We start from the raw sequence: 71,901 nt of genomic DNA, 5'->3' as shown, positions 1-71,901 counted from the left end.
TGTTCGGCTTTTGCGATGATCTTGTGGCCCTCCGCCGTGTGCACCAAGCGTTTAAGCTGAAGGCTGCGTGGCACTACGTTAATCTCCCGGCAGGTCTTCGTGAAGTCGAGATGAGTTTGGTAGGTCGTAATGCTTCTTGCTACGCTCACGTACCGCTTTGCGAGGAGTGCCGCTTCCTGACCGAAGTCAATGCGTAATGATTAAATGTAAACATTTCGACAGAAATCTGTCTGGCTGGGTGGAATATTTAGGAGGTTAATATGGCTTCAGCCAAGTTTAAGAGAGCCCGACGTTTCGGGACCGATTCGGACACAATTTTTTGCTGCATATCGCCAATGCGCCCCTCGTCTCTGAACACCTGCAAGATCCTGTTAACAATGGCATGCCTTATATCCAATGTTTCTGAAATGTGCCTCTGGATCGTCCCCTGCAGCGACATACGAGTCACTGCCTCTCTGATTTCTTCTGGTGCTCGAGGAAGCACGTCTAACATCTAGCGCAAAGGCCACTGCTGATTCGCGCGATAGAGGCATTATTTATAACCTGATGCGGCGATCACAACACCGCCTTAGAATTTCAGCTGGTGCAATGCAGTTAATATCTTATCTACTCAGAAACATTATCTAGCCCGAAAACGTATATGCCCAAAAAGAGCGTCATCAGTGGGCGTATCTCGGCCTCCTCGATGTTCGTGCTTTCCAGGTGGATTTAAGTGGCATTCATAAAAAAAAGAAAAACTTGGAGGACGCTTGAGCTTCGCCTTCAACAGTAGAACGCGATAGCGTAACCGGGCCCCGTGCGCATCGCCTTCTCGACTGCTAGCCCGGCTTGGGTTCTCGGTGCATGCCTCAACCGTGCCGCAAGGAAAAGAACGTCTGTGCGTGTAACATTGGCGTTTCAAACTATCCTAGAATGCCTACTGCAAGTACAGTTGCGCAGTGCCCACTACGCCATAATTATTCCTTTTGCGAATCAGTGAAGGGCCCACTATAGGCCTCGTGCGCTCAGTTGAGGGTGCCACCGCTCTCCGAGCGCGCAGCGCCAGTGCGACCACTTAGCGCATTTTGTCCCTGTTCCCTTCCCGGAGCGTAGCTCGAAGTTGTGTGCGGCGAACGTCGGTGCGTGAAAATCGCAACGCAAAACGAGCCCCGCTTGCTTTTTTGTGGCCACGGACGAATAGCAAACGTTCAGGAATACTTCAAACGAAGTAGTTCGCTTCGCCTTGGCGACTTGTACGTCGCTAATCACGTTTACTGCGTGAGATAAGAACTGCACAGTGCCGTCGGTCCGTCGGAAATATTCGGAAAATGTGTCGCACAAGTCAAGAGCGTGGAGTACGACGTGCGTTTAGAAGCGAGTAAACTTTTTCCTTGGCATACGATAGAACATACTTTTTATCGACAGAAAATACTTTTTATGGTTCGCCAAAGACAATTACAGCTCCAAAGATGCACTTTCCACACACGTCATCTCCATTTCCTATGCCCCAAGTCTGAGCCGACGTGCCGTCAGTTATAAACAATCCAATGTTGGCGAAGCTTTGAGGTGGGTGAGTGCCGATTTATGGCCTGTGCTCTCAGGGCGCCATTCGTCCTCTGACTTCACAGGCACGACAGCATTGTTCAAAAGGAATCGCCAGACGAGTAGTAGAAGGTCGCCGCCATATTGCAGACACTAGAATCCAGGAGTACTCTATTCTGGGTTCTGGGTATGATGGTTCGTAAAAGTAACTTAGGTCATTGCGCTGCATTGACTAGGGACAAGCAACACCAGAGAACGCTCGCTATCGGCTCATTTTATTTCAGAACGCATGACACCTATGTTGACAACACGAATACAACGCAAATAAAAAGTCACAGTTTCGCCGCAACGGCGTAGCAATGAATGCGACAGCAACAAATTAGAATGACCCACGAAGAACGGAAAGCAGCTCGATACTTGCAACGCGCCGCTCGACCGCAAAGGACTGACGAAAAGAACACACACAGGACGACCGCGTACTAACGACAGTCACAGCTCGACACTTGCAGTGCGCTGCTCAAACACAAGGTAGGACACTCGAAAAGAACGCACAAGTACACACAGCACGAGCGCGAACTAACAGCTGTTGTGGTTGTTAGTTCTTCGTGTTTGAGCAGCGCGCTATATTTCAACGCTCTTAGACTTCTTTTTCTTTAAAACTGCGGCGGGCGGCGCGTGGAGCGACCCCTCCGCGTCTCCTGCCGCGCGGTGCCATTCGATGCATTGTTTACTCGGCGTTCCACATCGTCAGTGGGCACAGAAATGGGCCACTTTTGTAGCGTTAGCTACACTTGCCTAGCCGGAGCTGATTTCACGTGGATCCTCATGAGCCGTGCTGCGCATGCGCGAGGATCAGTGATGCCACACAGCTGGGTCACCGGAGCTGGCATCTCACGCGCTCTCCGACACCGCCGCGCGCGGCTCGCCACTGCTTGTCTGCGGGTTCAGGAGGAGTGGCGTCGTAGCCGCGGCAGACAAACTGGCGCCGCTGGCGCCGGCGCGTGCAACTCGCCGCCACTGGTCTGCGCTTTCGAGAGGAGTGACGTCGTAGGCTTGGCAGACGTATTGGCGCCAGCGCGCGCGCAGCTATTCGCCTTCGCTGTACAGTCGCCGTCTGACACTGTGCTGGAGCCGCTTGATAGCGCCTCTGACTGGCGTTTGCAGGTGGGTAACGCCAAGGAGAAGGAGAGCGCAAATGCTGCTCAACGGCGCAGAAGAGCCGAGAAGCTTATCTCATCGGATCCCGAAGTAGTTGCCTGGCAATTAGCGGTTCAGCGTACGAAGAATGAACAGAAGAAGGCTGATAATCCTAGGCAATTGGGAAAGCTAAGAATAATCAGCTGAACCTTTGCTAACGCTACGTATATCCTGGCATAGCCGAGCTAAGCCACTGCAATTTTTTTAGTGCGCATCTCGAGCGCATTTCTTTAAAGGGGTGGTGCCACCAAATTTGTGGCTTGCGCGTTCTTTGCTGTAAGCGTTTCCTATAGCTCCAGGAAGCATGATGCACGCACCAAGATTCATGTATTCTCGCTAAATAATTTAATATCGCCTTTTGATGTGGACAACTTTCGGTTTCGGTTTCTGGGCGCCGAGGTTGGGCAGTGACGTAGAAGTGTAGGAGGCGTGGTCACGTGACCACACAAGGCTGTGACGCACTTAGCCAGGAAGCGATCGAAACTCGGCGAGTGATGTAGCAACCGATGCTTTGCCGGTACTATAGTGAACTAGAATATATTCTAGTTCACTAGAGCCTGTACGTACGTTGCGGAAGTGGCGGAGGTCCGGAGGTCACTCACGTTACTACAGCAGATTTGTTGTGACGTCACTACAACTTTCGTTGCCCATCCTACAGATCTACGTCAGTGTTGGCGCGCTAGCGATGGGTTTCGGTCGGGAGAATGGGCATTTAGGTACACTTTGGAAGTGAATTAAAATATATTCTAAACGTTTGTTGTGTCCGACCCTTCGTGTGGAATGTCCTTGCATACAGAGGAAACCCACAACAGGCTTCTTATAGCCTCAAAATTTGATGGCACCACCCCTTTAAAGCGCGCTTTTCGGGCAATCTCGCGGGTGATACTACTCGCACTGAAGCACCTCCGAGCTCTGCGTGCCGTTAGCGTTAAGTAGTATATATATATATATATATATATATATATATATATATATATATATATATATATATATATATATATATATATATATAGTCCGCTGTTGTTATGCAAAGCAGCCGGTGGCGCGTGGCCGAATTGTTTAAAGCAGCGCGCTGTAGAGCGAGGGTCGCAGGTTCGAATCCCATAGGCGCGCTTCGGAAATTTTCTTCTGATTTATTTTTCTTTGTGACTTTTATTAATATATACATACATATACATATCCGAGACATGACGGCGATGGCGACGGCAAAAACCAGCCGAGAGTGTCCATATAAGTGCTATCGCAATAAAAATTGTGCTACATGCAAACCAGCATGTTCCGGATAGGCAATTTCTCCTCCGCTCAGAATAATCGACGACAAGATGCGCAGTTCGCACGCTCTTTTACAATTACGCTTGCTTCAACAATTTCCCGTGTATTCTTATCATTGTTTCTATTGACGACGGCATATTCCTTAAACAGTTGTTTACACCCGTAATCGTCATAATGCACTGAAACATGCCCATCTCAATAACGAAATGGGCATGTCCATATATTATAAAATGTCACAGTTTCACCGCAAGGGCGAAGCAATGAATGCGATTGCAAGAAATTGAAATGTCACACGAATAACCAGAAGCAGCTCGATACTTGCAGCGCGCCGCCGAAGCACAAAGAAGGACGCCTGAAAAGAACGCACAGGCATGCACAGGGCAAGCGTGAACTAACAACTGTCGCAGTTATTACGTCTATGTGCTATAACAACTCGCTGCAAGTGTCGACAGTGGAGAATCAGACGCTCTTAGATATTTCTTCTTCTTTTAAACTGCGGCGCGTGGAGTGACCCCCTTCGTCTCCTGCCACACGGGGGCGTCTGATGGAAGGTGTGCCCGGTGTTCTTTGTTTTTTTTTTTCCTTCCACATCACGAGTGGGTAAAGAAAAAGGCCACTCTGTTGTGCGTGTATCAAGGGCAGTTTTCAAATTGAAAGAAAATTAGGAGCATTGCGTGATAGAGAACATGCTCACGCTCCTCCGAGATTTACTTACCACCATCGGCACATGGTGTTTATATAAAGTGCTCGCCTTTGTTTCGCCGGCGCATACATGGCGTGTGTTTGAGTTGTCTAACGCAGCGCGCTGGGGAGCGTGGGGTTGGTGGTTCGAATCCGCGGTCGGGTGCTTCAGTATATTTTTCTTCTGCTTTATTTTTCTTTGTGTCTTTTTTATATATATACATACATATCCGGGGCCTGACGGTGACGGCAAAAATCTAGCGAGAGTGTCCATATAATTGTTATCACAATAATAGATAATATAATAATAGAAAACAAAACGAGGAATATTACTAATCATGATGATCAGCGCAGTTTTATATACACTGAAAGAAACTGTCGTGTACTGTGGTCGGTTATATATTCCATATTTTGCTAGACAGCTTCACACTGCTCTAAAGCATAAAACTGGGCGCGTTGGTACGAATCCATAATACATTAGGAGCGTGAACTGTAGATGAAGACAAAGAGTAGAAGCTGGTGTTGTATTCTACTCTGTCTGTCTACAGTTCGCGCTCGTCATATATTATGCATTACACTACTCGTTGTTGTGGGCCCAAAAGAATCCATGGAGCGAAGCATTCCTTGCCCCAATCCTTCGCTTTGCAGGTAGACGCTTGTCTCGAGTGGGTTGCAAGTGCGTTGCTTCGGGAATTGGCCACTGTCATGTCATCATTCGCAGTTGCCAGGCCGCAGTCATCATACCATACCGTTGTCATTGTCGTCGTCATGACGTCATTGTCATTCAATTGTCGCATTGTTAATGACATCTTACAAACACCTGTTTTCTTTCACTTTCACTTTGCGACATCTGGTAGAACTTTGCGGAACACGAAACGAGACTAGATAGTCCGCTAGCTGCGAAATGTCTCGCGAAGCGACTTACACGGCGCGTAGATCTCCACAGCCTTGTCTTGCGCTCCTTGGAAGTATTTAACAGCTTCTTTTGCTATTACCATATTAGTAAATAAGGTTTAGCCCTTAATCAGGGTGTGTTAAATTGCGAATGTGCGCGTCATACATAATGTTGTACATGGTCATTAAGCCATCACACCTTACGTGCACGGTGCGCACCGCCTTTGGTGTTCATGCTAAGCGCACCAAAATGCTCGCGAAACTCTCAGTGGCACTGAGGTTTTTGCGTTTCGCAGCAACCATCTCCTGGTTAATTTTGGTCGCCACAGATCCCTGAAAGTACGCATAAATCTAAGTACATGAATGTTTTTGCACCCGCCACGGTGGCCTAGTGTTTATGGTGCTCGACTGCTGACCCGAAGGTCGCGGGATGGAATCCCTGCCGCGGCGGCCACACTTTCAATAGGGGCGAAAATGCTAGAGGCCCGTGTACTTAGTTTTATGTGCACGTTAATGAACCCCAGGTGGTCGAAATTTCCGGAGTTCTCCACTACAGCGTCCCTCATAATCATATCGTGGTTTTGGGCCGTTAAACCCCACAATTATTAGACAGTTATAATCTGGCGGGTTTAGCGGAACAGCCGGTTTAGCGGGATCGAAATGTGCATGCGCACTACGCTAAACGACCCGTATCGTTTACCGCACGCACACTATTTTTCAGATTTAGCATTACCGTGTTTGCGTGGTTAACGTACTGTAAGTAAAACATGGCGGCGGTTTTGGATGTCCGCTTCGCACTGAATACAGCGTTGATGTGGACGGATCCACTTCTTTCGTAGCAAACGACTGTGTAAAATGGCTTCGCTTGCTCTCATGTAGCTTCGACGACAGAGTGTTACGGATACCTTAGCGTAGTTTTTGAGATCGCTTCCCATTTCGAACGTCCCCGGGCCTAAATAAAAGGTTGGTTAAACAAATCTGCAACCTAAGAATTTCGCTTTTGGTGCGTGGTTCATATTTATTTACTTTTATTGTTACTAAAAAAGTAGTAATATTGCTGAATACGGGGTATAGAGGCGAGCATCTCAGTTTTTTTTCTTTTCACTTTTTTTGACGCATTCACCCTCCTCTAGGTGACGCCACCGTCACACCTTGGGCACGCAAATGCTATCCCGCTAAACTAAAACGCGCTGTCAGCAACGAACGTTTCCGGCACGATAACGCTATTCCCCTAGCCCCCTCTATGATGCTAACGCTCAATTATAACTGTGTGTTATAGGAATGTTTTCGCATTACACCGCCAGGAAAATATGCGACCAGCGCGGCTGATCTCGAGTCGGTGATCTCGAGACCATCAATGCAACGAGTCAGCCACTGAGCGAACGTGATAGCTCCAACGCTTTCTTTCTCGCTGGACATCGACCAAGACGCACAGCTAAACATCCAGTAATAATAAAAAAAAAGGATAGCCTATAGGATTTTATTCTAAAACCAATACAACATATTTAGGCACGTGTAGTCGTATTTAGCTTGTCTTGGCAGCCTCGCTAGCCTGGCGCTGCAGGTTGTCACGGCAGGTTAGGACAGCAGTGCGCATATCAGTCTTTTCGGCTTCCTGAATTTGGTAAAGAAGAAAAAAAAAGTGGGAGAAAGACCACCTATTAATATTAATATGCAAATTGTTACATTTCAAAAGCTGACATGTTTGTGTAGCTCCCTAGCAAAACATTGTGTCACAGTTTTCAGCATCTTAGGTTAATTAAGCACTTCTAAAAACTTGATATCTTTCTGAAAAAGAACCTTGGTTTGTCCTACCGTCTTCATAAGCTATCGAAGCTCTAACAGCGACAAGAAGCTATCACAGCTTGCGTGCACTAATTACAATGACGAAGTTTTGTTGACTGTTATTCAAGGCGCATTTTTTGTGCTTTTAGAATTAGGGAGAAGGTAAGAAAAAGAAACGCAGGAAAATTTACCTGTGGTCAAATTCAAAAACCACTCTTTCTTAAGTGCTCCATGTCATAGGCTGATAGACTATGATATGTCTAGCATTATGATTGGCTGAAATATTCTTTTAGCAACATTTTTTTACATATTTAACGCAAAACGTTTTTGGGAGCACGGAGACTGCTTCTTTGATTGTTCTGGCGCGCAGTAACTCCGAGTTAGGTGAAACACAGCATAGCATGAAATCGCACTAATTTATGTCGCGATAGAGCTCGCCTGTGTTACATACCCCACGGAGGGAACAATTTAAAAATAGCAAGAAAAAAAGCGCGAAATCGGCAGATCCCACGCGTTGAGGGAATCGGTTTCGTGCGAAGCAGTCAGCGAGTACTTCTATGCTGTCTTTTATGGCTTTGAGCCAAGCTTTATGAGGTGCATCGACGTGTTTTTGTAAGTGTAGTAGCTGTGTGCACATCGCGGGTTTACCAGGCACGTCGACAACACTGGCGTTTAAACGGTAACCTGTGGTGCGACGTAACGTCAGTCCTCACTTTAGAGTACATACATCAGTATTATCGAAACTAAGTGCACTTTACGGTGCAGTCATGTGAATATCATACGCAACTTTTGTTACTGTTTTCCTCCGGGGTCGAGCAATGCTTCAATACATCTTGTTGAGCCATAGGAAAACAATTGTAATATTTATTAGACTGCTATAAAAGCGGAGCCAACACTGGAACCAGTGACGTCAATCAAATATTACGCCTGTATGGTAGAGGTACATATGTCGTGTTTATTGCTTTCTTGTAAAATTAGATAGCCAGCACACAACTACAACTGACGTTGCACCGCCATTACACCTGCATAGGCTGTTTTTCCAAGCCCGTTTATAGACCTGGCGTGGCTCTGTCGTAGAATACCTGATTGCCACGCAGAATGCTTGGGTTCGATTCCTACTGGGATCCTAATTTTTACTCTGTCCATTCGTCGGGTCAACGCTGCCGATGTCGGTTTTTTTTAACGCTCTCGCATTTAAATTACCAATGTTTGTTCTCACCATTCCTGTGTCAATGACCTGTGGCGCATACCCGCACACCACGGCCCGTGGTAAACGGGTGTGTGCCACGCGTGTCTGAAGGAATTTATTCATGTCAGGACCCGACAGTCATATTCGTCAAATCCTTTTACCCTCCCATGCAATTTTGTTCTACGCCAAGTTAACGAGGCGATCATGAGAGCACCCAGATGTAGGCGGCTGGATAGATAGATAGATAGATAGATAGATAGATAGATAGATAGATAGATAGATAGATAGATAGATAGATAGATAGATAGATAGATAGATAGATAGATAGATAGATAGATAGATAGATAGATAGATAGATAGATAGATAGATAGATAGATAGATAGATAGATAGATAGATAGATAGATAGATAGATAGATAGATAGATAGATAGATAGATAGATAGATAGATAGATAGATAGATAGACACGCTCAAAGTGTGAAAGGTTCTCTAAGAAATGCTTCGCATTTAATAAACGTTCAATATTCGAATATGGAAGACCTTTGAAGCTGTTCTATCAATAAAAACCACGTAATATACACCACGGTTTCGCTGGCACTGTTGTGTCCAGATCTTGAATAGAGCACAGCAAGAATAGCATTTTGGGTCTAGGGCAATGAAACACGAGGACAAAAAGAAGACATGAGGACCCAGCGCTACTTGTTAGTAGCGATGTGTCCTCGTGTTTCTTTGCTCTAAACCTAAATCTATGCAGTGCCAATTAGCTCACCAGTCTTTTTTGTTAAGAATAGCACTGTTCATCTATTACTCAAGCGATGAAATCAATAACCACTAATGGCCTTCTGCAATTTCATGAATGATGTGAATTAAGGTAAATAAAAAATGCTTACCGAGAAGAACTCGTTGGAAGGGTGTTCCTACAGAAACGAAAAAAAAAAATATCGCAAATTTCAGAATGTTACGTTGACGCTTTAGAGGTGAAATTTGTCGCTTTGCTAAATCTTAAGTTTATGAATAAGAACCTGAATCCACACAACATTTCATGCACTGGAGTGGTTCCTAAGGACTGGTGTGGGTTATAATGAAATTTCCTTATAACAACGTTATTAAAGAATTTTTGGGCCTTTGCTAATGTCAGTTAGCTGTCCCAATTACCCGACGCCTTTTCTTGCGAATCGATCCTCTTTACGAGCCGTCACAACCGCTAAAGTATAAGCAAAGGCATGTTTCCATATTATCTATAAGCTATCATGTGTCACTGCACTCGAGACCACTCACCGATGTGTCTATGAAGAAGTCATGTGCTATTTAATGTATGCTAAATAGCGGATACCCGTCAACACGCGCACACACGTACGCGCGCACAAACGTGTGCAAAGCGCGGCACTCGCGGCCCTTCATTATTGCCGCGGAGCACTGATATCGTGTGCGCCCTCCCCCCAAACTTCACAACAGAACCAATCCTACTAATTATTTCTAGGATTTTACCCGCCAATACCACGATATGATTATCAGGCATGCCATAGTGGAACATTTCGAAAAAAAGTAACTCGACCTGCCATTTATGTTCGTCATACACTCATGTCCCACCATACCAATTTTGATACATATCATTTTAACGAAACGGCCGTGAGAGCACGAGGACTATGGCATCTAAATCATGCAGTTCAAGACATGCATGTTGCGATTTGCTTCTGTCATTTATGTTCGTCATAAAGTCATGTCACACCACACCAGTTATGGTGTATATTCAGGTAACGAAACGGCCACGAGAGCATAAGTCGTGGGCGGCTAGATAGATAGATACACTCAAAGTGGCAAAGGTTCGCTAAGAACTGCTTCATATTTCAAAAACAAATATAGTCAACCATTGCTAACGCATGAACAAAACACGATTTCGCCAGAAACCGAACGCGTCCCACCATAGCGAATCCAGGGGCGCCCTACATCTATTAAAACGGCTCTGAACATATTTACTGCAAAATACGCAGGTTCTGACAGTGGATATGGCCATCGTTCTAAAGAAGAACTTCGTGATGTTCTCAGCGTCGCCCTCGTCAGCCACACTAATACCGACTATAACTCCTAAATACATACATTGACTTGAGCATAATCTAAGTCGGCAAAACGCGAATAACTGCCCGCAGCTCACTACCGAGTTGAAACTCGGTAGTGAGCGGTGTAAATGGTGTAAACGCTCCCGGTGCTTAACTTCAAGTTGAACTCGGGGTACGAGTTGGATATCTTGTGGATCTGGCGCTTGATATTTCTTTTCTTCTGTTTTATTGCCTCTTTTTATGGTGAATTTAAAGAGAGCAAGATGCCTGATGGCGAGACGTCCGAACAGCGACAGCATAATGACGCTACAACGAGTGCAGCGTTATACAAAAAATGTGCCGACGGATAGGCGACGCTACAAAACCAGCTTTGAGAATTGATGTGTTATCGCAGTAGAGTATGACCTGGGGTGCAAGACAACCCTTTAAAGCCTTTCTTACCAATGTGCCATTGTTCCTATCGCAGATTCTGACGAAAACGCAGTGGACGTCTTCGCAGTGAAGCTGCTCCTTCACAGTGCTCAGCTTCTGGGTAGTCTGGAGAGAAAATGATACATTTCATTATACCTGAAGTCCCGACAGGAGGTGCAAATGACAAAAAGCTTTCGCACAAATCCAAACCAAAAAGGGTATTCGGTGAGCACTGCATTCCACAGCAGTAAACTACCCGAGAAATTGTAAAACTGTAATCCACAGCTCTAATATTAGAAATTATAATAGTCAGAAACAAAACGATAAATCTACTACGTGATTTCCAGCGTCATAAGTCTGCCTGTGTGCAGCGCAAAGCCGATAGCAGCTCGAGGAGCCATGACAGATGCGGCAAGAGAAACACAATAATAATAATAATAATAATAATAATAATAATAATAATAATAATAATAATAATAATAATAATAATATAATAATAATATTATTATTATTATTATTATTATTAACTGCTGCCATATACTTCAACATCCCCCCTCCTCCCTTCCGTTCTTGCCTGTGGAATTTTGCTGCCTCTGCACCGCATTACACAACTTTCAGGGCTTCGTATTACGTTTACGTGCATCATCAGAGGCCATATTTGGTGCGTACCGCGTATAGAGTTACTTCCTGTTACGTAGGCGGGCCTTTGGTTGTAATCGTTACACTGGCGTCGGCGATAATGGCAAAGGGAGCATGAATTAACGGTACAGTGCTATTGCTACAAGAAAAGCAATCAAACAAAGAGCTCGGCGTTATAGATTAGTTATTCAAGCTGTCTGGCTGCATCAGCGACAAGTGTAGGCAGGCGTCAGGTGCACTACGCAATCGTAACTTTTATAAGTGAGGTTTAGTGCTTTGTACGTTCCATCCGTAACGGAGTTGCGTATGTAATAACGCCACGTTTCCCATAGAGGCCGTGTTCAGAACCTTGGCTCATGTGCACTATGCGAAACATTGTGTTCTTGCATACGCGACGTGGTACACGGACGAAACATATACACAGTACTAAAGCTCGCTATAACTTATTTATAAATTCTGTAGTCACGTTCCTGGGGTTATAGCCGGTGTGTAAACACGTGGATTTAGGAAACAAACTTTAAATTTGCTTACGCAGGAAATCGACACGTAGTTGCAATGATATGAATATGAAGCACTTGAAAATGTGTGTTACTGCTGTATAAAACCAATAGAGAGAAGTAAGATACTCAGCCGCTTTTGAGACTTTCATCCGTACAGCAGCCAACTTACTTCTGCATTTAGATGAGTCTGGACACATGCAATAAGTGCGCGCTTGGTATTTTCTTCCAGTGCTGCAAAAAGTAAAAGAGAAGACATTGGTATCTATGAATCACCTAAAGTAACGGGCCTTAATTTTAGTACACTGGCCGATGCGCTGCGTTTTTTGTGAGAAATATTCTTTAATATTTTCGCAGAGACTCAGAGATACAAAAGGACGGTATGCCATTTACAATCAGAAAGGAAAATTTCTGGCAAGTGTGTTTCTGTGGAGAGATTTGTTCGGTGGGTGTAACAGCAATCACTGAAAATAACAATATTTCAGTGGAATGTTCAATCGATATATGGTCGCTAAATTAGTTCGTGAGGAATAAGATTCTAAAGTACGCGGTGAAGGCTCCCGTATGCGAGTAGCGAAAATGTGCATGTCTTTAGTCGCAACTTGTCAAGGTATATTATGTTATTACTTAGAATCATCGCCGACACTACATGTGATTAGATTTCTGTGTGAAGAACACTGAGTGTAAGATGCAGAACTTGAGTCCATTCCTTGACTATGCGTAATCGTCAATATCACTATTTTTTTTTCGGAAATGATGGTGTGAAGCATTGCCCAGCCATTTGTCAAAGTGATCAAGATTGTTTAACGTAAAGCAACCACTTTGCATAGGGTGATGTGAAGGGGAAATAGGAGTTCTTATTAACGTCCTATAAATTCACGGATATCAGTGTAAAAATGTATTGCGTTATATTTACTAGGTCTTACGTAGACCGCTAGATAATTTTGCTCTTTGTTCGCTACCACTGTAAATCCAGGTGAAGTAAAGAAAGAACATGCAAAGGTAGAGAAACTGATCACCGCAGACAGAGCCTGGTTGGCCTCCGTGGTGATCCGCGTAGGCAAGCCCCACCACACCGACGAGCACCAGGCCGAGCAGCATCCTCGAGTTCATTTTTCGTGCTGAAAACGACGAGGATTCAACAGTTACTGGCGATGGCCGTGACTCCTTAGCGCAGGCAACCACTCCTTATAAGCCGCCCTGGCACCCGTAATCTCGAAAAGGCCCACTCGTGGACCGAAGTCGTGAGATAAGCAAAAGAAGCAGTTCACAACATTTTCGCATCATCCGAGATTACTAGGGGAAAAAAAAGAAAAGAAACTTGAGTCTGCTCTCGAGCACTTGACCCGAGAAGGACTTTCTATATCCTGTTCATATGCGCATAAAGCTGGTCCAACTGCCTCCTACCTTTTACAAGAGTACTGTTTACGAGTACCGAAGTATGTGAAATCATAGCAGAAGATTTTTTTTTATTTTCTTTACTGATTACTCTTGTTCCAATCACATACGCTCAATTGTACTACCTTTAAGCGCTAATTGCTACGTTGAAGCTTGATGGGTCCATGAAAGGAAGAGATGACACACAGCATGTATAGAAGATGCACGTTATGTGAGCAATATTGGTGTGTGAATAAATTTGTGGGTATTCCATTTTTGTGACTTTAAGTTGTAGCTGTTATGTGAAGGACGACGGACCTCAGATTATTTAAGTATCGCAGGATGCCATGCGAACTATCAGCGCGTGGACGTTTTCTTCTTTATTAAAAAAGACACCCTCTTTCTGAAAACGGCCACCGAGACGCTTATTCAAAATAAAATCATAGTAATGAGCATCCCAATTCCATAGGCATGAAGCCGCAGCAGTCGGTATATCAGGCATTATAAAGCCGGTCAGCAGAGAACGTTAGAGGGGCGCGGGCATTCACAAAGGTGCTCAGCAATAGGCCTCCAATTTGAAAGTGTGCAAAACTCTGCCTACTTCAACCTTTAGTTCGTGTTTCTTTCCTAAGGAAGCAATGCAAGACTAGGATTGTTTCGGAGGATACGTATATTTGCTGAAGCGGAAATATCTAATAACAAATTCAGCAGATCCCACGCCTTGTCCGAATCGGTTTCATGCAGAGCTGTCAGAGAGTAGTTCTATGCTGCTTATTTTTGGCTTTGTGTCAAGCGTTACGAGGTAGATCGACGTGTTTTTGTAAATATAGTAGTTGTGTGCGCATTGTGGGCTTACCGGGAACGTCGACTGCACTGGCGTTTAAAGGGACACTAAAGAGCAAAACGATTTTTCTCATATTTGTAAAGTACCTTTTCACGATACGAAAAACACCACGCTTGCTGCGAGAAGACGCTTAGTAAGCGAGAAAACGCGCAAAAACGAAATGTGGACGGCGCCGCCACCTTGAAGTTTCCGCACCATTCGCCGTGACGTCACATGTTTTGACGGCGCCTACTAGGGACTACGTAGTTCCTAATCGGTAAAAATCAAGTACATTGTCCTCTGAGAGGGCCATAGACTTATTATACCAAGATTGGGGTAATTTTGTAGAGCCAATGGCACCAAAATACGATAAATACACTTTGAAATCCGTGACGTCACGCGGGGAGATTTAGGCGCGAAATTTATAAACTTTGAACTTGATTTTCTCCTCTATTAATAAACGTATGATTGCGAAATTGACGACATTATAGTTCTCAGAGCACAGTTTATCGATCTAAACCGATTCATTGTTTCTATTTAGTGTCCCTTTAAAGGGTAACTCATGGTCTTACGTAACGTCCGCACTCACGTTATGGCTCAGACGTCACTGTTATCAAAACGAAGAGCGCTTTACAGTGTGATGATGTAAATATCATACGTAACTTGTTTTAGCGCATTCCTCCGGGATCGAGCAACGCTTCAATATAGCTTGCTGAATCATGGGAATACAAATGTAATGTTTATTACACTGCTATAAAAGCGGAGCCAACACTGTAACCACAACAGACGTTAAACCGACATGTCGCCTGTATGATAAGACTACATATATATTGTTTATTACTTTGGGACAAAATTAGATAACCAGCACTACAACCACAACTGACGTTGCACCGACATTACGCCTGCATAGGGGCTTTTTCTAAAGCCGTTTATAGACCTGGCGTGGCTGTGTGGTAGAATGCCTGACTGCCATGCAGAGTAATTGGGTCCGATTCCTGCTGGGATCCTAATTTTTATTCTTTGCATACGTCGGGTCAACGCTGCCGATGTCGGTTTTTCTTGACGCTCTGTTCTCGCCGTTCCTCGGTAGATATTCACCTGTGGCGCATGCCCGTACCCATTCACCTGTGGCGCATACCCGTATATTACGGCCCGAGGTATATGGCTATGTGCCACACGTGTCGGGAGGAAAGGGTTTGACGACGATAGATAGATAGATAGATAGATAGATAGATAGATAGATAGATAGATAGATAGATAGATAGATAGATAGATAGATAGATAGATAGATAGATAGATAGATAGATAGATAGATAGATAGATAGATAGATAGATAGATAGATAGATAGATAGATAGATAGATAGATAGATAGATAGATAGATAGATAGATAGATAGATAGATAGATAGATAGATAGATAGATGAACAAGGAACTCTACGCCGGAGATGATACCCGTGTCCAGTTCAGGTGAAGCTGGCAAGTGCAATGCGTGAATCGGTTGAAAGCAAACGCTGCTTCTTTTATTATAATGAATTCGTGGGGCGATATAGAACTGCAGCAGTTTCTTCATATCTATCCACATAATTAGTCAAGAAGCGAGTAACATAAGGAAAAGAAATTAGCGTAAATTGCAGTGGAGGCGCAATGCTAATGCTGATGGGCACCTAGGTAGCCCTGGCCTTTGCTGTTTTGCTAAGTTTCGCCATTTTTTTCTTTCTTTCTTCCTATATGTCTTTCCTTTTCTCTCTTCTCTCTGTTTCTTGTGTAAGTCTTTTTTGTCTCTGCTTATTTCTGTATATTTCTATCTCTTAGGGTCATTCCACGCCAAACGTCCCAAACATTGCACTCGACCCTCTCAGATTGTATTGTAAAAATTTGTGGACGTTCATGTCAGTGCACTATTTGCCCTCGGAAAGTATTTCTTGGAAAAAAAATGTCTTGTCTGTTACAGTGATTTGAATTTTGCCGTAGTGGGTGAAACATAGGTTGCGAAAAAATAGTCTAAAAAATACAATACTTTACGGAACGCCTTAAATATCTGATGTTTACTTGAAAAGGAATGGCACTATCTTATTATTGCCCATTGACGGCCACTACTTTGTCTCACGATGTGCTTTGTGGTGAAGCAATGCTGCAATTCTGCGCCCATTTTGATTATTTTTTTTAAAATTCTGCGTATAGTACAGACAAAATAGGACTATATCACATGGCTGGATAGTTGGCAGTAAGCGTGTCAAAAAAATATTGAAGTCGATGACCGAGTAGAAGAGGCGTAAGCATTGAAAAATGTGTGAAATTCCCCACGTTCAGGCACATGTAGAGTGGTGATGCGGCCCAAGTAAAAATGCACGCTTGGTCTCATTGGGAAGAGTAAACAAAGGAGATTTATTTGTGAAAGTTTAATCGGAGTGTTTTTTGTTTTAGGCGAGAAACAAAAATTATGTTGAGCTTTCGCGGCGTGCCTGGGCGCAGACTCGTAAGTCCGCTTCACTGCGCCGCCACTGTTCCTTGGGGCAACGGAAGTATGCAGCGCCCACGCGGGTGGCACGATCGTGTGCTGCTGTGAGTTTTCACGTTGCTGAAAACTTTTAAACAGTGTATATGGCTGGCAGAATGTTTCGGAAGGGCACTAAAGGCTGCCGGTTAGTAGTCGGAGCAGAGCACTATTTCATTGCCACGTCACTGCATGCAGACGTACGACAGGCGCAGAGCTTCGGTTGTGTTTTCGATCTCTGCGGGGGTTGCAGTTCTTACTTCCGTTGCCGACGTATGGTCTTCGCTACTTGAAATGCCTGTGTTGCTGAGTAGGTGGTGAGCCCGGCATTAAGAGTGGTCAGTGATGATGGCACGAAAAGGTGAAACGTGCGCGTACCTTTCAGGGAGATTTTAGACTCAAACCTTGCTGAGAGCTCAACTTTCTTCCACGCTGCATGCGATGCCTTCATCTTAGTAATTGCCTTGCGATACTAAGCGAAGGTGATAGGCATGTAAAAGGACGAAGCCGCCTCTGCCGCCTTAGAGGCGGCTTCGTCCCTTTGTATATTTATCGCTTTCAGTTTCCGTTGTACAGGCTCTCCGTCTAAATTATGACACGATAGCAGTATACGCACCGTTCGCAATGTTTATCTTACGCGCTGCCAAGGGATGCGGCCGAAAGACGAACCTTCGAGTGCCGCGTGCTCGCTCGGCGACGCGATCACCGGAGCAAAGTTCACCTCTGCCGAAGATCCGAGCGTAAGGATACGAGGCACAATTCGGCTCCAAGGCACGAATGGATCGAGTCACGTTCAAGTGACCTGCCCATAAAAAAGAATTATAAGTGCATTCCCGGTGCCTGTTAGCCAGTTTTATTATATAATAATATATTTTAAACCAACCATCACTCGTTTTCCCTGACACTTCGTCGGCGGCACTGCGGAAAGCCGAAGAATGCCTGTCGAAACGTGAAAACTCACAGCAGCACACGATCGTGCCACCCGCGTGGGCGCTGCATACTTCCGTTGCCCCAAGGAACAGTGGCGGCGCAGTGAAGCGGACTTACGAGCCTGCGCCCAGGCACGCCGCGAAAGCTCAACATAATTTATTGTTGACCAGAAGCACACGTTGTTGGGCTAGTCGGTTCATGTTCTTTCAGAGGCCACGGATGTGGCTATTTCGCGCTAAGAGAACACAAGGGGAGGGTTAAGGGGAGCGCAAACTTTCGACTGTTTATTCCAAATTTACTGCAGTAGTGTATATATATATATATATATATATATATATATATATATATATATATATATATAAAGGACTCATATATGGGTCATTTCTGAAGGAGATTTGACGTCAGTATTCATGAAATATTTCGATACCGATCTCCAGAAAGACTAAATTCTGGAGACGCCGATTTTAAAATTTAGTTTTTGTTCTACAGTTATGTTCCAACACATGGTGACCGCATGGGGTGCCTCACGAACAAGAAAATGCTTGAGAGCAGTCACGTTTATGTATCTTACCCGAATAAAGCATTAGTACTAATCTCAATAGGCGAGAAACTAATGCGGGTACCATTTAGCGAAGTCATAAAACTTCATTCTTTGTGAAGCACGAAGAAACGGCTAAAGTTCTAAACACGCCGACTTGATGCCTGGCAACCCTTAGCTGCGACGAGAGAAGAAATACTCACATCAGCTTCATGTGCGGAGGCGATCCTCATGGTCGGCCGTGAGCATTCATCCTCTACCGGACTTGTACCTTCACCAAGCAGAACAGGTGTTCGCACAAGTAAGTACTTCCGAACATGGCGATGATCCTAACAGCCTGTCAAGTTAGCGCCGGGCCGTGGCGGGCCGCTAGCGAAGGGTCCGCGGGCCGCGTGTTTGAGACCCCTGCTTTACAGCATTGTCGGACTATGTTTGGTGAAAAAAAAAGCAATACAGTGTACGGCATCCACCCTAACAACAGGCTTATGATTTCGGATAATCAAAACAAATCACTCACAGGATTAAACCCTGATTAGTATCGCCTACGCTATTATCTGATTTCAATCTCCTAATGTAACTAGAGACGCGGTATTTCGCAAGATCGGTTATAGACAATAGCAATCAACGAGGTTCTGAGGCACTACGATGAACTATTTGCAAATGAACACTTCTGATTCCCGCCTCCATTGTTATTCTTTTAACACTACGCATACTTAAATTGCCCAGAAAATCTAAAGGCAACCTAGAAACTAGCTGCAGTTAAGTACGTAGAGGTGACGGCATTACCACCTTGTTGCCCTTCTTTCAGCAAACAATCAGTCGTCCGACGCTGAGAAAGCCTTTCTTTGATCGGTGCCGCAAAGACGATGATCTCAGCACTTGACTGGGCGGAAAATGTCGTTGAGGGGAAAGCCGACAGTGCTAAAACGCACATCCCTCTGTACTGGGCATGAACTCGTGCATGTCAATGCTCATCGGTCAGTACGGAAAACGTCGCTGTCTTACAAGACGCACGAACATCGGAAAGTGAATCTCGCGAAGGAATCACTGAAATCGCTTCAGCTCACTGCTGCTGGAAGGAGGGTGCAACAGGTGCCTTATAAACGGCATCTTAAATGACATTGACATCCCAGTCAGTACAGTTCGAACAAAGAATACATGCCCGCAACGTAGTCCCAGAAACAATATCTATTTACAACACGTTCATATTATCTTTAAATAATTGTTACATATACGAAATGAAAATTACATGTGTATTGTTTACAGTTGTGTGTTCTCAGTGCTGGGCAGTATCGAAGATACATGTATCTTAGATACTATCTTAGATACTTTATGGGTATCATGTATCTGTATCGCGATACGTCTCGAAAGACGAGTATCTGTATCTGTATTTCCGATACATTCGATAATGTATCGTGTATCTTAAGATACAAGATACTTCTATCGCAGCCCAACCGTGCGAAACAATAATCGCTGGCCAAGCTCTGCTTCTCAAGCGGGTACTGGTGCCACTAAGCCATCTCAATAAGTCTGAGGGCAGTGACGTTATTTTATTTTTACGCCCGAGTCATCCAGTGAGGGTAGAAGACCAGGAAGACAAGCACGTGGAAGTCGTTTGCGCAGCCCACGTACCTTTTGTTTTCTCGATTTCTTTCCTTTTTAGTTGCACCAATGCCGCGACACTTGCTCTTAGCCACTGTAATGCGCCACGTACTCCACTGCGTGCGGCGCCTATCGGGCAAAATCTGATCTTGTTGCAGTATCGTTATTGAAGATTCTCTTGCGCCTTGCTCCGTAACGGTAATGTGATGCGTGCAAGAATGGAGTTGCTTTGTGTCTCGTGGATTTTACATATCAGCGATTTGAAGGATCTCGTGGATGTAAGTTTCACTTGCATGTAATGAATTAACTTATATGCAAATAAGATTCTAACAACTTTAGCACCACTGGTACTGATGCTAGATCTAAAAGAGCAAGCGTTTACCTAACAGAAAATGTTTTGGCGCCCCGTATTTTTCGCTTCCATCTACATTTATTCAAAGAATTTATGAATTCATAATTTGATTATTAGCCCAAGTGCTTTCTTAGCTGTCATTTTGCATCACATACATTACCTATGTCTCTGCACCGTTTTTCCGTTCTGGTCACTGCAGTATGTCTATTGTAACGCGCTCCCAAAATAAGATTTCTGCTTTATTCTTCTAACTGTCTGCTTTATTTCTACACATTTACACCTTGCCAAGGCGAGTCTGAAAACAAATATATTATTATGTGGGCTCGCCTCGAGTATACAATACAAAATATTCTGCCTACCGCTTAAGAAAATAGCGAAATTGAGTTTGCATTATAATAATGGAAATCATTAAGAGCCTCTTAAAGACGTTAGAGAGGGGATTCGAGAAACGTTGTTTTACTGAATGCTCCGTTTTACTCATGAGCTTCCCAACGAGCCGTTTCGGGCAATTTTCCATAGGCACGGAATTTCGTATTGTCTCCACAGGTAAGACTTCATGCTCATGGCTATTAAGGGTGCCGTCTGTACCGTGTTTCTGTACTCATTCAACGTGAATGTTTGATACACAACCACCTCTCTATTTTACTTATATTTGTTTTCCTGTTTTAGGCCTCCTTAAATATTTTTCTTGTTACTAATCGCCGAGTTATTGGAGCTATAAGCGGCACTAGCGCGAATAGCGGCGGTGTCCTGCGACGCTTTGTGCAACTATTCAATACGTGCGAGACATTTCTGTGTTGCACATGTTCTCTCGTTGGAGAAAAATTGCTAAAATATTGCACGTTAGTGAGTATATCAACAAAGAATCCCTTACGCCAGCAGTTAAGTAGAACATAGAAATTCATTGCAGTTTTACGTGATTTACGTATACACCAGGGGTCTGAAACTCAGCTTATAGCCAAAGCTGCCGGGACAGTGACGACAGCTCAAAGTGCCGGGACAGTGACGATGGCGGGGTCGGAGAGAGTTTGAACAAAATGACGTTGCCATTTGAAAGGAAGCTTTTCCCATATCTCATATACAGGTCATTTCTAAAGGGGATTTGGAGTCAGGATTCGAGAAACATCGATACCGATGTACACAACGAGTGAAATCTGGACGCGGATTGAAATATAGAGTTCTTGTTCCACGGTTATGTTTCAGCACATGGTGACCATATGTTCCTCACGAAATAAATGCTTCGAGACCAGTCATGTCTGTGTAGCTCACGAACATACTTATAACAAATGGGACGGAGACGGTCATTTGTGCGGGCCGCGCCGCTAGACAACGGTCTCAAACCCCGTATACACCATGCGTTCCCCCCTCCCCCCCTCCCTCAAAAAAAAAAGTCGCTACCAGCGTTGTTGCTGCTATACACCTGTACGGATATACGGTATTGTGCAAAGTGTCTTTTACGGACAAGGTAAAAGTCCACACCGGTATTTGCGCCGTCGTGAGAAGGCTTCTTAGTGACATTATTGGGATTATATGGCAACCCGCTAACTGGTCGGCAAGCTGAGCAGCGACTCCCATAAATTGCAAAAATGACAAGCAAGAACCACTGTCAGCGAAGTGTATAAAGAGTTGTCCTGTGAAGAAGCTAAAAGAAGCCCCAATAAGTTGTTTTGGAAGCAAACTAATGTACTTTGAGTAAGAAGGGCAAAACTTTTGAGATACTAAGACATTTCATTCAAGTGAAACAAAATAGGCCACAGTTAATAAATTTTTAAGCAGACATTTTCGTGTATAGGCGTTTGCTGCTACAATTTATGGATCTATAATAACAAATTTGAGAATGTATCGAAGTATCTTAAGATACGATTGCCAAGTATCGTATCGGATACAATTATTGCAGCAGTATCTTGTATCGTATCGCGATACAATTTCAAAGTATCTTTGCCCAGCCCTGTGTGTTCTACTTGTAGCTATTTTTGCGTTGTGAGCAGCTATTTGTAAATATTGAATAACCCAAGGTACGGTTTACCATCTCCCATATTATGTACGCGAAAAAAGCAACTATTGCGCTAATTTTGGGCAACAAGTTTGTAAATTTTCAGAAATCTTGCAACGCTATTAAGTATCACAAAGATTTCATGGACGCCATAAATATCTTTCTGTTTCATTGACGCAATACTAAAAAAATTGTACATTCGCAAACCAAGGTTAAATTTCTTCCAACCGTTCAAGCAATACATACCTAAATCCAACCCAGCGAGTGATAGAAATTTGAAACCAGGCAAAACCAATGAGATGTGCACTCCAAATCTACATGTATGTGTTTTCTCCTTTGTGTTTACTTGACAAACCACAGGTTGTCAAAAGGTGTTCTATAGAGGGCGTTTCAAGAAATGTGCCCGAAAAAGCTAAAAAAGTAAGGGAAATGCGATAATTGGTTGCTGCTGTCATATAGTTACTATTTCTGTGGCGGCAGACATCTTGAGAGGACTAGAGCCATTAATTACGGCAGTAACTAAACAAATTAAATCGATTAACCTTTTAATTTAGTGGAGACCGGCGGTCGGGCGAAATGGGAGAATTATAGATCTTCGTGCTCATTGCCGCTTTGAGATTTCCAAAAAGAGCCCACTGGTAATTTTTGCGGAATAATGAAATCTCACCTATTTCGCCGGCGAAACTGAAATCGAAATGTGGAAGAGCGGAACTACCATATTCTTCTGCGATGTCCAGAATGAGCGAGCGTCGTTCTGGACGATCGACTTCGCTTCGTGTGCATGCGCTTGCGATTATAGCTCGCATGGCGTACGTACGTTAACGAATGCTAAATACTTACACCACTGCAATCGTTGTCCACAGCGACGTCATTCTGGTCTGTTAGTTGCGCTCATCGGCGTTTTGGTTTCGGTTTCGCCGGCAAATTTAAGAGAGTTTTCTTATTTGGAATAATTACAAGAGGCCGCTTCTTCGAAACCGCAAAGCGGCAATGGGCTTTTCGCAGGAAGGAATCCGATTCTCCCATTGGACCTGATCGTCTGCCTCAACTATTTAAAAAGTTAATTCATGTTTTTTTATATACTGCCCTAATTGGTGTCTCTAGTCGTTTTAAGATGTATGCCGCTACAGAAGAAAGTAATTATGAAGGTAGCGAGCAAATATTCAACTTGGCTTTTTTTGAGGATTTCCGGACACATTTCTTGAAACACCCGGTATATCAACGGTATATGCCATTTCTATACGCTTCAGACCTCTCCATCTAACGCAGTTGGAAAAAAAAAAGAAGATATCTCTTCTTTTGCAGCTGTAACGTAAACAGGTTGGCTGCTCTTCTTTCCGTTTTTTTAGAGCGTCCGCGATGGTCAGAACTTGACGTTGACCTTTTTCTTTATTATCCTTTGACACGTTTATCAAACTTTAGCGCCGGTTGAAAAACAGCCTGATTAGAGAATTTCTGCATTTCAAAACGCGCGCTTGATAGACTGCGACGAGCCACGCTAATCATCTCTTGCGAAATCATTCTTGCGCAGAGTAAGCTATTACGAAATTTTAGGACGCGTTCGCAAACAACGCAATGAGTGTTTTTCCGCGAGCTCAGTCTCGCCCGTTGCATCTCGTTTTTTCTTATTTTTGCATCCGACGAAGATAGCCTCATATACGCGAGAAGCAAATGAGCGCGGCGCATCCGTACGCCGCGATATCAATTAGCGTACTGATTATATGAGAGAAACGTGTCAAAGTAAACTTCGTTCTGAAAAATCTTTTGTTTACGTCTGCGCGTGTTCCAAATACTCAGACCTCCCCCATGTCACTGCAAAAGGTTTTCATGAAGTCGCCAAAATACGTCATTTTTTTAGACCTTAAACTGCGCCGGGTACGAGACGCCAAAGTAGAAGACATGACGAACGCAAACAAGTGATTCATTGAAATCACGCAAACTTGCCTCCTGAAGCAATGCGCGTGCGCAACAGTCATGACCGCGTGACAATAGTAGACTCCCAAACCAAGGCCCATATTTGCCCAAGAAAATCAAGGTCTTTCTTGATGAGATGCACAGATGGTTCGCTGATGCACCTATCTGGGTCGTGTCTCGCTATCCATGACGCTTCCAAGGTTTCACGTGCCCTTTGGTCCTTCGCTCGCCCTAACACCTTCGCCCTACCAAAAACCGGCTTGCACTTCTTGCACATGTCCTGCAAGAACTGGCAGGTGCTTGCCATTGTCATCTTCTAGTGAGTTAGAGTGCTCCATTACACGCTTAGCAATACATCTCGCGGTTTGCCTAGCATAGAACAATTCACAAGTCTGGGGAAACAAATAGAACACCTCCGTTCTGCAAGGTACATACATGCGCCTGTGTTTTATGCCATATCCGTCTTTATTTTGGTTACCTATGCTTCAAATGGCGCAAAAACGCGACAACTCGCAGAGAGCTGAGAAAATCCAGTCAAACTTCGACTCTTCCTGCACCTGAGAACCCACAGAAGTTCGCGAGCCTAGGCCGACTAGTGGAACTACTCCAAGACAACTTGCCAGATGCAAGTTCGGGCATGGCAATTAACATTGAGGAGTCATTCTGCTCGATTGCCCTCAAGGACTTATTCCAGGCTACTTCAAAACAACTTGGCAGGTTGTCTTGGAGTAGTTCCCCTAATCGGCCTGGGCTCGCTATCTTGTATGGGTCCTCAGGCGGAGGGAAGATTCGCGGTTGACGTGGTTTTTTCAGCGCCCTGTGATGTTGCGCTTGTCCGCCATTTCAAACATAGCTAAACAAAATAACGACGTATGTGGTACAAAACACAGACGCATGTATGTACCTTGCAGAACGGAGGTCGTCTATGAATTTTCGCTGACTATTGGAGTGCTTTATGTGGGGCAGACCGGGAGATGTATTAATAAGTGTTTAATGGGGCACTCTAACTCACTAGAAGATGGCAGTGGGAAGCACCTGCCAGTTCATTGTAGGAAATGTGCCAAAAAGTGCAAGCCAATTTTTGATAGGGCGAAGGTGTTGGGGTGAGCGAAGGACCAAAGGACACATGAAATCTTGAAGCTTCATGGACAGCGAGACATGGCCCGGATAGGTGCGCCAGCGAAACATCTGTGTATCTGTTCAAAAAAAAAAGTTTGATTCATCGTCTAAGACTCGGAACTGCTACGCAAAGCACTCCTTATTTCGGATTCAGCGTGCATCATCAACATGTTCGTGCGACCACGACGACGAAGATGTGAATCATCTATTGCTCGACTGTCCCAAGCACGGCACACATAGACAGCGACTCGAACAGGAACTCCACACGTTGGACCCTGAGTGAACGTTTTCGTTGGGAAAAATACTAGGCCCATGGCCCTCTCATTATATATATATATATATATATATATATATATATATATGAAGGAAAGAAGTGTTAATTTCAAGGGCTCGTTTTCTTTGTTATACACAATATTAATGAGAACTAACAGACAATAATGCCAAGGAAAGTATAGGGGATGTTTTTAGTAGTAAATGTAAGGTAAATGTGAAGAAAGAAAAGTGGACGAAAAGATAGCTTGCCGCGGGCAGGGACCGAACCTGCGACCTTCGAATAACGCGTCCGATGCTCTACCAACTGAGCTACCGCGGCGGCCATCCCCCCGTCCACTTTATAGGGTATATATGTACATTTAAACGTGGGAGCGTCAGTCAGCGCCGCCAGTAGCCATGATGGCGAGTGTGGAACACTCTTTTTCTGCCTGTTGGCGTCACGTAGCACGTGAACTTATTACGAGCTGGCAGCTGACCAATAATCCCTCGCATACTACCTGAAAGCATCAAGTCTGCCAGAACGAGGCCCTCGCTATGAATGAAGGAAAGAAGTGTTAATTTCAAGGGCTCGTTTTCTTTGTTATACACAATATTAATGAGAACTAACAGACAATAATGCCAAGGAAAGTATAGGGGGTGTTTTTAGTAGTAAATGTAAGGTAAATGTGAAGAAAGAAAAGTGGACGAAAAGATATATATATATATATATATATATATATATATATATATATATATATATATATATATATATATATATATATATATATATATATATATATATATATATATATCCTAACAACTATGCGTAAAAGGGTAGCCGTCACCAAGCAATGGTGACAACTCCTTCATTTATTTTCTATTTCAATACAAAAAAGACCTTGATTTTCTTGGGTAGATAGGGGCTTGGTTGGGGATCGAGAGTACTATCGGCCCGTGGCCACTTCTTTTATTGCGCGCGCGCATTGTTCGAGGAGGCAAGTTTGTGCGGTTCCAATAAATCAGTTTTATGTGTTCGTCCTGTCTTCCTCATTGGTGTCTCGTTCCAAGCGCAGCTAGCGTAAGTTCTCAAAACAATGTCTTAACAAATAGCTACCCAAAACACGCCCCCTGAGTTCAAACTACGTCAATCTGGGAATTCCATCAAGTATACCACAAATACTGACCGGCTACTTAAACTGGCGCCTAACAACATGACATTGGGCCATTCCGGTTCTATTTCGTTGTTCTGTAAATAATAATAATAATTGCTGGGATTTTACGTCCCAAAACCACGATATGATTATGAGGGACGGACGCCGTAGGGGAGGGCTCTGGAAATTTTGACCATCTGGTGTTCTTTAACGTGCACCTAAATCCATGAACCCGGGCTTCAAGCATTTCACCTCCATCGAAATGCGGCCCCCATGGCCGAGATTCGATTCCGCGACCCCTGGGTCAGCAGTCGAGCACCATAACCACTGGACCACCGGGGTAGGTTGTCTTTAAATCACGAGGATGCTTTGCCAGGACGATTTGCGTGACTTATCATGCATGGAGATGGCCTATCATGCCATTTCAGTGATGTCTCTACGTGGCTTATCAGCGCGACCGTCGTTCGATAGCTTATGCTCACGCGCTCTTTCAATTCCTCTCCACAAGCACGTCCCTTCGGATACCAGCTTTTAAACGTACTAACTGGTGTATACAGAACACGGCCTTCTCCTGGTTTGCTATCGTCTTATCGAGCCGAGCAACCAGTTTTCTTTGCACTGCTGTCAGCGAAACGGCGGCTCCTTAAAAGATACTCAAGTGGAAGTGTTCAACCCTGTACTTGGGGATATCTGCATTCGACCCTGCTATATTGGTCCTGCATACAGCGCCGTGTTTTACAAAGACTTGTAGAGGTCGACACGTGGGTATTACCTCGTCTTATGAAAGCTTTTTTTCAGCGCCTTGAAAATTGTTCCAGACGGCCAGTATTTGTTCACCTTAACTGAATTTGTTTTTATAGGTCACTTCGTGTGACAACTAATACAACTACAAATAGTGAATATTTTTTAATATTTGATTTGGTACCATAAAACAACAACACAGGAACTGCAAAAGGCATGCGGTACATAAATATGGCTCTAGCGGGCGAAAAAAGAAGTAAAACAAAGTTTAAGAAAAAAAAATCAGAATGCCACAAATGTCTCATTTTTCCCCAACCTGCGGGGCAAAGGTCTCTCGAGAACATCCTTGGGTACACAGAACAACCTCGCAGCAGTAGCAATGGAGTAATGATGGTGATAATGATGCTCCTTAAAGGAATACAGGAAAGAAGATGGCTTTTAAGGTCTCGTTTTTCTTTGTTAGACACAATATTAATGAGAACTAGCAGGCAATAATGCCAAGGAAGGTACAGGAGATGTTATTTGTAATAATTGGTATATAAATATGAAGAAAGTGAAGTGGACGCAAAGATAACTTGCCGCCGGCAGGAACCGAACCTGCGACCTTCCAATAATGCGTCCGATGCTCTACTACTGAGCTAGGCGGCGGTCATCCCGCCGTCCACTTTATAGGGTATATGTGTGCATTTAAACCTAGGAGTATTAGTCACTCCTAGGTGTAAAGTGTTAATCAGCGCGATCGGCGCTAACACTGCTAGGTTTAAATGCACACATATACCCTATAAAGTGAACGGTGGGATGGCCACGGCCGTAGCTCAGTGGTAGAGCATCGGGCGCGTTATTCGAAGGTCACAGGCTCGGTCCCTGCCGGCGGCAAGTTATCTTTTCGTCCACTTTACTTTCTTCACATTTATATACCAATTAATACAAATAACACCTCCTATACTTTCCTTGGCATTATTGTCTGCTAGTTCTCAAAGGAATACAGACGCATATCTACTCAGGGGGATCAGCCACGAATGGTGTGAATATAAACTGTTGTAAAAATCTCAATTTATTATAGAATTAGTAACGTCAATTAGAATAGTTCTTCTTAACTAATATCAATTTTAGAATATTGTCCTGAACGCCTTCTAATGCATCTGTCATATCGTTTTCATCCCGGGAATCTCTAGATAATTTCCTCTGGCACGTCTATACTATCCTAACAAAATATACAATGTATAAGCAAATTATTTGCTTAGTAAGAAACTTTCTAAGCCGATTCAACGCCTTCTGGCCGCGTTTCGCCCCTTTCAAATGTTCCAATTTTAAAAAACTTCCCCCTTTAGTCGACGGCATTTACAGAACTAAACGTTTGGCAAAATGTAGCTAGCGGCACAGAGCCGCAACACAAATACTTACGATGCTGTAGTGATGCTAGAGCACCTTCATGCACGGCTCCGAAAATTTCAGCGAGCTGTATTTCAGCGAGTTGTATGAACTTGGAAGAGTTCCTCGAGCGCGCTCCTCCGCCTCACCCGAGCGCCCGAAGGGGTCGGATATTCGTACGGTGAGTGATTGGGCTACTGTGCGCTGAAAGCCTAGGACCCACAAACTGTGATGCTCTCGTGCGACTAACAAAAGTAACAAAACCACAAATGAGGCTCTTAATGTAATTTAATTTAATTTACTAGTTTTAGCTACATATTGCGCTTTATTACCTATTTATTTCTATCCAATATTATACCATTACTTGTCTACTTTAAGGTTGTACAATTATTTTGCTGAATTTCTAAGCAAGAAATAGGTTTTAAGAGGTAGACCGAAATTCTTGAGTGGTTTTGTGAGACATTTTACTGCGGCATCATCGGTAATGAGCATGCCGACGATGCAGCTAAGAATACTCACGAAAATGGCGTAATCGAACCTATTCCACTATCAAGAAGCGACGCAGCAGCAAAGATTAATGCGCTTGTGCATGATGTCGCCAGGTCTATGTGGAACACGCCCGGCTTTCTCCACACCCGTCTTCACCGCCTGGATCCATGCCTACGACTCACTATTCCATCTGGCCTAACCCGATCCGAGACGACCCTTCTCTTTCGCATGTGGCTTGGGGTATCTTTTACGAACGTGTTTGCTTGCCGCATCGGAATGACAGACAGCGCTGCATGTGACCATTGCGGCAATGACGAAACTATTGAACATATTTTATGTCAGTGCCCTCAGTACAGCTCCAGAGACAGTCCCTCTCAGCAGTGTTTGCTCGCCTCGACGACCAGCCGCTTTCTGAGCAGTCAATCTTGCAATTTCGGAAAGACAGAGCTTCACGCCAGAAAGCAACGAAGGCGCTGATGAAGTTTCTGCGAGCGACCCGCCTCGTTGAACGACTGTGACACTCCTGTGTGTGTGTGCGTGTTTGTGCTTCCTCCCTATCCCATTCGTCTCTTTCTGTGTCCCCTTACCCCTTCCCCAGTGCAGGGCAGCAAACCGGATATGTTTTCTGGTTAACCTCCCTGCCTTTCCGCATTACATTTCTCTCTCTCTCTCTCCGTGACCTTTCGTAGAATTTCCCATACGATGCTTCGCATTTATAAATAGTATATATGTATCAATTATGGGAATAAACGCAGTTTCACGTCTGTCAACTCATAAAGGAAATACGCAGGTTAATGATGCCGGACTGCTAGAGTGGGTTCCAGTTTGCTTCTTGCCGTTTAAAGATTTTGGGGACAAGTGGAATACCGTATTAATAGTTGCATTTGTGCTTCTTCCTCGCTTACCTTCTTACCTCGGGCACATTAAAGTTCGTATAAGCCAACTTTACTACGACGAATACGCCAGAACTTTTATTGAGGTCCCTCACATCGCGTCTACGTAATGCGTCGACATCTAACTCAGTACATCGTCCTATGCCGAGGTGCGAACAAGCTACCAAGACTTTGTGCCACTATTTGCGCATTTTACACTAAAATGTGACGCAACTTGAAGTATTCTAGCGTAATCCTCAGTATGGTCTTGCCGAGCTTGTGTATGTCACACTTCTTCCCTTACCACGGAATGTGTACCCTTGCTTGTATTCGCCCCGAATATTTTTGGAAAGCTTTCCCTTAGGGATATTGGAAAAGTGTGTCAAGGTGCACGAACAAGGTTACAGCTATGTCTGTGCCTTTTAATAATAATTTGTGGAGTTTTACGTCCCAAAACCACGATATGATTATGAGGCACGCCATAGTGGAGGGCTCCGGAAATTTCGACCCACATGGGGTTCTTCAACGCGCAACTAAATCTACGTACACGGGCCTCAAGCATTCAGCCTTCATAGAAATGCGACCGCCGCGGTCGGGATCGAACCCGCGACCTTCGAATCAGCAGCCGAGAACAGTAGCCACTGTGCCACCACGTTTTTTTTTTTTCTTTATTGCCACTGTATCACCATGGCGGCTATCTGCGCCTTTTGAAGAAAAACAAGCAAACAAAACAAAACAGAAGAGGAGCCGTTGCACACACATTTGTACAAATTGCAAGTAGAATCAGCTGAGGATGAACTTGTTCAGGATGCCAAGCACTTCCTAATGCAGTGACTTGATTATGCTAAATTCTCCACCGAAATAAGTGAACTCTGCAAAAGTATGTTCTGGAGGTCGTCAGAAACGTATTAAAGCTAGCTTGTGCGCTTGTGCGGGTTAGGGGGTTTAGGTGTACGTGGATGCGTCAATAAAGTGGTTGCAAGTCCGGGGACGGTGTGTGATCGAATGTGCCTTCTTCTTCGTCCTTGTTTCGAGTTTTCGCTGCTTCTTCCCATCTAAACCTTTTTCTAACCCCTTTCTAACGCACTAAATACTATACTGACAAACCGCAAATGAAAAGACACACCAGACAAGAACTACGTTTTTTTTTTTTTTTCAGAAGTCGATATAGCATTGCAAGATAAACGTGAGCCAGCCAGATTTCTAGATTACATCTGTCGGCCACCGGGGTGCCCGAGCGCACTGCCACTTGAATTCACTGCAACTCTGCCAGTCTCAATTTCAGCTTTTGAGCACACTTTCGTCCACGCTTTAGGCACCATCTGGAGAAGGCATTCGCGGCACGAAATTTCACCTATAGATGCGCCTTTTAGCCTGCGTGTGATAACAGCTTGAATATCGCTTCAAGGACCTTACTGTCATCTTTTATAGCAAGTTTTGTGATAAATCAGGGTAATCAATGGCTTTGCCACACCTCTTGAGCCTACACCGTAGTATGCAAACAAGCTACGCTCAGTTTTTGAAAACTTGCACGCCGAGACACCTGCTCATCTACCTGTAGTGATCGTTGAAAATTGCCAGCACGCAGACGAAGCGCGAAGAGCCTATAATAATTGTATGGCAAACGACATTTAAAATCGAACCTAATTTTGTCCCATAAAGTGACCATGTTGGAAATTTCTATATCAAATGCTGGCCTATCGCTGTATGATCAAACGCTGACTAGTGTTTTCATTCTTTGCATGCCTTTGCTTATAACTATTCTGTATGCAACTGGTGAGATTACTCTTGTACTGTATGAGCTGTTGTGAAACCGTATTAGCTGAATAAACGCAAGTGTGCATATTAGAAAATTACATTTTGCACACAGACGTAGTACGGCGGCGCGCTCAGCTGTTATAACGCTCAGTATCAACGGAAGTTCGTACAGTTTTGAAAGTAGCCTTTTTTCTTTGTCTAAAGGGCGCGACGTATCTTGCTGGACGTTAAGCTAGAGACGGTTTCAAGAGCAGACTTATAGCGGGATGTTTCAAATTACGCCGCAGTCATCTCTTTCACATAGCTATGAAAGCGACCGTACGTACGTATGTGCGGTCCAGATCGTGGCGTGCCAGTTTTCGCTGCTACATGTTTCGCAATCACTGCTCCCTAGCTTGTGCCAGTTACACGGGTCATACGATAGGTGCAAGTAAACGGAGAAAGGATATATCACCACTAGGGTAATCAGCGAATGACTCATCGTGCGCTTACAGCAGATTAAATTTAAGGTCATTTGGTCTCTCGTACATAAGAGTTGCTTTTCTTCCGCTTGTCTAACTTTTTTTTCTGCTTGTCTCTTTTGCTGCATTCTTTTCTCCGAAACTGCAGCATGGCTCCAATACGTCAACGTTTCTTGTCTAATCAGCAGGGTGTGTGTTTCACTTTTTCTCTAGCGCGTAATCCCGCTTCTTCAGTGCAAGCGTCGTCCTCAGATTACTTGCTGGTATCTTTTAGAGAAACGTTCCATATGGAGTGCTTAAAAAAATAGAGGTGCATTTTCCCGAAAAGCATTGTACAGAGAAATTAACCACAGCTTTATTGCTCAAAAGTACAAAAGTGGAAAAGAGTACACATACAGTATCGAAAAAAAAATCAGGCAATACTGACTCAGGTTGTTCTATATGCATGTGCGAGAGCATATATGATTAGACCACGACCTTAGTTCGTCTATGTATAAGCGTGTGTGTTTTATGTTATATATGTAATGCGGGAGCCTACACAATGACACATTAACGGCACATAGTAGGACACACATATATTTTTTTTAATTTTTCTCATGGCGTCAAGAACCGGGTGATGAACGCTGAAGTATGAGACATGCATGGAACACAGCAACTACGTATAAAATTCGTGGACTACTCAGTCACTGAATTAATACTGAACGAAGACAATGATGTCATAACATCGGAACAGCTCACAATGGCCTGATTTAGCAAACGAAAGCCGAGAGTTGCTATCATTTGTATATATATATATATATATATATATATATATATATATAATATATATATATATATATATATATATATATATATATATATATATATATATATATATGTATGTATATATATATAAACACCACATGATATTGTGATGTGCTGCTTTTGGCATCAACGTCACGAGGAGCTGCAAAATGTTTCCAGTCTTTAGCTTCTGACGTTAAACGCATCAGATATTTTTGGATAAAAGAAATCATCAGTTGCGGCTTGTGCTACAATCTGTAATAAGCCTACAACAATGAAGCGAGCCCTTATGACCTATTGGAAGAGTACTTGTTAAGCGGTCTTCGTGGCTGTAACTGTCGCCGCACTGGAATAGCATTGGTCTTAGCCGCGTCCACAACGTACAAATATTTTACATTTCACGTGACAATAGCGGTCTGCTATCTTCCAGAGCGTCGTTAGCTCACCAGACATTATCCGAAGGCAAATGTTGTGGACGCCGTACTGCGTGAACACGCAGGAGTATGCAACCCGCACAGACAGTTCTATACTGTTCCCAACCAATAAATAGACAGTAAACCACGGTATAGTTTCGACAAAACACCCCAACGCCTTGAAAGGTATGCCCACGCCCACGTGGGCGTAGTTAAATTACACACTTTGCGCAGGGTACTTAAATTGGTACTTGCGTTACCATCTCAATGGGTTTGTTAGACACTCCTAAAGATAAATTTAGGGTACCTACAACGAAGCTCAGACAGTCAAAATTAATCCAGAGCCTCCCACATGAAGTATCTCACAATAATATTGTATTTTTGTTTGATAATTTGTTTTTAAGCTCGTTATAGGAGTTTGAAATTAAAACAAGAAAGTTTAAAAGTTTTGGAGTACTTGTACATTACCGATTAACTTATTGGGGGGGGCGATCGGAGATCTGTTCGTTCCTCTTGTTCGTTCTCCTGGAGAAGAACAAGCGCGCTGATTGGCTGAAGCGGGAGATGCCACTCAAGGCCGGGGGGTGTCGCCTTTTCTTTTTTTTTTTTGCTTGATATTTTCTTTTTTGGTGACGTCATATCGCGTCATAACGAGTAGGGTGATCGGAGATCTCTGTTCTGCGCCGTTCGTTCTGCACCCATTCTGGCGGCGCACGCGATTAGCCGAAGCCGGAAAAAACCACGTCTCTGAGGGGCGTAGCGATTTTCTTTTTGCTTGATTTTTTTATTTTTTGGTGACGTCAGACCGCGTCATAACGAGCATGTCGTCTGCTACAAACGAACGGATCGCGAGGCCGTTCGCACGCGTTCTCTCGAGCGAACAAACGGCTTCGCACGGCATGATGCGGCGGTTGCGGCTGCCGCAACAGCTGATTTTCAGAAAATGGCGCTTGCGACGTGTGCTTCTCTTGCGGTTGGAGGTGCGAGATGCGTTTGAAGCCATGAGCGAGTGCTGCGTCGCTTTCGCTTCTCGAAACGAACAGTGCGAACGAAATGAACGGGCCTGCCACTGGGCTGTGGTCTTATGCGCAGGGACTTCTTAGTTCAAAAGCGCTACCAGCTCTTGCCACATGTCGTCCCGGTCCTCACTCGTGAACGACGGCCCCAGCGGGCGCGACGGCATAGCTATCTGTGGGTGCTCTTTTATAAAAGCCAGCAGAAACTCCCTTTGACGATCCGACACCCGGGAGCCAAGCCAGACATTCCGGTGGGACGACATTTTGGAAAACTGCGCCAGCCGCTACTTTCTTTTTTTTTTTTTCGCGTGCGCGACTTAACTTAGCAAGCACGTTAGAAAAACTAACACCAATAAATATCAGCACTCAAAGCTATTGCTGTTTCAGAAACTGCTTGAGCTTGAAAAGAAAAACAATATCTTTTCGTATTACAACTGTATTTATTAGAAGGCGAGAAACTTTCGTTTTGAAATATTCGGTCCCTTTGCCGAGGACAAACGATGCGCGTCTACTTCCGGAAAGCTCGCCGCTCACCGCTTGACGATTGGCTGTCCTCTTCCTCTCGGCGGAAGAGAGCTACGGACCGCCCACTTTTGTGACGTAACACCGCCAGAACGAACGCCGAACGAACAGAGATCTCCGATCCCCCCCTGGAGCGCCAAACACAAAAGCATGAAACAAGAGGGCGCACCATGGCGCAATAAATTGTTGACAGGCCTCTCTCCTTAGTTCTTTTTTTATGTAACCTTACGCTAATCCTTACGCTAATAATTCAATGTTTTGCTTAAGTTTCTGGTCACCTGAACACGCTTTGAATAGAAATGTTCTAGTTATGCTAATTTAAGCAAAAGTAAAGTGATTAATGACATTTATTTGCAAAAATAAAAACTCAGTGCAAAGACGTCTGATGATTGCGCAACGTTATCAAGCGTAGTGCAGTTGTAATGCTTAAACCAATTGTAAGCAGAAGTCTGGTACAACATCGTAGGAGTAGAATTACGAGCGAAGTTTAAAACAAGCGAGTAACTAAATTGAATAGTACTTATTCGACACGAAGTTTTGCGAATAAGCTCTAAAATTGTGCTTTGTTCCGAAAGCTCCGTAGGATCGTTCACGCGTTTGCCATGACATTTGCGCTTTCACGCAATATGTATCACCCCCACATAGCCCAGCCAGTTACATTACTCAATTAGAAGATCATGTGACTGACTGGAATGTCTGAGGGGCGTGGGCATACATCAGATACAAAAACTGTAGGCGACCGACCCTAATCCTTGACTAATGGGTCTGGCAGGGGCACTCGCAGCGCGAAATATACGAACGAAAATGCAGCTATTCTTGCTTTTTTGTTTTCTTTATTGCGTAGCAGACGAGTAAGTTCTTCAGCTCGCGTTACCAGATACGTAAAACCGGATCGCCGTTCTCAACGCCACAATCGGTGGTGCACGAGGATATTCTTGTGACAGGCACGAATAACAAACACGAAACCGTTGTTTTTCAGATGTGTGTGTCGTGATCTTAGCGTAATATCTGTTTGACGCGCCTTTTAACAAAGCATGTATTCAGCAGGGGCATTTTCAAACAAGCTTCTTTGCATCGCCGGCCTGCTCGTTTCCTGCATTTACTTTCGTTTAGGTGGTTTCTCCACTTCGTTTGAGCTGTTTTCTAGACGACTTCATCAAAACTGCCAAATTATGCTGTACTCAAAACGCGCTCATGTCATATGACGAGCTTCCTTGTTGAGGCTTTTCGGTCTAAAAGTCATGCCCATATGATTATCTGGTTGCTAGTGCCAGGTAGCTTAACCCGATGCCTTGCAATACATTCGCTAGCACAACGAAGAATGTCCTCGCATGTTGATGACCTTGTGCTCCCTGCAGAAAACACTTTCTATAGAGATATCCTTATGACCAAGGATCTTATACTGCCTTCAAATGCACTTACCAATTGAGCTGTGACAGGTGCCAGTGGAATCGGACAAACGGGAAATTTATTTATTTATTTATTTATTTATTTATTTATTTATTTATTTATTATTTATTTATTCATTTATTTATTTATAAATACTGCAGACCACCGTGTGGTCTATGCAGGAGGGGCTGTACAGTGATTACAAATCATAAAAAAATATCTCAATCGCAGCGAAAAAGAAAAAAATAAGAACAATGAGAAAAAGGAAACGCAAGAAAAACATCGATTACAATCATGAAACACAATACAAGTTTTCCAACTCGCGTACAAATAACTACATTCATGCCGAGCTCGGAACCCCTTGTATCCCAGCGCCCACAAAATATGGGGACATAATATTGGGACAAAACATGCTAGTGAAGTAGGATTATGCTAGCCAACGCCTTGTCTCAAAATCAATTTGCAACGTTGTCATTACCCCAGCATTTCATAAAAAGATCGCCAGGTGGCAACCAATGTCAACAAACAGCGGCAATTGCGATCAGAACAACGGCGTGCTCCTCAAGTCGCCCGTCGAGGTGTGTGCCTATATTTCTTTTTTTGTGAGTCCACATTAAATACCTAAGAGTTTCTGAATTATTTGTTTTTATTCTAGAAAAGGAATGATTTATCTTGTTTTTGTGGAACTTTTATTTTGCAATGCGAGGGGCATAAGTTATGTAAGGCGTTTGTCGCTGCGGCATCCACGTGTGTGGACGCTGTAAGTCTTAGGAGTTCTTGCGAGAAGTTGACAGAACGTCGCGCGGTATAGTAACACCCACTTCACTCTGCACAAAAAATTATCTGTAAGGGGGCTAATACGCGTTTCTGAAGATGTGTTTAGACATTACTTATTTTAATCCAGACGGGGAGAGAGAGAGAAAGAGAGAGAGAGATACGAAGAGGAAAGACAGGGAGGTTAACCAAGCATTGGCTCGGTTGGCTACCCTGCACTTGGGGTGGGGGAAGGGGAAATAATAGAAAAGAAAGGGTAAAGAAGAAAGAAGAAGAGTATGAAAGGGATGGATGAACAGTTTGAAACTACACAACACGAACTCGCGCTGTTAGTTCACAGGCGCTCGTGAAGTCCTGTGGTCCTCAAGAAGCACAAGAGGGCTTTCGTGGCCTTGCGCATATGCGAGACCGTAGGCCAAGGTCCGAAGATCTTCTTTTCTGTCAGCGGTCTTGAGTCCAGGTGACGGAGCTTGACTTCCATACTACGTCGTTGAGCTTGGTATGATGGGCAGTGGCATAGAATGTGTTCAAGCGTCTCCTCGCAGGCGCAAATGTTGCATGCCGCACTGCTGGCCATTCCAATGAGACTCGAATACGCATTCGTAAATGCCACGCCCAACCACATGCGGCACAGTAAAGTTGCATCGCGTCTTGAGAGCCCGGATGGCAAACGAAGTTGTAAATTCGGGTCAATCGAATACAGGCGCGCGTTGGAAAAACCCGGCGTATTCCATTGTAGAAGAGTGATACGGCGTGCGAGTGATTGTAGTCGCCACGCGGCATCTTTTCTCAAGAGTGGTATGGGTGTCCGCTGGTCTTGGTCAAAGTGAAGAAGGCATATATGCCATCTTTTTCGGGTTGCCTTGCGCAAGCAAATGTTCTCATTTAGAGAAATTCGATTTTGAACGCGTTCAAGCAGAGTCGTCGGCAAGCAAAGGCCCCATGAAGGATGAAGAACGATGAGCGGTCTAGCGCAGCTGGTGTCCTAGCGTCCACATGTGAGCACTAGTTTTCTTCTACTAATAAAGTCAAATTTTACTGGTTTCCAAGCTATTCCGTCTTTCGTATGCATTATTTTTGCATTTATGCCAAAAAATTATTGCTGCAGTCTTTACTGCAGTCCTTGTCCTGACTTTGCAAATGCTTCCATTGATGCCATTCGGGATAGCTCGGCTGCTTCCAGATACACCTAAAAAATTTACGTTGCCACTTTCAAGCGCAATGAATGCATGGATGTGGATTACTTATTTCGTGGTCATCTCGTGGCATCAATTTAAGCAGACCATGGTCAGCGTCACCCATATGTCTGTCAAAAGTAAACAGATATGACACTTAAATCAGACGAGTCGGCATCATATTTCTTTCTCAACAAACGACGAAATTAGTTATCCGACATAGAATTACGAATCAAAAGAATGGGTATCCATATACTCTGCAGAGTCTCCCAACTACTTTTCCTAAATTGAAGCATTTCTTGCTGTTGTGCATGCTTGACAGAAGTGCATGCCGAGTCTCACTGAAAGAAGAAATCTGCTCACTCCTAGTAGAGTGTTTAGCGTTATTTTGTAAGAAGAAAAACGCAGAACTATACTTAGTGAACACTTCAAAATGAAGAGTTTATTTCAATGATCAAAGAATCGAAATATTTTTCTGCTTGGTTTAAGTAAGTATACCTGCAAGAATCCAGGAATATATTAACGCCAACATCGTACAGTGGGCGCATGCAAAACGGAATTCACGAGGATATGAAAATGCAGCTGAAGATATACATAAAAGCTCGCGTAGGTTCTATATTCTATGTATAGACTATTCTAAATTGAAGTGCCGCCTTTATCATACGTACAATGCGATCCTATCTTAACCAGTGTTATTTTACGCCATTCACTGGCCTTATATGCAATGTAATAAGGTGTCAGATAATCAATTTTATTATTTTTCTGCATTACGCGGTTATCCGAAGAGCTCGTTGAGCATCGGAACTTTTGTACTAACGCTAGGTCCCGTTCAATGTAATCTTCAGCCTGTACTTACTGGTACATAAGAGTAAAATTAAAGTCAGGACAACCTCATCCATTTTTATAGCGCTCTCGTTGACAGGAATCCCGGCGCCATTCAGACGACAAATGCGCTGATCATCTTGACAAAATGCCGCCACAGCTCGGGGCCCACGGACAGCTCGGTCACCCGCCTTCGACTCTGGCACTTCTTGGCAGCGTTGAAGAACTCCAGGAAGTACTTGTACTGCGGACAGATTCACGGGAAGCGAGTCGGTGGAAATTCAACAAGGGAAATGCCAGAAACACGCACAGAATGAATTAGCAAATTTAAAACTGTGGATTTAAAACTCAGGACACCCGGCGTTTGTGGTGTCCTGATCTCTTTTTCGTGTCCGTGTTTGCACGCCCTGTCTCTTTTTAGAATGAATACGTACCAACTAGCTCAGCTCTCTGTTATTCTAAGTTTTAAAACTGTGGTTCTCATACGGGAAGGTAATCCAAAGAGCAGTATTTCTCGTCTGTGTGTGTGTGTGTGTGTGTGTGTGTGTGTGTGTGTGTGTGTGTGTGTGTGTGTGTGTGTGTGTGTGTGTGTGTGTGTGTGTGTGTGTGTGTGTGTGTGTGTGTGTGTGTGTGTGTGTGTGTGTGTGTGTGTGTGTGTGTGCAGCGACATAAATTGCCAAATAAAAGAACACTGTTGATTTTATCGTGTTTTTAATAGGACCATATACGCGGTATATCAATTTTTCATGGTTATTACCTATCGAACTACAGAAACGATCATTCGCGGGGTGGTGATGATCAAAACTTTATTTCTCTCAAAAGAGGGGACCGACCCAGAGACTACCCTGAAGAGGACAAACACCTTGCTTATAAGGGCCGAGCAGTGCTGGGCAGTATCGAAGATACATGTATCTTCGATACTATCTTAGATACTCTTTGGGTATGTTGTATCTGTATCGCGATACGTCTCGCAAGACGTGTATCAGTATCTGTATTTCCGATACATTGAAGATTGTATCGTGTATCTTAAGATACAAGATACTGCCATCGCAATACCGCGGTGCGAAACAATAAACGTTGGTTAAACTCCCCTTCTCAAGCTGATACTGCTCCCACTGATCCACCAGATTAAAACTAAAGACAATGAAGTTATTTTATCTTTCCGCCAGAGTTTTCCAGCAAGGGCAGGTGATGAGCTCTGAACATCTCTATTGAGGGAGCAGAGTCACGTGGCGGCGTTCGCGTCCTCTCGACAAACGCGCGAACGGCTATGCCCAAACGACATTTTTCTTTCACAGTTTCCTTTTTTGCTTTTTAGTTGTGTCAGTGCTATGACACTTGGCTCTTAGCTACTATCCTGTGACGCGTACACCAATGCGTTCGGTGTCTTTTGCACAAATTCTGATGCCACTGTAGTGTCGTTATCGAAGTTTCTCTTGCGTTGTGCGTCGTTACGAAGTCTGAAGAACGCAAGAAAAGGGGTTGCTTTGCGTCTGGTGGCTTTCACACATCCGCGATTTGAAGGACTTCGTCGATGCAAGTTTGACTTACATGCAATGAGATTGACTTATATGCAAATAAGGTTCTAACAGCTATAGTACCACCGGTACCGATGCTGGATTTAACAGAACAAGCATTCACTTAACAGAAGCTATCTTGGCGTACGTCTCCTTTTCTTTTATTCGATAAGTTTTCAAAATCATAATTGGATTGTTAGCACAAGTTCCTTCTAAGCTGTCCTTTTCCATCCTATACATTACCTATGTCTCTGTATTGCTTTTTTCGGGTCTGCCTACAATATGGTCTTTTCTCTGGTCTTGCCTTAAATGCCTAATTGCCATGGCTATTAGGAGTTACCCGCCGCAGTGGTCTAGTCGTTACGCTCCTCGAGGTCGCGGCGGCCGCAGTTCGATGCCCGTGTGCTGATATTTGAGTTTTATAACACCACGTGATCTAAATGTCCGGAGCCCTCCACAATGGCGTCTATCATTATCGTATCGTTGTTCTGTGGGACGTTAAACTCAACAATTATTATTAGCTCTTGGGACTGCCGCCTGTATCGTGTTACTATACTTATTCACTGTGTTTGATACAGAACCGTTTTTGTATTTAACTTAGTTATATTTGTTTCTATTTCTTAGTCTTCTCTAAATATTTTTACTGCTAATAATCACCAGGTAATCGTCCGCCGCGGTGGTATAGCGGTTACGGTGCTCGGCTGCTGACCCGAAGGTCGCGGGTTCGATCCCGGCCGCGGCGGTCGCATTTCAATGGAGGCGGAATGGTAGAGGCCCGTGTACTTAGATTTAGGTGCACGTTAAAGAACACCAGATGGTCGAAATTTCCGGAGCCCTCCACTACGGCGTCTCTCATAATCATATCTTGGTTTTGGGACGTAAAACCCCAGATATTATTATTAATCACCAGGTAATCGGAGATTAAGTGGCAATATAGTGTGAATAGCGGCATTGTCCTCTGGCACTTCGTGCAACTATAGAACACGTCTGACACGTTTTCTGGGCTGCAGATGTTCTCTCATAAAAAAATTGTTAAAAGATCGCGCATTACTGAGTACGTCGCTAAAGAACGGTTTACGCCAGCAGATAAGTAGAATATAAAAGCAATTGCAGCTTTATATCCTCTACGTGAACAAGATGCGTCGCAAAGAATGTCGCTACCAGCGTTATCGCTGATGTACAGCTGTCCGGTGATCGGGTATTGCGTAAACCGTGATGCGTTTACGGGCAAGGTAGAACTTAACAACTGTATTTGCACGATTGTGCGGAGGCTTCTTATTGAAGATGGCAGCCCGCTAGCTGGTCCGCAAGTAGAGCATCGACTCCACCCAATTACAAAAGCGGCAAGCAAAAACCGTTATCAGCGAAGTCTATAAAGAGCTGTCATGGTAAGCAGCTAATGCAACCCCAATAAGCTGTTTCGGAAGAAAAGTAATATACCTTCAGCAAGAAATACAAAAATTTGGAGATACTAACACACATTTCATCGAAATGAAACAAAATTGTTCGCAGTTAATAAACTTTCAAGCGAACATTTTTGTGCATCGGTGTTTAGTGCTAAATTACCGTATATGCAGATATATAATAACAAATTTCCGAATGTATCGAAGTATCTTAAGATACAATTTGAATATGTCGTATCGGATACAATCGGCGTTGTGTTATCTTGTATCTGTATCTCAAATACTTCTTACCTGAGTATCTTGTATCGTATCGCGATACAATTTCAAAGTATCTTTGCCCAGCCCTGGGGCCGAGATTCTTGGCAAGCCTAAAAAGATGGCAGCACCAAAAAGTTCTACAGAAGCATATCGATGTCCAAGTTGTGTCCGTGAGCGGTTTTTGTTTGTGTTTTGTGTTCTTTGCGCCTTTTAGACATGGTGTGTTGTTTTTTCATGCATTGTGTATGTGTGTTTGCATGGAAATGAGCAGCTTAACCCATTTATATTGATATTGCGACAGCCGGCTTTATTGTAGGCTACCGCCCATACGTGTGCTATTAAAGAAAACCATGAAACGTATTTTGTCTCCTTTTTTTGCGTTCTTCTGTCTTTTTTTTGTGGCTGGTGCCTAGTACAGAGAGAAGAGTTCTAGATAATGGGCATGCGGTTCTTTATTTTATCAGCCGCAGTACTCAAATGAAATTTATTAGAGCGAGGGAATGAACAAGCTGAATGAAAGGCACGTAGGACACCAAACATATATCCATATATCAGTTTGTTGATAATGCTGTTTAGCTGCAGTAATGAATTCCCAGTTTCAAACACGCTGAAAAAAGCAACTATGCGACTTGTTCCATAAGAACGAGCAAGAAAGATATGGTTTCTGTATCGTGATCGCGAAGTCAACGGCGGCTACTAGCCAATAATTGCTTCAGATTTAGCAATGAGTTTATGAAAATAACGGCAGTTATTTGGTTCTTGAACATTCCAGCTGGCGCACGCTGTCATCTGGTGCATTTCATTGTACTCGGAAACATGCTTCGCAGTGTTTGATTCTCTGGCGATATAAATCAGAATGCTACTCCGTATGCTGACAATAGTGAAAACAGTAGCTATAACATTGACTTCTATGGTACAAGACGTCCTGGTTACGCGAAAGATTTATCTAGCTGACAATTAATAAAAAAAGTACTCACCGGCATGCTCTTAAAGGCTTGTCCTTTCTGAAACAATGGATAAAAACGGTAGCTATCGTAATTGCAATAAGCATATGAACGAAAAACTCAAGTTTATTGCAAATCAGTAATATTTACGATGTCACGGTATACACCTTCTTCATGAGAAATTGTCAGGAAAGCTTTGTGCAGTGCAAATCTGCCAGACACTCAATAAAGTGTTTCCATCTGTTCACAAATAAAAGTTACATTGCACATGGTTTCATTATCGCAATTTATCTTTGCTGTAAAAAGATATTCAATTATTTATTAAAAACCAATTCCTAGCAAAGAAATCGATATGACTTTAAACTTACGTTTTTATCAAATGGTGGTCATTACGTACCACTGCATCCTTTCATAAATTGCTGATTCGTGCAAGTTGTCATAATAAGAAGAGCACTACTTAAAGGTGAAAGTCAATTCAAGGCCTAATCTACGCTACTTAATCAGTTTTTTTTTTGCAATAGCACTGAGTTTCTGCTAAAATGTGCATTAATTACGTGCATATTATATGTTCTATTATGTTTTAGCGCGGCAAAGAAAACTACCTTGTTATGCCACTAATAATCTTCAAGATTATTAGTGGCAAGATTATTAGTGGCGCCACATCGGCCCCTTTCACTGATGGAAATGAGACAATTAAAACTTGGCTTGTGTGTATTCGAAATGACATGAACACAACGCAGGAAATTGCACCATTAAACGATTTCTGAAGTTGAAAGAAATTGCCTGGCCTTTGCTGCAGTCGAGGGAAAATACAGCACAGAGCCCGGACAGATGAGTCGAAGACTCCCAGAATCCTGGGAGCTCGACTCGTATCGTAAAAGAGTATGTGCTTTTCCTTTATTTGTTTTATGTATGACTACACAGATCGGAATTTTTAAATAGGCTATGATTTATATAGCATTCTTATAAAATAAGTCACTTTTCCGTTTTTATTTATTTAGCTACACTGCGCCAGATCTGAGTACAAATCGCAGCACGAAAGGGATATTGTAACCATTTTCCAGCTTCGCGACAGTTCCATTTAAAGAAGAATCTACAATTAGGTGACAATAACATGAAATACTATAAACAATGACGTAGTCTGTCTTTTAATCACAGGAAGAAATGAGGGTTACATACCATGATAAAAATTCAAAGAATAATAAGTTTGGGGAACGGTGGAGGTTTGAAGGGTAAGAAATCGTTGAACAGGGAATGTCACTGTAGCCAATGTTTTGACAAGTCGAAAGGTCCGCTCCAGCAGCATTCCCTGCTAAAAATTTTATCATACGACGGTATAGTGATATATGATCAACTGTATCCATTACACAATGGTGAGATAAAAAAAAAAACTCACAGGGTTTTTGATGCACTCGCCTAAGACGACTCGAACGCGAAAACCATCTTGTTTTCCTTCTCAGTCAATGTATTTATCCTCCCTCGCTCCTCTCCGAAAGGTTTCTGCGCCTGACGTGGTTGTTTGAACCTCCCCTAGGATCCGAGGCATTGCAAGCTTTCTGCACGTCACCTGGTTTTGCACAGCCGCCGTGATCGGCTCACCTTTGATCAAGCGACGGTGTCATGTGATGACGTCTTAGTGACGTCACGATGACGTCAGATTGCATCCCGTGATCATGATTTTTGGGTCACTCGTGTTAACGACGACGCCGAAGCTCAACTTTCGAGTTTGATGAGGCACCTTAGGCTTTCGCAGTTCGGCGGCAGTGCACGAACCGGGCAGAACGTAACACATCTTCTGCTTTTGCAGCTCGCTGTCAACTCGGCTCACGGATGCCGCCCTTATCGCCTTGGTAGACGGAAGCGTCGCCGCTACGTTGGTTATCGTGGTCTTGCGCCTGCGCTTGGAATTCCACGTGACCGGAACGTCAGCTGGACTTGGAAAACGCTTAAAAAGACGGCATCGCCGAGTGGACCACGCAGTTCGGCGGCAGTGCACGAACCGGGCAGAACGTAACACATCTTCTGCTTTTGCAGGTGAGAAACAGTGTTACTCACGTCTAAATTTGCTCCTGTTCCTGTGCACTGCTGCCGAACACAGCGTGAAGTGTATTTGCTTTGAGTGAAGTGTTCTTGCTTTGCTATGGGGAAGGATTCCGCAAAGAGTGCGGGGAAAGATACGGAAAAGGACGCAGCAGATGTAAAGGATTTAAGAGAGCTGTCGAAAGCGTTTGAAAATTTCAAACGTGATTTTAGAATAACAGATTAGGGAAATTAAAGACAGCATAACCTTTTGCTCTGACACTTGCAGTGAGGTGAAAGATGTAGCCACTGATATTAAGAATATGCGAGTTGAAATGCAAGAGCTCATAAGACAAAACATGGAATTGAAAGCGGAAAATAAGAAACTGTCACAAAAATGCGATGAGCTCGAACAGTATCAGCGCCTAAACAATCTTGAGATTAAGGGTGCGCCGGTCGGAAATGATCCAGTGGCTGTTGTAACAAAGATAAGCGAAGCTGTCGGCACGGCAGTTGATCTGGCTGATATCGACACATGCCACTGGATTCCCACTCCTAAACCTGGTGTGCAGAAGATAATCGTTCGCTTTGTTAAAAGAACAAAACGTGACGACATCCTGGCGAAATGTAGAAAGAAGAGGCTGGATAGTTCTGTGCTTGGGGATGACAAGAAAACGCCCATTTTTGTAAATGAGCATTTGACGCAGAAGGGCAAGGCATTGCTTGCAGCAGCAATACAAAAAAAGAAAGAAGCCGCATGGAAATTTGTCTGGACATCCGGTGGCAAAGTGCTAGCACGCAAAGATGAAGGATCACGAACGATACACATTGCGGATGAGACAAGCCTGGCTAAAATTAGAAATTAGATGTGGCATGTGGCGTAACAAATTGAAAAAGATTTCACTATGACTGATCTTGTTAATAACCAAAGTATTATAATGTTGAAGACTTTAATAGAGCATTTCAATCTGAAAAAGGCTTGTTTACTGCATTGCATATAAATTGTAGAAGCATAAAAAGAAGGTTGACGACATTGCTAATTTTATACGGTCTATATCTATTGGATTTGATGTGCTAGTTTTCTCCGAGACATGGATTAATTATAAAGAAGATGCGCCGTTCTTTCCAGGCTATCGTTATGAACTCCTCTGTCGTAATCAGCAAATAGGTGGAGGTCTTGCTATTTATTTTAAGGATACTCTTTCGAGTGAACTGCTTGATAAGTATACTGTTATGAACGATGATGTTGAATGCATGACAATGTGTGTTGGCCAATTTATAGTAATTGGTGTATATAGGCCACCACATGGCCACAAAAAGAAATTCATTGAGTTTCTTGATGTTGTGTTATCAACTGTTCGCGGGAATACTCCTTGCATAGTCATGGGTGATATAAACATTGACCTCTGTTCCAATGATCCTTATGCCAAAGATTTTGAAACGCTTTTACTTACATATGGATGTGCAAATTTTATACGTTCACCTACTAGGGTTACATTAACAAGTGCTACGCTCCTTGATATATGCGCTTCAAATTTAAGTTCACAGAATGTAAAAACCGGGGTATTTGCGTATGACATCAGTGATCATATGCCCATCTTCTTTCTTACACGACTTACTTCTCAAATTAGCCAGAAAACAGAGACCTCTTTCCATCGAATTAAAAACAGCAAAACTCGGGAACATTTTCTTCAACTAGTTCAGAACATAGATTGGAACACTGTTTATAGGGAAGATAATCCTGATGATGCTTATAACACATTCTTGCGGTTGTTGAGTGCTAGTTATGACGCGGCATTTCCACTTCAGAAGCGCTCACGTGATAGAAATAAAAAATGCAGAAAGCCTTGGATAAATCGTGATCTTTACCGACACATACAAATAAAGAATAAATTGTACCATGATTTCATCCGTTCGCGGAACACAGACGCCTTAGCTGAGTACAAGAAATACAGAAACGTTTTAAATTCAGAAATACGGAAGGCTAAACTGAACTACTATGAAAAATTATTTGAAAGAATTTACAATGACCCGAGGAAGCTATGGGAGGTCATAAATGGGCTTACGAGCAGAAATAAGGGTTCGAATAGGACACAGGATTTAACAATTAATGGTGAGACATTCAGCGGTGAAAGGTTGGCCAATGTTATGAATGAACACTTCATGAATGCGGGTTCCTACGTTTCAACGGATGGAAACCGAGATAACGCTCCAACTCCTGATAAATCTACTTTGCCGTATTCTATTTTTCTCGTACCCACAGATCCGGTTGAAGTAGAAAGCTTAATCAGAAAGCTGAAAAATAATGTTGCAACAGGGATTGATGAAATAGGTTCTGTTGAGTTGAAAATGATATCACCATTGATATCTAATGTCTTGGCTTACATTATCAACCTCACCCTCACTAACGGTGTATTTCCAGAGCAGTTAAAAGTGGCAAAAGTCACTGCAGTACATAAAGGTGGTGATATCAGTACTTTAGCGAATTATCGACCTATATCCGTGCTTCCAACGATATCAAAAATATTTGAAGAATAATGTATCATAGACTTGCATCCTTTTTTGATAAGCATCAAATAATAACAAAAAGTCAGTACGGTTTTCAAAAAAATAAATCAACGGAACAAGCTCTACTGTATATCAAAGATAAGATAATCGAAAATATGGAAAACAAAAAATACACTCTTGGGCTCTTTCTCGATCTTCAAAAGACATTTGACTCCATACAATTCAAATCATTGATTCATAAATTATCGAGGTATGGGGTGCGTGGAGTTGCACTACAACTTTTTAAAAGTTACCTTGAAGATCGTTATCAATATGTACAACTGAATAACACTATTTCTACAAAGATAAAATTAAACCAAGGAGTCCCTCAAGGGTCTATACTGGGGCCATTATTGTTCCTTGCCTATATAAATGATATTGTCGATATACCTCATTCTCCTGAACTTATAATGTACGCTGACGATACGAATGTTTTCTTTTCATCAGACAATCTAATATCACTTGAGGTCAGTGTAAATAATTATCTAAGCAATCTTTCAAATTGGTTAAAGCAAAATGAACTGCGCTTAAATGCGAAAAAAACAACCTATATGATATTCCGACCTATAAACAAACCTATCAGTAACATAACTGTAAAGTTCGAAGGAAATTGCATCGCACACGTTAGGGAACAAAAGTTTCTTGGTGTGTGGTTTCAGGAGGACTTAAACTGGAACACACATGTGAATCATCTGATTACCGCATTAGCGCGAACAGTTGGTTGTTTTTTTAGAACAATGCACTTAATCCCATTGAGGTTAAAAATAAGTATGTACTATGCACTCTTCCATTCTAAAGTAACTTATGGGATGTTAGTCTGGGGAACGACATCGCAAGGGAATTACCAAAAGCTAATAACTTTACAAAAGAAAATATTGCGCTGCTTTGAAAAATACAGGGGAAACCTGCAAGACTTGCGCACTGCTCCACTATTCATTAAACATTCCATACTCAGAATTGATCAATTATATCATTTTAAATTGCTTCAGTTAATTAAAAAAATAAGCTATATGAAGAAAGTTGCACCGAAAGACCACACTACAGTTTGCGAGAACAAAAGAAACGAGCTCCTAGAACAAGAACCAAGTATGGAAAACAAAGTGTTGCGTACCAGGTACCTCATGTTTTAAATACCCTTGCAGATCAATTGAACTTTAGGGCTAGTAAAGCGGCTTTTAAGAAGCACATAAAGAACTTATTATTAACCACCGGTATACATTATCGAAACTACTTAGTGGAGTTTCATGCCTCCGCTAATGCTTAAATTGTTCATGAATTTGTATTATGATTACACCAGTGTACAGTATAATTCGGTGCATCCGCATGCATTTTGCGCCTCTGTTTTTGAAGTTTTTTATTGATATCGTTGTGTATTTTTACGAGAGCGACCTCTAATTATTGAAATGTGTTATGTAAACTTATTTTATTTGTGTGTGAATCTTATGTGTACAATTGCAAGTTGCTTGTTCTCCATTTCTCTGAAATCAATGTATTGAATATATATATATGTATATATATATATATATTTTTTTTTCTCTGTACTGATGTTGAAGCTTTGCACTGTCACGAACTGCGGAGGGACAGGGGCCTTTGTCAGGCTGTTCGCCTTTAGCCCTTGCCCCTGCAGTGAGCTCTGTATTCGGCTTACTGTGAATAAAAAGTATTACTACTATTACTACTATAATAGTTGTAGGTTTAGATAAATGCAATACAAGAGTGCAACGTGCAGGTACAGCTTCCCAATGGCAGCGCAGTCGCTATCATGTTGTCGTGCTGAACACAAAGTTGCGGGTGCGTTTAGCGGCTGTGGCCACATTCAAATGTAATATACCACGACCAATGCCTTATTTTTCCCACTTCTTCACGACGTTTTGCGTTTCGCGCTTTGGAAAGACCTTGTTCTTCTCTCCCTAATTTACTGGTGCTCGTTAGTGAAGATAAGTTGAAATTGGTGTCACCCTATGTATTGTATAATTTTACATCGCGATAGGGAGAAAAAAAAGAAGCGAGAGTTCGAGATCTTGGTGTAAAATGAAAGAACGCTCGCGTACCGAAATTCGGGAGCACGTTCAAGAACCGGACGTTGTGAAAATTAATCCGGTGCTCTCCACTATATATAGCGCCCTTAACAACCTACTGTGCAGATTCTGAATGTTACAAGCAAAAATTAAAATTCAATGCAGGGTATATGATCATCAAGGCAATATTAACATAATGCGAAAAATAGAATGCGATACACTGGTAGAAGTTTCAAAACTTCTATTTAGGTTTTTGTTCACTTCAGCGTCAGCTGCGCTACTGCAGTGCTACGTGAGAGTAAATTTTCAGTTTACGAATCGCTTCTGCGAAAGCCCTCAAGGAGATGGAAGGTTTATGAAGTAATAATTATTGGGATCCACCCGTTTATATATAACACGCAGATACAAGGGCATCCATACGGATTTCTCGGAAAGCGAATATTGCAGTTCACTAAAATCCGTCTCTATCCGTCTCTATCCCACCCCGGCTGCTCCTTTCGTCTTAATGTCGTTCAATAGCCATTCTTGTGCTCAGGAGCAGGACATAATAGTCACCTCACAGACGACATCAGTCATCACAGAGAGCATCAGTTTAGCACCAGTGCGCCATATTGACATTGAGCCACAACCGACGGATAGACATATCAGTACGTAACTGTAGTAAGCCGCGACGCGGGAACACGCGTTATTTATTCGCCTTAGCGCTTGCCGGAACATGAGCAAAATATTGCTATGACTGCTAATGGAATCATATACCGCCGGCGGAACACATGTGCCTGCTGGTCCGTTGCAGCGAAGTTGTTTTATTGAGCTGCGTAAAACCGGGGTAGCACACTGCATTGTCGAAATGTACTTGAATCGTATAGCACGAGGCTGCGACAGATACATTGCTGCGAACGACATCCATGAACTCTCAGCTTAGAAACAGCCCTCAACATTTAATAAAAAGCACGCAAATGGGACCTTATACGCTCCTAAAGCATTGGCCTTACATGCTTCGTGTTTATCCTGTACAAGACAAAGCCATCGGATAATAGGTAAATTATAGTGCCACAAGATGACACGCACAAACAAAAACTATAGCGCTTTTCTTGCGGTTTGGTCTCTTCTTTATTTGTCTTCTCGCGTTATCCTTTATATCTACGGAGCTATAAGAACTAGCCCAGCTTTTGTGGGGGTGCTATATCGTCCCTGTAAAGGCGACTGCCGTAACTTGGGCGCTGCCGCTGTGTTTGGAACGCACGTGCTTGGCGTAAGCCGAGGCGTTCGTCCAAGGTCAGTGATGCGCTGGCGCTGTAACCCGAGTTTAGCGCGGTGGCGCCGGCATCGCCGCCGCGAATTTAGGCCGGCGCATAGAAACAGGAGGGAGTCTCTCTTTGGGGTGTGGCTGCGCGCGCGGATGGGCGTCTCGTCGCGGTGGGTCCGGGGGACGGTACCGCGGCTCGCTGCCCTCGGGCCCTCGTGGTGAGTCGTGCATCTGCTGCGCCGCCACCGCATTTGTATTGTATTATGTTGTCTTATTGTATGTCTTATGTTGTCTTAAGTTGTATTGTAAGTCTTATACTGTCTTGAGTGTGTGATATGTCTCCCAGTATTCATTGTTAGCGTGTTACGTGATTTACTAATCCGGCCGGCGAGCTCGCCATATATGTAAAGAAGTTTTTAATAAACCTCCACGTTTTGTTGCCCGACCGCGTGAACTGTCTCCGTGTGTTCCGAGGGCGGCGGCGGTTTATCACATCAAACCCCACACTGGCGCCCAACGTGGCGCTCTCGGGGCATCGGACGACAGTTTTCGCGGTTCGGGGCAACATTTCTGTGAGCCGGGTAAAGTAAGCCTAGGGGGGATTTTATCGCTCAGACCGTCGGCGGCGTGTTTTTTTTTTTTTTCTTGAGAGCGATGAGATCGGTTGCTGTGGCGTGTTAGAACTTGTCGGCACGCTAAGTTTTTATCTGTTCGCAAGCGGTTCATTTTCATTTTTAAGAAGGTCGTTGAGTGTCGGTACGACAGTCACATGGTCCGCATCCTGGGAGAGCGAAGCACAGAGAACGTGGATGGTAGGCAAGCCCGAAGCGAGTGAGTACAGAAGCCTGGTAGGTGGTTCGAGTTTTTTCTGTAAATAGTTTTCTTCTGTCTCTTTGACTCTGGGAGTCGCGGCTTGTGTAGCCGGGTGGCCAGGGGCCACGGGTGTCGTTGATGCTTGCATTGCGGCTCGACGCCGGGGCGTCGTGACATCGTCCGGGACGGTGGACGCCGATCGCTCGGTAAGCCGCTGTGTGCAGCGAGCGCTTAGGGCCACCTCACAGAGCTGATATCTCCTCGCGGCTGCCTCTTCTGCGCCTGTGCGAATGCTTGTTTTGGATGCCGGTTGTGTCGAGCGAGTCGTTAGGCCTAAGGCTCTGCTTAGCTGCCTGTTGCACGTGAGACACAACCCGCTGGATCGTGGCGTCGAGTTGTTGCATTCAGCTTCCCTCATTTTAGCTTGCGTGCACGATTAAACTAAGAAAGGCAACCGTTCACTTGCATTTGTCGTCTCAGTCACCGCCGATGCCATTGCTAGCCGAAATGCACCGTTCTTTCGAGAGTGTACGCAGTGGGAGTTGTAACCCGCGGCTGGCTGTCTGCTGCACGTCGTCTTCACCGCTGGCCGACATGTCCGTGACCTGCGTGGCTGCCTTCAAATCGGCGCCCTCGTTGAGTGCTGCCCGCAACCAGAAGACGTGTCTGCGCGAGCGACGCTCTCTCTCGCCGACGGTCACGTTGTCTGTGCGGTTCCGGGACTGAGGTCAGACCAGTGCAGCGGTATCTACCAGCGGCTGTGTCGTGGTGCACGGACATTCCGTAGGGACATTTACGCCACTTGTTCTTTCGTAGAGCTTGTGTAGCTGTTTTGTTTTAAGTTTTTTTTTCGGGATATGTGTTTGATTTAAGGTTGGGGGGATGTGGGGGTGCTATATCATCCCTGTATGGGCGACTGCCGTAACTTGGGCGCGGCAGCTGTGTTTGGAACGCACGTGCTTGGCGTAAGCCGAGGCGTTCGTCCAAGGTCAGGGATGCGCTAGATGCGCTTTGCTGTAACCCGAGTTTTAGCGCGGTGGCGCCGGCATCGCCGCCGCGAATTTCGGCCGGCACATAGAAACAGGAGTGAATCTCTTTTCGGGTGTGCCTGCGCGCGCGGATGGGCGTCTCGTCGCGGTTGGTCCGGGGGACGGTACCGCGGCTCGCCGCCCTCGGGCCCTCGTGGTGAGTCGTGCATCTGCGGCGCCGCCACCGCATTTGTATTGTATTATGTTGTCTTATCGTATGTCTTATATATGTCTTATGTTATATTGTATTGTATGTCTTACATTGCCTTGCATGTGCGTGTTGTTCCCCAGTATTCATTGTCAGCGCATAAGTTTAGCGTGTTAAGTGTTACGTGTTACTAATTCGGCCGCCGAGCTCGCCTTATGTAAAGAAGTGTATTAATAAACGTCCACGTGTTTGTTGCCCGACCGCGTGAACTGTGTCCGTGTGTTCCGAGAGCGGCGGCGGTTCTTTTCAAACCCATCGTACAAATAGCATTATTCGACAATGTATTGTGCGGTCATAATTAAACTAGCAGCACGAAAAATTAACACGTATATACGTATAGATGGTTGTGGCAGTGCAGTGACGAAATTAGAGTGAAGAGTAAAAAATAAGGAAGAAACATGTGTATCGCTTCGTGGCTACAGGAAGTCGAGCGGGAGCCTGTATGCGTGACAGTGAGGTGCTCGCATTCCTATGAACTGAAAAAAAAAATAGAAATCGCACATTTTCAGCTAACACGATTCGTGATAGGTAAAACATTTGCCCCAACGAGGATCACGAGACTTTGAAACATTGCTATATCTCTTTGTAATATCCTAAATTGTCTTATTCAGCACAAAGCCTTTAAGTCACGAATAACTCACGAAGTCACCGTCGTTCTTGAGGCACCAATTTCGGACGAGGCATAAGTCGTTCTGGCAACGTGTCCTGAGAATGAACTTGTGCAGCAGGCTTCGAAACTGGTGTGGTAAAAAAATGCACCAGTTATTCACTCCTTTTTCGAAGTTAAAATGGCGATGTGAAGGCAATGCTTAATATATATATATATATATATATATATATATATATATATATATATATATATATATATATATATATATATATATATATATATATATATATATATATAGAGAGAGAGAGAGAGAGAGAGAGAGACAGAGAGAGAGGGAGAGAGAGAGATATTTGCGCTTACAGCACCCCGTGCAGCATGTACGCTTCGCAGATATTTTTTTTTTTTACAACGGCTAAGTTACCACAGGGTAGGAAGGATAGAGAGGAACCAATAGATGTTTCCAAATCTATTCCAAGGTCGGAGCTATTCTGCCATAGTGCTTCGTAAGGGCTTCGAAATATGTAATAGAATAAGGTGGGAGCGTTTCTGGGGGATTGTAAAAGTGATTCAAACTTTGCAGTTTAACAATACTTTTTTTTTTGCTTCCAACGTACTTTGACATGGATGCGCAGTCACGGTATTTTTTTTCCAGCTACCTGAGAAAAATAGGATGGGGCCTACATAAACGTATACAATCAGAACTTTTCCAAGCAAAATTGTCACAAACCTGTTCGTTTTTTGTCTTGCCCCGTATTGTAAAATGCTACAAACAGAAGGGCAAACTGAGACGATCTTTCGCAAAAGATATGGCCGTGTAGTCTTTAGGTAAAACGAGTATAATAAGCTATTCGAGACCCTCGTAGTATTAAATGAGCTATGCAATACTTTTCCAAGTAATCATCGAATAGCTTTGCTAAAGGAGTTTATTGACTCACGAATGGACTGCCGCAAAAATTTTTTTCATCCTTTAAGCACGAGTGGAGTTACAGGGGACTTCTCGCACGCTTTAAAGAGTGGTGACACAAAAATTCGGACAGTATTTGAGTGTTGCATCATACTGATGGGTACATATAGGTGTCATCTGCACAATACCAGGCCACAATACAGCCTAAAAAGTATTTTAATTGAGTTTTGAGGTTCGTGAAAGTGCCGAATCGGAAACAGAAGCAAAAAGCGATGGTGTCATCAAGCAGGGCCGTTTTGTAAACAACGTACGTCACGAGTTTTCGCCGGGTTACCGGAGGCGTGTACGAGACGGACAATGTGATGATGCATAGCCTAACCAGAGACCAACAAACATAACATTGCAACGGCTTACCCGCTTACTGACTCTGTGTAAAGCATTGACAGTGAGCTAATTAGCAACTCACAGATTCTCATAGTGTTTTTTTTTTTCGACAAGAACAGCAACGCGACTGAGAAAACAGGAAAAAAATATATTGTAGTTGGCCAAAACGCCACAAGATGTCGCTACCGGCTCCGCGGCTGCTGCCACTGCTGCAGCCGTCAACGGCTCCGGTAACTAGATATCCGCAAACGTCAGGAAGTCTACAGACAAACTAAAGCTCTCTACTGCCGGGATCGTATTGCATAGTGAACAGATAGCTGCTTCAGTGCTCCGACGTGTGTACGTGGGATTGGTATGCCTTGAGAACGCAGCGTTGCCCGATCTAAATACGAGTCAGTAAAGCGTACATCACGTCACTTAGATGTTAGACATAAACACTGTTACAGAGTGTCAACGTTGTCATTTAACTGCTTCCTTCGTAATTTCTCAGCCTGCTACTTCCCAAATGAGCGGAGCGAAAATGTTTCAGCACGTCTAATGCTGCGGCTGCTCCAAACCTCATGGAAAACGTCGCCTCAGTTGGACGACGACAAGAACAAAATCACAGCCACCGGGGCAAGATTAGCGAAGTGAATCGAGCTTTTCTGGCTGATTTTTATACTCCTCCTAGCTCATTCGTCAATCGCCTCACTAGATAAGCAACGTAGTTTGACGATCGAGGAAACAAGCACTCGCAATGCTCAACAAAGCAGACGAAACAGCAGCGCTGACAACATGGCAGAAGCTTGCCAGTGACGTCACTGGCTCTCGCGGTCACCTGATAGTATTTGTTAACGAGTAGGCCGACTTCGTCACGGGGCCACCGAACGCTCATCGATATAGAAACTGCCTCCGGTCGTAACAAACGAGCATATAATTAAACATTCGTCTCGCGCTGGCGCAAATGAGTTTCGTCGCCGCAATTAACGAGTCAGTAGCCACTGATTAAGATCAAAAAACAGAGGTTCACAAATTTCCTGTCCCCACTCCTTTTAAGCGCTTTCTCTCTCCTTTCGTATCACCGAGCGCCCTGAAAGCTACGCAGGGGGCAATGACAAGGGGCAAGATGCTACTTCCGTTCGTCAGCGCGCGTCATCACCTTGAGCAGCACTTTCTTTTTTTTTTCTTCGAATGCGCGGCTTACTTTCAGTGGGATTGCGAGCGAGCGCGTGGTCCCGTCGCAGCCTCCCGCGGCGGCCACGGTAACTATGCAGCTCACGATACTCAAATCAGACAATGGCCGTTGACTTTGGGTTTATGGTATCATTTCTCAAGAGAAGAGCGAGCGATTTCTAGCTGATTTTGAGAATTAATTCTAAATTCCAGGCCGCGTGCTACGCGATATTGTTTGGCTCACATGCTCCCAGGAATCTTTACTACCGATCGGCAGCGTTTTCTGACCATGCTCAAAAAGTGTTGCAGGACCCCTATAACTCTGCATATTATTTATGCAGAGTTATAGGGGTCTTCTTCGTCAAGGTGGTGCCTCAGGGGCCACTGCCACTCATGTTCTGCCTGTCATACCTTCTATCTTGGTTTTTCGGCCAGCGCTGTACCTTTTCTATCTGGTGGCTTATTTGTTCATTGCATTCTTCTTTCTGTTTACATAAGCTGTTATAAGTTCACAACAGCCGATTTTGATGGCGTAGTTGTCCACTGCCGCCGCTGGTATCCGTCGCAGCTGTCGCGCACATTGAAAAAAAAACTAGGGTTCGAGGTGGCTTTGAAGCCTTCTGCGGGGCTTTATCGCAGGGCCGCGCTAGTGCTTGAATCTCGCTTTCAGAAAAAGACCCTCTACAAGCGTCATGTATGGCGAGGAACCGCGTTATCAGATGTAATCGCACCAGGCGGCCCACCATGTGGACTGCGTAAGGAGTGAGGGGTTTAGATCTTCCGAACCTTTACAAAGGACTGAGCCATAATTCTTCATCATCCTCATCATCATCATCGATCACAGCAACAACAAAGTGTGCAGCTACGTAGGTGCGCATATTGCCTTAGAAACGTCTAGTGGGTGCAACGCTACTTCGTAATATGGGATGAGTTATTGCGTAGTGGGTACTTTGAAAATGTTCTTGCAACTGGCGCCCCAAGAGTGTTCACAGGGGGATCTAAGAAGGCCGCTCCTGCAGCTTACGCTGTGACTGTGCTGCACGTTCCGCGCAGGCCTGTCCGTCCTTCTCTCTCTCTCTCTTTTATGTAACTGTTTCCATGGTACTCAACTTCTCACTAGATTCAACTGTTTTAATCAACTGTTTATACCCTGCAGTGCTTGCCATCTGGAGCTACGCCAGCAGGTTCCGGCCAATAAGCAAGCGATCTTATGCATGAAGTGTTCCCTGAATACGGATACAGATCGGAGAAATAAGAAATTGCGCACAAAGCAGTATCGCACCAGGCGTCACAATAAAACCTGCTCGGATGCTATCTTTACACACAAAATGCAAAGTGTAAAATCACTGAAGATATGTATGAAAGTATAAATGGGGCGAATAAAATGAAATGTTATTTTATTCCTTACAGAAACAGTCGTTTTCAGCCGAATGCAGTTCATGAGGGAAGAAATTTCTGCTGCCGGTTTGCCTGCATAAGAATGGCAAAATCAACAAGAAGCAGAAATGGTTGCTTCGCAGAATGTACCTGACTCTCAAAATCACTTGGGCTGCTCTCACAGCGGCGCGTAAAGAAACGCCATCACGCCCAACGGGGGCGAGAATGAAAGAGAGTCATGTCATGTCTATAGAGCTTGCTTGCCTGCTACAGCGTCTTCCGTTTGCACAGTTTAGCCTAAATATTGTGCTTTGCCATTGGTACCGCTACAACAGCATTAGCAGCGTCTAACAGTACTGCCAAATAAGATTGACGTGACAACCGTCCCTGCCTGAGGCACTGGTCGTTCAAAAACAGCAGCGCCCTCAATAAAGTGGCTTTATTTCGCCCAACAGCCTGAAAGTACTTTGAACAAGCACCAATGACATTTTGGTGCACCACCTTCCACTAGTAATAATATCTGGGGGTTTACGTTCTGAAACCACGATGTGATTACGACGCACGCCGTTGTGGAGGGCTCAGGAAATTTCGACCACCTGAGGTTCTTCAACGTGCACCTAACTCTAGGTACACGCGCCTGTAGCATTTCGCCTCCATCGAAATGTTACTGCTACGGCCGGGATCAAACCCGAGACTTTCGGGTCAGAAGCCGAGCACCATAACCACTGTACCACCGTTGCGGCACCTTCCACTTCGCTTTAAGTGTGAGTAGTCGTCACTCGAACTATAGTAAACTGCTGCTTAGACAGTATCGCCAAGGCGGTAATGCATTTGCTCAAGTTTACAGTTTAGGAGCTACTTTGCAGTTTTGGAAACTGACCGAAATGGAAGTAAAATACACTTACGACATATGTCAAGTGGATCGGATGAAACAACGAGTGCCACTGCTGACGCGACAACCAATACAACGAGAAGCACCTTCATTCTCGAGAGATTTCGTTCTCAAGCCGTTGCGGATAGTGTCGGTGGTGCTACTGCGCGTTGAATGTGAATTGACCACCGTGGTAGCTTGACCCCCAAACCAAGCCGCCAGTGTGGCGCCTGATTTGAAGAAGTGCGTCGTCAACAGCAGTGTGGACAAGTGATTCGCCAAGCTCCAAGCCATTCCGCTGACTATAGATGCGCTGATGAAGCAGGGCTGTCAGCTGTCACGTGCCTTCAACCCGGCCTTTCCCAGCAGAAAGCGGTACTTTCTCGTTTGACGATAAGGGGGCAAGGACGCCCTCGGGCAGTTTGTTTATGTCGCTCAGGCCAGTGACCCAACAATGACAACCGTAGCTCCAGCATGAGCTCAACAACTATCGACGAATTCTGTTCATTTTTGCAGGCATTCATTGCATCAATATTGTTCAGTCCCTAGCTTGAACAGAGCCAGTTTGCACCATCGGCATAAACAACGGCAACATGTCTCACATTGTTTTCCTTCGACTCATGTGCGTCCGCGCGCATCGCTTTGCCAGCCATAAGTAAATGCGCTAGTTCACCTTGGTAGTCGGTAAGAGGATATCAATCGCGTAACACGTATTACGAATGAAAACGTTGGAAATTCAGGCATTCTAATCGGCTATCATATTTTTAACGGTGAACTGCATTTTGCAAATGACCATGCGTGCGCCCCCAATTTCAGGCTACGCAGATTTGCCCACTGCAGCGCTGAATGCCATATTAAAACTGATTAGTGAAAGAATGCGGAATGTGTTGCAAGCACACACACCCGCCTGTCAATACCACGTGCCGTGCGAAAGCTGCAACTTGAAACGGCATTGCGAAAGACAGACCCGTGCTGTTATTCTGGACTGTCCTGGACAGAATTCTGAGAGTTCCACGCAGTAGCCGACAAAATATCGCTCTGCGTCACGTCCACAGAAAGGTATCAGTATCAGAAAAATATGAAATTATAAATACCAACTGCATGTAGCTTCCTTTAGTGGCCTAATACTCAAACAGCTGTAAAGGCTACACGACTATAGTCGTGTAGTAACCTATAATTTCCCCACCTCCTCACAAAAGTATGGGAAGCTTCCTCGTCTGATCTCAGCTCCCGGCCCCAACACTGCGCATGGCGTCGAGTGAGCACTTCTCTCCCAGGGCTCGAAGAAGTACCGTGCGAGTTGTCTTTATTTCATTACTTCCTTTCTTTTTTCATTTCAGAGCAGCTAACTCGATGTCAGATTCCTCGTATACAGATGACATCACGACAAAGTGCAAGCGTCCTCCACCCTAATAATCAGCACTTGGGTGATGTTATTCAGTCATGATCACCGTAACTCGCCAGGACAAGGCTCCCAGAGGACGATAGAAAACGGAGCAGCTTCAAGAAGTGTTCGCGTCGGTTTCGTAAAAGCAAAAAAAAAAAAGATGTTGACAGGCATATAACGTGGCGATGTCATGTGCGTAGGTAGGATAGCCACCTATGGGATGGCGGAGAGCGTTTGAACTTATCAAACGATCTGAGACGCGGAATAACCACGATGTTGGCTAAATAAAGCTGTTTGCAGTCCGTCAGCGGAGGTTGTATTTATTTGCCCAGTAATCTGACCTTCATGTGTCAGTGAGCAGCATAACTCATGTAAATTTCGCAATCTCTACAATTTTTTAATCTAGCACTTTCAGCGCAGAATGTTCAGTGCCAACATCTCGAGGCCGAACTCCTGCACAAATATGTCGAAAATCAACCACAAGTTACGGAAGATATTTATTGAGATGCACTTGAGCCGTTTATTTTGCTTATTGTGCAACAAATACTCGTGCATATTTTTGTGCATGTGCGTTTGTGCGATCACGGCCGGTCTGGAAGCGCGCGCTCGCGAGCGCGCGCCTCTAGACCGGCCGTGATGCGATATAAAAAATATGACAAAAATTAACCGTTTTCACAAAGCTCCTCGTTCGTAAGTGCTATTTGCCATTGCTTGGTTACGCTAGTCAATGATATGTGATCAGCTACAGGATTGGCTAAAATTTTACCTTACGACTAATTCTGGCCTACTTAGTTGTCGTGAATTCGGGCCTTGATGATCTGGAAACACTTCATAACACTGACTATCCGCGACTGAGAAGTGCAACTATGAATCATCCCTACATGTAATGTGTACTGCCGTTATCTATGAACTTTGAATATAGACTCAGTGCATGGGGATCGCGTATTCTTATTCATTCATTGCAAGCGAGAACAGCTCAGAACTCAGAAGGCCAAGGGTCTTTCCTTCCGCTTCTGGTTTGGAACAATGCGCTATTAGAAGTTGTTTATTCCACACCGTTGTTGCAAACCAACCAGTTCGTCCACTTCTGGCTCCTGTAAAAAAAAAAAAAAACTTAGATACAGCTATATGACCAAGTGGGCAGGACGTCTTTTCTCAATAGTATTGAGGTTACTCCGCGTCTTCACATTATACATATTATCCGACTTTATGTTGTGGTGTCCTCGGCCCTCTCGACAGTCGAGGACACTGGATCGTGGGTGATCAAGAATGATGTTCATTCTATGAGACCATGGAGCTTATGGTGTATCGTGTGAAATCCTCCAGACAGCCTGTACCTAGCCTGGTGGTTGCAGCCCGTACACTTTTCATAGGGTGTGCATACAGGAAGTACCCCTCTGAACATGACTCAAGTGGGTACTTTAAACGGATAAGAATATAGACTCAATCTATTATGTGTTTTATGCTAGGGATTCAACAGCTATGGCTTGATTGCCTTATAATGACCAGCTGCTATAGTCTCGGCCAATTTTGTGCATGATTTTATCTCTTGGTTAACATATTCTGTAATGAAGAGTGTCTTGTCAATTAACCCGAAAACTACGTCACATAATGTTGAAGCTTCCTGGGTTTCATTGTTGTGGTTAATACTATTTCATATATATTGTCCTATGTCTGTGGTAATTAAAGCACACTGAAGTGAGAAACCCTTGAATATGGCACCCGGTCATCCCCAGACTTCATTTTCTGGGCAAGTCCCTTCAGTAATGACAGTTATCAATTCGGGCGGTGGTATTAAAAAATAAAATAAAATGGTTGATAGTGCCTTGTATAAACTAGTTGATTTTTGAACATGACCACCAAGTTAGTTTTCTAATTCTTGTGCTTCGTTTCACTACGTAGTACAATATGATTTGAATTCGTTTGAAATTTCTACATGTGAGCTGGTGAAAAGGAGTTATGATATTGTTTCCGTTATTTTGCTCTCTTTATTCCCAGATACAGGGCAGCCCACCAGGTTACCCTTTTAGCTAAACCCCTTGCATTTTTTAGATGTGAAGCATCTTATAGCGGAGTTCAATCCGGTGGTGGTGGTGGTGGTGTGCGGCGTGACCACCCTTACTGCGCATGCGCAAACCTTCTCCACTTCCCCTCTCCACTCCCTCTCTCCCCTTTCCACCTCACCTCTCAGCTTCCCTTTCCCCCTCTCATTTCCCTTTCCCACCCCTCTCTAGTTCCCCTCTCCACTCCTCCTCTCCTCTCCCATCTCTCCTCCCCTCCCCCTCTCCATTTCCCATCTCTCCACTTCCTCTCTCCCCTTTCCCCCTCACCACTCCACCTCTGAAACGCGGGATCTACATGCCGAAACACTGCTTCGCATCGCCTCATGGTCCCCTTTAGCGGGAGATGGTGTGATTTTTTTCTTCTACCAGTCTATATCTATCAGGCTTAGTTATATGTTTTAGGAGATTTTATATCAAGAGATACTCTTTGTGTCGACGCCAAGGCAATGAGAAAAATACGTAGTTATAAAACAACAAACAAAATGATTACTAGTAAATAAAGTCTAATAATAATAATATCTGGGGTTTAACGTCCCAAAACCACGATATGATTATGAGAGACGCAGTAGTGGAGGGCTCCGGAAATTTCGACCACCTGGGGTTCTTTAACGTGCACCGAAATCTAAGTACACGGGCCTCCAACATTTTCGCCTCCATCGAAAATGCAGCCGCCGCCGGGATTCGATCCCGCGACCTACGGGTCAGCAGTCGAGCGCCATAACCACTAGACCACCGTGGCGGGGCTAGTAAATAAAGTCCTTCGTAGGGCTCCTAACTTTGTACGATGTAATTTTTTTTTTAATTTCGAGAGATTGCCCAACGGCATGCATAGTTAAATATACAGATAGTAATTAAAATGCGAACATTATACATATGTATAGGCCAACTTACGAATTTTGTAGTCGCCACTTTACGTTCCAACATAATACTAAACGCCTAAGTAACCAAATGTACAACAAGTAAAGCAAGTAACTTACAAGCATTTGTTTTCGTAGCTCCGTTACCTGAAATAAATAAAGTGCGGTAGGATGATGTACAGAAGTTTTCATGGTATATTAAGGGGCTACACTGACCCCCAAACTAAGCCACAATTTTTCAAACGCGCAACAAATAATTACTCTGCAGTGTAGTACTACCGATTAGATACATGTGCATGTATTGAAATGAGAGTTTAGACTTAAAGGATAACTCCGACGATTTTTCGAGGACAATGAACCTCAATGAAATTCGCTGGGCAAATTCCTTTGCACGTTTCCGTCATTTATGCCAAATTACAGGCTTGTGAGATAGGCAGATTGTTTACAAATGAATTTCAATGATCCCCTCGAATCTCCCACCTGGCTTCTTACAATTATTGGGGACATTGTGAGTGTGACGTCATTTAGGGCAGAGAGACGGAAGTGACGAAACCGAGGTGCCACTAGAGCGTATGCTTGTCGGCTGTCGATCTCGTTGTTTGGCCAGCGCTTCGTTGGTTGGGCGCGCGATTTTCAGTTCCAAGTGGGCGGACGTGCGACGGTGGCACGTGGTGTTGCGTTGTGGGCTGCACACGATTCACTGTATATTAACCATAACTATCACTAAACACTCGCCACTAAAATTGCCCTTCGTCTCGATAGTGGAGTGTATTAACTAGCAATGCCGGCTTACCCCACGGGAAGTACGGTAATACCGCGCCGTTGCAAGAGTGCACACGCGCTATCTTTATCGTACTGAAACACTTTCCATAACGTATACCGGGTCCACCATGACCTGGTCTATCCGTATACGGTAAGCTACGCATCGTGAGGAAGGTGGCTCGTTCTTGGCTTATATTAAACCTCATTAATCCTATCGATGTCCTGTCAAAAGTTGCTATCTACAGACTCATACACTCTTCCTATAACAATATTAAAAGTTTTAGTCTGTGCGCGAACTTCGTAGCGTTAGCATTTTACCCGATTGCGGCAGACAGCAAGCTGGGCGGCCTGAATTGGTGGTGCCATCTGGCGGCGTTATGCGCAAACAGGCAAGCGCATTACGTCAATGAGTGTGTTCCACTTGAACTAGGGTTGCCACCTGCCCGGTTTTAGACCGGCCCGACCGGTTTTTTGGCCATCGTATCGCGATTATTATTATTTTTATAATCGTAAATTCAACATCTTCGAGATAATAAATATTTTTCGTTAGTCACGAAAATTTTCACGCATTCTTCAACCAATTTCTATCTTGTGCCCGTAAGAACCCGTAGTAATTGATCATTTAAATCCAACGAAAAATGAACATCGGTTGTTACGTGCTTGCATCATGAGCGTAAATTCTCCGCCTTCGAAGCATTCAAAATTACATCAATGCATGTCTGTTCCGGAAGACTAGAGATATCAACCTGAGAATGACAGCTGGCTCCTGGCCAGGCTTTACGTCCTAAATGGAGGACATTATCTAGACGGCTTGTATTTTTATGTCAACAGAATAGTTGGGTAGCCGGTTTTTCTTTTTTTTTTGTACATCTACCTTATCTTATGTTGACTTCTGACTAGGCATACAGTGTTGCAATACATGACACTGCGTGTCAAAGACTGAACATGACGGCTTTTTTTTTCAGCATAAATTCAGCCACCTGTATAATTAGTGGTGTGCAAAAATTAGTGGTGTGCGGTGATAAACAATCACTGATCACGATAAGTGTTTCACGTGCGGCACTTGGCTAGTTTCAGTACTATGATACACACTTGCAATAATGAGAACACCAGTTTTCGCAGATAAACCTGGCGATACTTATTGCGTGCGCTACAGGTCAGCGGGCGTATGGCAATTATGGACAATGCACAGATTCGCTTATGGTAAGGTCTTATCGCTTCAGATAACCTTATGGATTGTCCTGTTCACCTTCGGGAGGCACGTTTCTCACTAGCCAACAGCGTTCTTGTATGAGAGCAATTACACTCATTTATGTTAATTCCATCGATGGTTTTCAAAACATTGCAAAATATAGCTATTCAGAGTAGATAGCACAATTGTGCATGGTCAGTTTTACGTATCAACCTTCATCTATAGGTATAACAATATGGCTGCATAAAAAGTCATGATTTCTTTATGCACTGGAAACGTTAATCATCACTGAACGCTAAAAACAGTCAGTAATGAACGGACATTTTGAATCGCTGATCGGGCGAGTTGGTGATTCACGATACTTGAAATACGAGCGCGCAACTGCACATGTACACAATTGAAGACAGCGTCCCTGTCTTCTTGTGTCCCCGTGTAGCTATGCATTCGTATTTCAAAGACATTTTGAACTTCCAGAGTAAGTTTAGTGCAGCAAACCGGCAGGAAGGGGAATATGGAAGCTTGCGATGAAAAAATCCGTAAACAGGGGGTGGGTTCTCGAGCCGACGTTTCGACAAGTGGACTTGTCTTCTAAAGACCAAAAGCAGTTCATGTTTTACCCGGAACCTGGATGACAGCAATCAGATCCACTTCAAAAGAACAGTGGCCCGCAGTGTCCCGACTTACCAGGTCGCCATTAGCACACAAGGAGTGGACGAGACAAACATCGTTGTCGCAATGAATCGCGCTTTCGATTCTGTCGAGAGCTTCCTTCAACTGAAAAATAATGAAAGACGGAGGAGAGATCGCCCGCTATGATTACAGTTGTTTACTGCGATTACAAATTACAAATAGTTTCTTTGTTTCACGTATTTCATTATTCATAGCGCCACACTACCTCATTTTCTCGCATCAGAATTTTACCACAAATAATCTCTGTCATCCGAGACAAAAGAGTGGTTCACTTATGTTTGCGGCACAAGGCCCACCATCATTTTCGGTACCTTCAATGTTCCCACGCGTCGTACACAGCTGAAGAAGGCATTGATTCCGGCATCCGCGTCATCTGGAAATAAGCGTATGTAGCAATGTACCGTACTGCTCTTTAGAGAAATGACCACGTGCGATGAAAACAAGGCGTCAAATAAGAATGAAGGCTTAAGAGGGAGCCCGTTGCGAGGTCTACGTACGGCAAATGTTGAAGCTGGAAGCTGAAGACTGGGAAACAAAGAGCAACAGCAGCCCCGTAGCCAAAATGTAGACCTTCATCTTTGACGCAAGAACGCCTCGTCGCCTCTTAGTGCGGCCCTCTTATATTGCGAAGCACTACTGCCGAGTTTTATTACGCGTGAACAATGGGTAGGAGATAGCACTTCGGCTGGGCAGGTTGCCCATGTTGGCTTCTTTTTTTTCTCTCTCTCGGCAAAAACAGCTGACGGGTCTGTGTGAAATACCGTCATTACGCGTTATCCTATCTTATACAGGACACGGCTCAGTATGGTGAGGAGATTCGCGAAAGCGTGGGGATCCCCATTGTGGGTACGAGCCGGTTATTGAGGTACCGATAACAACAACGGCAGCAGCTTAATAGAAAAAAAATAGCAGGCACACATTACGTAACTCCTGCTTAAGGACATCTCACATTCATCGTATTGTAACGGGTTTATTTGATGGTAGCAGTAAGCCTATTGACGCAAGGTCCAGTGCAGGGCAGTTGAGCGATCTTCACCGAGAACTTGGAGGACGCTTGAGTAGAACGCGATAGTGTCATCGGGGCCCGTTCGCATCGTTTTCTCATTAGTTAGTCAGCCTTCGCTTCTCTGTGCTCACCTCAACAGTGATCCGATGAAAGGGACGTCTGCGCGTAACCTTTGTTGTTTTAAACCTTCCCAGAATGGATGTCTAGTGCGAGTACCGTTGCAAAGTGCCGACTAGGCGTCCATTTTGTCATCATTTTACGAACGGACGAATTACCCACTACGTCTCTGTAAGGCAATACGCGCACCTACACACCTGCACACTATTGTTGATGCTGTGGCTGATGATGATGATCAATTATGTCGGAGCGCTTTGTAATGGGTGGGCCTTTAAACCATCCAATCTTTGGGCAATTCACATGGTGTGACGCCTGATGCGATTCCACGCTTCTGCCATGCAATATTACATCTCTTAACGCGACTCCGCGCACTACACGACTTCTGTATAGCTTTTTTTTTTTTTACTTTTCCACACGCGTGGCTCTGGAGAAGAGCTCCTGTTTGCCACGTAGAATGCCTCGGTTCTATTCCGCCTCTGACCCATGATTTTTATTATTTGGATCTATCGGTGATTTTTCGATCACGGACAACGCTAATTTTTCGCTCACAGTCGGACGACGCCGACACCGACGCTGACACCGGAATGTCTTCGACACAGACTCTTTAACGCTATTGCGTCAAAACTGCAAGCGTTCGCAACAGCGCCGAAACTCTTTGTTGTCTTCCTTCTCAGCAGCCAAGCGGCAGCGGCGATGCTTGAGCTCTCTTCGTTAAACTATATTTCTAGCTGGCTCCCCAGTAGCATTACCGCTGAGTGAGTTTTGTTTAACTGCTGCGCATGAATACACATATTAGGCCTATACAACTGAAGTCGATTGTGCGAGAATGCGTACAAATGCAAAGTCTTAAGAGGAAATTACGGATATTACTTAAGGAAATTATGCAGTAACCACGTAAGCTTCAAGTAAGTACTGATGGGAGCCTTAACAGTCTCTGGGTAAACTTTGAAAGCCCTCGTTGCTTACTGTAGTCACTATAATTGCTTATGGAGCGGCAGCATATGCATTAGACGTACAACTGAACTCGCTTCATACGTATTCTAGCTCGAGTGAATGAGACTACGCACATAATGAATTGAAGCCCTGTGCGTTTCGATGCAATCTTAAAGGCAGCATCTTACAAGTATGGAGATAACTTATTAGCAGGAACCTTTGCGAGGCGCGCTCTGGAGGAGCCCTCGGAGACACTGCAGCCGCAGTATAGCAATGTGCCGTGTCGTCTGTATAGTGAATTTAGCAGCGTGCTGTTTTACTCACCATCTTTCAGTAGTATGGCTTAAAACTCTGGAATAGTTTCACGAAGTGCCGCCTTAATACATCAAAGAACCTAACCATCCTGCAGTTAGCAGCCTCCAGAAGCACAGGGCGTCTGCTACGCGATGGTTAACGCGCGCCCTCTCCAATATTACGTCAGTGCAATATCATGCCACGACGTCTCTCTGTATAAACAAGCATTCGCAGTTTCTCCGACTTGTGCAATTGTTATCTTTCGCTTTAGAAGGCCTTGTACTGCATTCGTGTCAGTTATCTGCGGCTGTTGTCCCTCATGCAGCGCGACCCATATCTTCTCGGTGGAATGTGAGCAACGTGAAACCTGCCGCACTGTTAAGGAGCAGAAAGCAGGATGACAGGTACAAGGAGAGAAGTGTTTGTAAGATGCAGCAAAGGATCAGCCTTGGTCGTTTCCGATACTTGGTTCACTGGTTGTTTTACCTCTGATATGATCCTAACCACTAATGAAATGTATGCGAGCAATTGAATACAATTCAAAACGCAAGAGTCAATCACACTAAAAAGGGACGTTAAATAGAAATTTTAGGAGGATGAAAACCAAAATAAAATAGCATGTTTCTCTAAGAGCTGTTTCTTGTTCTACAAAAGCACGCAGGAAAAAACGCCCAACTTCACTTGTTTCAATGGAATCGCCTTGAATGCAATATAAATATTCAAACGGCTGCATCGACATCAGTATGACAGGTTTTTTTTTTTTTTTTAACCCTTATGTTTGTGGACTGCGCACGGAATTCTGCGATAGGATAACTTCTTGGGCGAGTTTGGGTTTGCTAAACAAGACCTAGTAGCGCAAAACCTCGAAAATGAAAGAATAATGCTTAGAAATTATGTTCACTACGGCACACGAGCTCATATATTTCAGCATTTCCTCAAGCAAAAAATTTGATGGTGTGTAGTAGGAAGCGCTAACTGGCTCTGCTTACGAGGCGCCTGCGAATCCGTCAATGCTCATCGCCGTCGCGTGCATGACGTCGCGTCGCGTGACCCTCTATGTCCATGTGGGGGCACGCGCTGTTTAAAAATAAAAAGAAAAAAGGAAAGGAACAAATGTCGCGCACCATCGGAAATGTTTCTTATAAAGCACGTGCGAAGCACGACAGAATTTCACTTGTCGTTTCGGCAGCGGGTATGACCCTAATCGTCAGTTGCAAATTGGCCAGCAAGCACAGCCGCCTGAACCAAAGCGAATAGGTGGCGCGGCATCCCATCGTGAAGCATCGCTGGTTCATACATGTTGTCAAACAGAGCAAACTCTGGACAAAAAAAAACAACAAAAAAGAAAAGAACCACAGTGCGCTCGGCCTTTTGGTTCTGTCTTCTGCCTTATGAACACGATGTTTAACATTCTACTGCTTGACGAAATATGAAGTATTTCACTTAAACAACGTATTTATTAGTGGTCTTCGTTCAAGGACATATATTGGCTGACAATGATGGTGATGGTGATGAGCTAGCGCCCACCAAATCATTTACTTAATCTAGAAACTAACACATTCTATGAAAAAAAAATCCCCACAAGCGGCTGGGAAGTCTCCAGGTATTCTTGAATAAGGGTTGTAGAAACTGAGAGACAGAGAGAGACAGGACATGAAGGTAGAAGGCGTGGTTCAGCAAAGCATCTGCCTGTCAAACCTCTGTTGGGGGAAGAGCAAGCTCCCTTCAGCTAACGCTGTAGAGAGCACGGAAGAAAGCGCATGCTCTCACGAGACCCGGTCTTGCACAGTCTCAGAGATGGGACCACCTCTGACCAAGTGACGACCAAGACGTCAATGATGACGTCATCACTTGGTCACATGACTTCTCGTGCCATTCTTGTTGACGACGCCGCTGGATTCCTGACTTCTTTACTCGTGAGACTTCTAAGGCTTTTGCCCTAACAAATGACTTCTAACCAAAGCATTCTCTTCCTTTCATTCGAATAACATGTTTTGTTATCCAAAGCTGTTCTTCATTCCTTGTTGTTATTCTAAAGCAAATTTTTAATCTTGCTTTGCGTAGGGGCGTGTTTACTTGTTTTCTAAAGAATGAAATAGCTGTGCCCGCCTATAAAACTGGCAGGGCGTGCGATATCAAAAATGTTCGTCAGACGTCTTTCTTGTCTCCGTTCGCAAAAGCTTTTGAAATGGCTATGTTCACGCATTTATCGGTTTTCGTTAAGCACAAGATTAGTATTTACCAACACGGTTTTGTTCATGGCAGGTCTGTGGAAACTAACCTCGTTTTTTTTCTTGATTCTGCGGGTCTCGCAACTCCCAGCCGAAGCCAGTTAGACACGGTATATTTAGACCCCTCAAGGGCATTTGACGTTGCTTCTCACGAGCTTCTCATAAACTGTTCCTTTACGGCGTCAGTTCCAGCCTATGCACGCTGCTTAAATACGACCTGTACTTTTGGTTAAATTACATTCGCATTAGTTTTCAGTACTCCTTGCCTTATATATTAACCTCTGGTGTTCAGCAACGGTCCATCTCAGGTCTATCGATCTTCAACATTTTTTTTAGTAATCTTGCAGAATTTTGTTGTCATATTTGCGTCTACTTTTTTAGGCTGATGATGTAAAATCTTACCTTGAATTTAAGTCAGCTCATGAGTGTAATTTGTTACAGGGAGATGGGTATTCCGTCGCGAAATCCTGTGCTTCGAACTTTTTAGGAATTAATCCAAGGAAAACATTTGCTGTTTATTTTAGCTGTAATATATGCCTGCCTGATTATACCTGTACTTATTAGAAAACATTCTGCTGGAAAGAGTCAGTTGCACTCCCTAATAAATTGTTAAGAGCATATTACGAGTATTTTAATGCCACTTGCTGTAGTTTAGGCCACATATTAAGATTGCCCAAGAACTTTAGAAATGAGAGCTGGATTGTTCTCGTATATTTATCTTCCCTTTGCTCGAACCTACAGTTTATATTTTTTTGTATGGAACTGCAGTAATTTGACCAAGGTTGCAAAACTCGAACGTGCTCAGCGACCTTTCTCTCGTATCCTGTATACAATCGGTCTCTGGGACGCCGTGTAGTTCGAGTCTATAGATAAGGACTCGTACTGCGCATGGTTGATATTACGTCTTGAGAAATAAGGTGAAATTTTGTGATTACCTGTTGTTTTATAGATTCGTAAACACTTCTCATATCCGCTTTTTACTGTCCGCTGTAACTTTCTGCGTGCTTCGCCCTAGTTTGCATAATCCCAGTATATATGTGAATTTCTATGTGAATTCAATTTTACCTCAAACGCGATTCACGCATTTGAACACAACAAAATACCTTGCGTTATGATTTTGCCATTTTTAGCTCTTGCATTTGCTCCCTGTGATTTCTGTCCGTGATTAATTTCTTTTTTTTTTTGCATTCCTGTACTGAAAACTTCGGGTTTTATGTTTTGTTTTCCTTTCTTTCTGCTCTGCGTAAGAGATGTGCACCGTAGCTAAGGCCTAGAACTTTCATGAATGAATGTCACAATGTAGAGCCCTTTTAAAGACACTTTCAGGCATGTTAAGGTTCATTTCAACGCGGCGACATAAAATTTCCAAAATAATTATCCTCAGCGACGGAAAACACCGTCATAATATAAACTTCTCTGCTTTAGCTTTCATCCCTGGCTACGTACGTAACTGTACGGAGTGCGTCAGCGATGTAGCCTGGCACTCATAACTACGTAAATGCCATCGTAACTACGGTCATAAGGGACCAGGGAAGTGTGAAAGTGAACGCAAACTCTCCTTCGTTCCCTGCACTAATACTGCTTTCTTATAATATCCCCTCTCTTGCAGCAACAAATATATCAGGCAGACGAGAAAATGCCTAAATGACGGACTTATAAAAACAGAGTACCAATGTCGCAAAATGCACTTTATCGGCTGCTCGCTATTCATTGCGAATCCTGTGTATATGAACCTTTGTTCAGCGCAAGCACCGCTGTAAGCTTCATGCATGACAGGCTGATAAGAGAAATCATT

The 71,901-nt window shown here is 43.9% G+C and overlaps 4 protein-coding genes across 5 annotated transcripts in view; all 4 read right to left on the bottom strand.

The window, feature by feature from the left end:
- LOC119379226 (uncharacterized) overlaps positions 1 to 493 on the bottom strand; it is a 12,919-nt gene extending 12,426 nt beyond the window's left edge. The window contains exons 1-2 of the mRNA XM_037648462.1: positions 359 to 493; positions 1 to 176 (exon numbers count right to left, since the gene is read on the bottom strand). The exon at positions 1 to 176 is cut by the window's left edge and continues 574 nt beyond it. Of these exons, the coding sequence (XP_037504390.1) occupies positions 1 to 176; positions 359 to 493 (311 nt within the window). The remainder of the gene's footprint in view (positions 177 to 358) is intronic.
- The window catches only part of LOC119386782 (uncharacterized), a 13,524-nt gene extending 201 nt beyond the window's left edge, over positions 1 to 13,323 (bottom strand). Inside the window, exons 1-5 of one of the 2 annotated variants that reach the window (XM_049412074.1) lie at positions 13,163 to 13,323; positions 12,316 to 12,377; positions 11,038 to 11,133; positions 9,430 to 9,456; positions 7,087 to 7,180 (exon numbers count right to left, since the gene is read on the bottom strand). In XM_049412074.1, coding sequence (XP_049268031.1) covers positions 7,091 to 7,180; positions 9,430 to 9,456; positions 11,038 to 11,133; positions 12,316 to 12,377; positions 13,163 to 13,256 — 369 coding nt within the window. In that variant the 5' untranslated portion in view covers positions 13,257 to 13,323 and the 3' untranslated portion in view covers positions 7,087 to 7,090. Of the gene's footprint in view, positions 1 to 7,032; positions 7,181 to 9,429; positions 9,457 to 11,037; positions 11,134 to 12,315; positions 12,378 to 13,162 lie in introns of those variants that run through there. The other variant, XM_037654059.2, reaches the window with a different exon arrangement.
- A 25,555-nt stretch (positions 13,324 to 38,878) lies between these two features.
- Positions 38,879 to 58,850, bottom strand: LOC119398199 (uncharacterized). Its single transcript, XM_037665336.2, has 5 exons — positions 58,609 to 58,850; positions 57,735 to 57,796; positions 53,918 to 54,013; positions 43,431 to 43,457; positions 38,879 to 39,519 (listed from the first exon to the last, which is right to left on the bottom strand). The coding sequence occupies exons 1-5, from the start codon at positions 58,685 to 58,687 to the stop codon at positions 39,391 to 39,393; spliced, it is 393 nt and encodes a 130-aa protein (XP_037521264.1). The 5' UTR covers positions 58,688 to 58,850; the 3' UTR covers positions 38,879 to 39,390.
- A 1,853-nt stretch (positions 58,851 to 60,703) lies between these two features.
- Positions 60,704 to 66,149, bottom strand: LOC119386773 (antimicrobial peptide microplusin). The gene is made up of 5 exons (XM_037654050.2): positions 66,023 to 66,149; positions 65,837 to 65,898; positions 65,520 to 65,609; positions 63,002 to 63,028; positions 60,704 to 61,055 (listed from the first exon to the last, which is right to left on the bottom strand). Exons 1-5 carry the CDS (start codon positions 66,099 to 66,101, stop codon positions 60,996 to 60,998), a joined length of 318 nt encoding a protein of 105 aa, XP_037509978.1. The 5' UTR covers positions 66,102 to 66,149; the 3' UTR covers positions 60,704 to 60,995.
- Between the last annotated feature and the right edge of the window lie 5,752 nt (positions 66,150 to 71,901).

Source organism: Rhipicephalus sanguineus, chromosome 1 (genome assembly GCF_013339695.2).
Source record: "Rhipicephalus sanguineus isolate Rsan-2018 chromosome 1, BIME_Rsan_1.4, whole genome shotgun sequence".
In the NCBI taxonomy this organism is placed as follows: domain Eukaryota; kingdom Metazoa; phylum Arthropoda; class Arachnida; order Ixodida; family Ixodidae; genus Rhipicephalus; species Rhipicephalus sanguineus.
This window is presented reverse-complemented; position numbering and strand designations above follow the sequence as displayed.

What these genes read in the sequence shown, in the direction of transcription:
- LOC119386773 (XM_037654050.2), bottom strand. Translation starts at nt 66,101, where the DNA reads ATGAAGGTCTACATTTTGGCTACGGGGCTGCTGTTGCTCTTTGTTTCC. An exon ending in GACGCGTGGGAACATTGAAG is followed by an intron (nt 65,610 to 65,836) that starts GTACCGAAAATG and finishes ATTATTTTTCAG; the next exon opens with TTGAAGGAAGCTCTCGACAG. An exon ending in AGCTACGAAAACAAATGCTT is followed by an intron (nt 61,056 to 63,001) that starts GTAAGTTACTTG and finishes TTTTTTTTACAG; the next exon opens with GAGCCAGAAGTGGACGAACT.
- LOC119398199 (XM_037665336.2), bottom strand. Translation starts at nt 58,687, where the DNA reads ATGAAGGTGCTTCTCGTTGTATTGGTTGTCGCGTCAGCAGTGGCACTC. An exon ending in CGATCCACTTGACATATGTC is followed by an intron (nt 57,797 to 58,608) that starts GTAAGTGTATTT and finishes ATTCTTATGCAG; the next exon opens with GCAAACCGGCAGCAGAAATT. An exon ending in GGCTGAAAACGACTGTTTCT is followed by an intron (nt 54,014 to 57,734) that starts GTAAGGAATAAA and finishes TTACCACACCAG; the next exon opens with TTTCGAAGCCTGCTGCACAA.